This window comes from Canis lupus, chromosome 37 (genome assembly GCF_048164855.1).
Source record: "Canis lupus baileyi chromosome 37, mCanLup2.hap1, whole genome shotgun sequence".
NCBI lineage: Eukaryota > Metazoa > Chordata > Mammalia > Carnivora > Canidae > Canis > Canis lupus.
The window spans coordinates 190,352-260,715 of record NC_132874.1 but is presented as its reverse complement, the minus strand read 5'-3'; the positions used below and the strand labels follow the sequence as shown (position 1 = coordinate 260,715).

General features: G+C 49.1%; 1 protein-coding gene, 2 long non-coding RNA genes and 1 pseudogene across 9 annotated transcripts; 3 read left to right on the top strand and 1 right to left on the bottom strand.

The window, feature by feature from the left end:
- Positions 1-14,918: 14,918 nt before the first annotated feature.
- On the top strand, positions 14,919-42,662 carry LOC140626425 (uncharacterized). 4 transcript variants are annotated; one of them, XR_012025573.1, is made up of 5 exons: positions 14,919-18,471; positions 18,581-18,690; positions 19,070-19,483; positions 41,136-41,222; positions 42,228-42,662. It is a non-coding gene; the product is annotated as an uncharacterized lncRNA (long non-coding RNA). The 4 variants fall into 4 exon arrangements; XR_012025572.1 differs by having other exon boundaries at positions 14,919-18,690; XR_012025574.1 differs by having other exon boundaries at positions 14,919-18,690; positions 41,136-41,231.
- Positions 42,663-44,062: 1,400 nt separating this feature from the next.
- Positions 44,063-51,179, bottom strand: LOC140626423 (tripartite motif-containing protein 10-like). 4 transcript variants are annotated; one of them, XM_072814196.1, is made up of 8 exons: positions 50,920-51,179; positions 50,348-50,827; positions 49,263-49,358; positions 48,523-48,753; positions 47,962-48,080; positions 47,517-47,632; positions 46,002-46,034; positions 44,063-45,102 (listed from the first exon to the last, which is right to left on the bottom strand). In XM_072814196.1, the coding sequence occupies exons 2-8, from the start codon at positions 50,765-50,767 to the stop codon at positions 44,585-44,587; spliced, it is 1,533 nt and encodes a 510-aa protein (XP_072670297.1). In that variant the 5' UTR covers positions 50,768-50,827; positions 50,920-51,179; the 3' UTR covers positions 44,063-44,584. The 4 variants fall into 4 exon arrangements, with proteins under 4 accessions (XP_072670297.1, XP_072670300.1, XP_072670298.1 ...); XM_072814199.1 differs by having other exon boundaries at positions 47,962-48,077; XM_072814197.1 differs by having other exon boundaries at positions 50,926-51,179.
- Positions 46,559-48,464, top strand: LOC140626424 (uncharacterized). The gene is made up of 3 exons (XR_012025571.1): positions 46,559-46,660; positions 47,637-47,868; positions 48,212-48,464. It is a non-coding gene; the product is annotated as an uncharacterized lncRNA (long non-coding RNA).
- A 3,156-nt stretch (positions 51,180-54,335) lies between the features above and the next one.
- LOC140626062 (uncharacterized) lies at positions 54,336-58,244 on the top strand (annotated as a pseudogene).
- Positions 58,245-70,364: the final 12,120 nt, after the last annotated feature.

Genomic DNA, 70,364 nt, shown 5'->3' with positions numbered 1-70,364 from the left:
TCAGGGATATAGTCATGTGGGGGTGCAGGGATGTGGGAATGCAGGGATGTGGGATTGCCAGGATGTAAGTTGGAGACCTGGCAGGTGTCTTGCCTGCCGGCCCAGACGTGGGATGTGAGAACAACCGAGGGGCTTCTGGACTGCGGGGCTGATGTGAGGTTAAGCGGTGGCTGTGGGAGCTCAGCTGCTGCTCTCGGCCATGCTCTTGGCAGCCCTGTGGAAGCACCTGACGCTGTAGGCGAGGGCAGGGCCCACAGGACCGGGCGAGTTCTGTGGATACGATGGTCGATAGCCTCCAGAGTTCACATTTCAGTCAGCACTCGCACGGAAGAGAACGAGAGGGCACCGCCGCGGCGCGAGGAAACCAGCCGGCCCCCCTCCCCTCCCCTCCCCTCCCCTCCCCTCCCCTCCCCTCCCCTCCCCTCCCAGGGCGGCGGACACCAAGGAGTCGGGAGCGGGGACTAGGAGTCAGAGGCGCGGACGCCTGGGGCCGAGCCGGCGAGCCCGGGAGGGACCGAGAGGAGCCCACGGAGCTGGCGGTGAGCTGGACAAGCCCACGTACCCCTGCGTCGGGCTTTCCCTCCCGTCCCTCTTCTTCCCGGGTGACCTGGCGCCCAAACATCCCCGGCGTGCGGCTGGCATCCGGCGGGCGCACAGCCTGCCCATTAGTGCGGGAGCCGCGCCCGCGCCCCCGGCGCCCTCCGCCCGCGTGTCTGAGAGAGAAGCTGGCCCGACCCCGACCCCGACTCCGACTCCGACTCCGCGGCCGCCGCCCCGAGCTTCCCCCCGCACCCGGCCTGGCCTCGTGCGCCCCGCATCCCGGCGCCGCCCCCGCCCCCCGCGCCCCCCGCGCCCCCCGGCTGGTGTGCCGCAGGACCGCCGGCGGTGGCACGTGAAGTAGAAGAGAGGGATTGTGTTTTTAGGAAGCTGGAGGTTTTTATCCAGCAGACCCGTAGGGGGTAGGCGATGAGCCAAGCTCCGAGGATGCTGAAACGGGAGGGACCGCACTCAGCCGGGCTTCCTACTGGGGGGCGTGTGAGCCCACAGCCCACACTGGCCGGGAGTCCCAGAGCGCGGAGGACCCTCTTCCGGGGGAAGTGACAAGTGTAGTCTTTAGGGAAGGGAAGTATTTCCGCGGTGGAGCAGGCCCGCAGGACAGGGCTTGAGAGGGTATTGAGGGGAGAGCCAGCCCACAGGTGTGGGAGAGCTCCAGGGAGCAGGTGCTCTGCAGGAGGACAGGGTTGTGATCCAGGAGCTGGAGTGAGCGAGAGCAGGGGCCTTCCCCAGTGTCCTGGCGGTTTCACCGTGATGTTGGAATAGTAGGATTAAAGTGCAGTCAACAAACTTGCCCCGTGCCCGCCGAAGGCAAAGTGCTTTTACAGATGTCACCGAGGTTAATTCTAAGACCCACGTTTAAAAGAAAAAGCAGGTGCAGAAGTATTTTGTGCTATGAGCTGTGATCCATATTAAAGAAACACATGGGCAGGGTTTTGTTAGCGGGAACAAGGGGTGTCTGAAGGCAGCTCAGTGAGCTAGGGATCCCCGGCCTGGTGAGGATGGGGTCCTGACTGGGGCTGGGACTGACACCAACGTGCCATCAACCTTGCTCTCAGGCCAATCCCAGAGAGCTCCTAGTGGGAAGAAACAGTCTGATTAAACTTGTTCCAGGGGTGGTCCCGACTGTGGGGGAAGCCAGTGAGGGCTGGGCCACCGGCTGGGCCATGGGAAAGGAGAGGAGGAGAAAAGGAGTGAGTGGGAAGCACGGCTGATGGGACAGAAACTCAAACAGAAGTAATTTTTCAGGATTTGAATCAGTTATACATGCTCATAGAAAGTCAAATAATTAGGTTAATGAGAGAAACTAGCAGCTCCACCCCCACCCTCACCACCTTGGGTGCTCCGTGGTTTTGCTTGTGGCTGTGCCTGCAAAGCTGGGAACACCAAGGTTTGTTACTGCATACTCCTGCGATCGTAGGCATCACCTGTTGATTAACTTTTATCAAAAATACAGCTTTTCTTTTTTTAAAATTTTATTTATTTATCCATGAGAGAGAGGCAGCACAGGCAGAGGGAGAAGCAGGCTCCATGCAGGGAGCCCAATGTGCGACTCAATCCCGGGACTCTGGGATCACACCCGAGCCAAAGGCAGACAGACATTCAACCACTGAGCCACTCAGGCATCCCAGCTTTCATTTTTTCACCACCATCTCTTGGTCATAAATAGGCCCCTTCACCCTCCGCACTATACTCATTTTATAGCTATTTCATGAGTGCTTGTGCACACACATTCACGCACATGTATCTCCCTCCATATGTGCACAGCTAGTTGGGTAGATGCAGAGACGTCCTGAGGTACCACGTCAGAGCAGGTTCCCGGGGACTGTGGCTGAGAGAGACTTTAATTCTGCCTGTCTGGTTTAAATTCTTTACAAATGAATGTACGTATTAATTACTTGCCCGGTAAGAAAACAAAAACGCAAAGCTAGTGCACAGGACAATAGTAAAAGATAATTATCCTTACCCACAGTTTACAGGTGCACACACGGGAAGCCCAGAGACTTAAGTAATTTGTTTGCAGTCTTGAAGCCAGGGAAGCGCAACTGGCAGAAACCAGGTTTGAATGGGCTGGAAGAGGCAGGAGGGGTTCTGGGGCAGGAAAGCCCGCCCAGGGGGTGGGGTCAGGAGCCCGGGGCGGAAGCAGCAGGGATGTGGCCTCTGGCTGGGAGTATAGTGCTCGGTGAGCGCCCCCCGAGGCAGTCTCCTGAGCTGCTCTGTGGGTGGAAAGGTCATGGCCCAGTATCCTCAGGAGCATCCAGGAGAACTCAGGTGCCAGGCATCTGCACTGAGTCACCGGATCCCAGAAACTGATGAGATCATCACCCGAACAGGCAGGGAGCAGAGACAACAAGGCCCTTGGGTCCAGGGAGCCAAACCTGTCTGGTCAGAGGCCACTGTCACAGAACCAACCAAGAATACGTATCTAATAGGTTTTCCTCAGGCCTCAAATGAGTAGGTATGGGAGTCACTGGGAGGCTATGTACCAGGGAGGATGACAGACAAACACAACCTGGCCTGGGCAAGTGGCTGCAGTTTCTGCCCTGGGAGAATGGGGGCGTCTGGGCAGCAGAAGCCGCGAAGAGCTTGCAGTCAAGGCCACCCAGGGCAGCCAGCCCTCTCTAATCATGACTCAGCTTCCCCAAGCCCTGGGTCACCCACCCCCTCCAGGGTCACCCGCCCCCTCTATATGGGCACCTGACCCCTCTATGTGGGCATCTGCCCCCTCCAGGACCGTGAGAACTGAGCATGAGGCTGGGGGCTGTATGGCTGGGTCAGGGGTCGAACACTTGGGACACTGACATTCTTTTGGAAAGGTTTTACATTGAACAGACAGTCGCCCCAATTCCCCACTGAGAAAGAACAGAAGAGCAGCCTCTGACCTCTGACATTCAGAAGCTGGCCCTACAACCCTGACAAGCCCAAATCCTGTCACCATGCTGGGGAGGAAGACCTTTGTCCGCCCTTCAAGGTCCTACCAGCGGATCTTGAACCAAATTGGCGTGAGACAGATTAGCAGGAGAAAATCGAATTTAATAGCATAGGTATGGGGACTCTCTGCGGATATGGAAATTCCAAGGCCAATGAGGCAGCAAAAGAGGGAGGGGAGGGACCCCTGGCAGGAAGGGGAGGGAGATGTTTGCAAAACAACGGTTACCTATTAAGCAGGTGAGAGGAATCTCTTCCGGTACAGGCTCTCCTTTCCAATGTAAATTGAGGCAGGTGGGGACGAGGAAGACGGTTTTTCCTGCATCTTCTGCATTTTGATTACTTTTAACTGAAGATAATATTCACTGCAAAGTGGCCCATCTGGGGCAGCCTGCCTCAGTCTCTGCACTGTTTTTTCCAACTCTTACTGCGATGCCACCCAGTTCTGTGTGCACTCTCTCCTTACGAACAGTAATAAACCCCACCTGTCTCTGGGGCTCTGCGGCCAGAGGACACTGGTACCACCTAGTGTTCTTTTCTTCATTCTTATCCCTGACCCAGGCTGTGTGGGTAAGGATGGTACCAAGGTACTGTCAGAGGAACAGAGGGACAGAACCAGTGACACCTTCACCCAGCAAATATTCACTGGCCACCCATGTCTGCCACACTGAAATGGATGCAGAGGAAAGGCAAATGCAGTGGGATCCCTGATTTCTTTCTTTAAAAGTTTTATTTTTTGTTCATGAGAGAGAGAGGCAGAGACACGGGCAGAGGGAGAAGCAGGCTCCATGCAGGGAGCCTGATGCAGGACTAGATCCTGGACCCCTGGATCATACCCTAAGCCAAAGGCAGACGCTCAACCACTGAGCCAACCAAGCATCCTGGGATCCCTGATTTCTAGGGAAGCTCTTAGTTGGGGGTGGGAGTGGGAAGGACACAAACAGGTGGTTATGATTCCTGGAGGTGAGCATGGGGATTGAGGTGTGCGGGCTGCTCTACACCCACGAAGGAAGTGCCTCTGTGCTGTGCGCTCTGTGACACTGATGGGATGTCAGGAGGGACTTTCTGGGGACAGTCTCACAAGAAGGAACAACAGCATGGGGAGAGGTGATGCTCATGTACAACTGAGAAAAACTGGAAGCTGGCTGGGAGCAGTTGCGCAGAGAGGTATGGAGTTTGTGGTTTATACTATAGCAAATGTAGCATCACGGAAAGCCCGTTCAAAGTTCAGTTAAGTCCTGATGTGATTGGATTATCTTTTTAAGATTTTATTTTTACTTATTTGACAGAGAGAGAGTGAGCATGAGTGAGGTGGGGGGCAGAGAGGGAGGGAGAAGCAGGCTCCCTTCTGAGCAGAGAGTCCAATGTGGCACTCAGTCCCAGGACCCTGGGATCATGACCTGAGCCAAAGGCAGACATTTAACCCACTGAGCCACCCAGGTGCCCCTGATCAGATTATCTTAAAAAAAAACATTTGAGGGGGATCCCTGGGTGGCTCAGCGGTTTAGCTTCTGCCTTCGACCCAGGGCGTGATCCCAGAGTCCTGGGATTGAGTCGCACATCAGGCTCCCTGCATGGAGCCTGCTTCTCCCTCTGCCTGTTCCTCTGCCCCTCTCTGTCTCTCTCTTTGTGTGTCTCTCATGAATAAACAAAGAAAATCTATAAAAATAAAATAAAATAAAAAATCATTTGAGGGGCACCTGGGGGGGGAGTTCAGTTCATTAAGGCTCTGACTCTTGATTTCAGCTCAGGTCCTGATCTCAGGGTCCTGGGATGAAGCCTTGCATTAGGCTCTGCACTCAGAGGGGAGTCTGCTTGAGATCCTCTCCTCTCTCTCTCTCTGCTCCTCTCTGCCTGCTCTCTCTTTAAAAAAAAATTAATTAATTAATTTTTATTTTTATTTTTTAATTTTTTTATTTATTTATGATACTCACAGAGAGAGAGAGAGAGAGAGGCAGAGACACAGGCAGAGGGAGAAGCAGGCTCCATGCACCGGGAGCCTGACATGGGATTCGATCCCGGGTCTCCAGGATCGCGCCCTGGGCCAAAGGCAGGCGCCAAACCGCTGCGCCACCCAGGGATCCCCTAATTAATTAATTTTTAAAAGGTTTAAAAAATCAAATGATTTTTTGATTGTCTGCAACTGACTTTAAAATGCATAAGATGGGGCAGCCCTGGTGGCGCAGCAGTTTAGCGCCACCTGCAGCTCAGGGCATGATCCTGGAGACCCTGGATCGAGTCCCACGTTGGACTCTCTGCATGGAGCCTGCTTCTCCCTCTGCCTGTGTCTCTGCCTCTCTCTCTCTCTCTGCATCTCTATGAATAAATAAAAAATCTTTAAAAAATTAAAAAAAAATCATAAGATGGACTGGTGAATGGAGAAAGGGAAGGACAGGTAGGAACATGTGATACGGCAATTATGGTCAAATGGAAGTGGTCAAACCCAGGTGATAGGTTTGTGTGTGGTCACTATAAAATCCTGTCTAGTCTTCTGAGAATTTTCATAAGAAAATGCTGGGGAAAAGTGATTTTGGCTTCAGTCACAGAGGATGGACTGGGCCGGGGGATGTGGAAGGCAGCTATGATCCTGACACAGGTGAGAGCAGGCCTGCTATGGGCTGTGGCAGGAGGGATGATGGCCCTGGGCCAGATGTCTGGAGGGTGGGGTGGGTGGAGCCTGAGGTAGGGGCCCCCTCCCAGCTTGGGACCCCAAGCTTGTCACAGTGAGGAGGAAGGGGCTGAGGACAGCCCCCACACATGGGAGTGACCGTGGAGACAGATCTGGGGGCAGTGCACAAATTATGGTGGCCTGGATACTAGTCCAGTATGGCTGGTATCTTTATGAGGAGACCAACTCAGACACATAGACACAGAGTAGAAGGCTATGTGAAGGTGCAGGTGGAGACTGGCCTGATGTACCAACCAGCCTAGGAACACCCAGAATTGCAGTAAGCACCAGGAACCAGAGGAGGCAGGGAAAGGTTCCTGGCCAGACCCTTTGGAGGGAGCTACGCAAATGTCATTGCATCCAGCTTCCTCCCTTGAGGGTGTGAGCTTCTCCTGTCTCTAGCAGCTGGTTTGAAGCAGCCTTGTTGTAGCAGCCCTAGGAAACCAATACAGGTGTCCAGGGGGTCAAAACGGGATGCAGCACCACAGAAAAGTTATTAATTTTTATAACTGTTCTGTTGCACATTTCAGGGGGATCTTCTACCTTCAAGATGGCTTAAGAGATCTGATTTTTAAAAAAATTTTATTCATTTATTCATGAGAGACACACAGAGAGAAAGAAGCAGAGACACAGGCAGAGGGAGAAGCAGGCTCCATGCAGGGAGCCCGATGTGGGACTTGATCCAAGATCTCCAGGATCATACCCTGGGCCAAAGGCGGCGCTAAACTGCTGAGCCACCCGGGCTGCCCTAAGAGATCTGATTTGGAGCATCAGTGTCCTATCCGGAGTTTCGGAATGCAGCCATTCCTAATTCAAGAGGAGGTGGTGAGGTCAGTAGAAGAGTGTCTAGGAAACTATTTGGGGGAGAGCTGGGATCTGCAGACACCACCCTGGACTGGAGAGTGTACATGTAGGCCCTTGTTCTTACCAACCACCTGACCTCCCAGTCAGGATCCTCTCCAGATCTGACAGCTTCAGGAAAGCTAATGAGTGGGCCCCGGCGGGTGCTCTGGGTGGAAGAGAGGGTGCTCAGAGTTGTTAGTAGTGGACCAGGGTGTCCCCAGATTGAAACTTGACCACTGGGCCAGGTGCTCTGGAGGAGGCTAGGGAGGAAACCACAGGAGGAAAGCCCTGCTTCTGCCTGGGCTAGTCTCAGCCTCCTGTGGGCAGTGCTCACAGGAGCTGGAGGGTGTGGGCCCTCCTCACAGGAGTAGCTGGGAAGCCTGCTTGGGGAAGCGTCCTGGAGGAGATGTGCTGAAGCCAGCCCACTGAATTTGAGTGAGATCTCTAAGGCATCACTGCTTTGTGAGAAAGAGACATGCTGGGATGGCTTCAATGTAGTAAATATTTATAGTTGACCACCCATCCTAGAGTCTGTGCCAGGGGTCAGGGGTCAAGAGAGGGGACACCATCCAGGAACTTCTCCGTCTGCACTGAGGAAACTAAATCTGGTTGGTTCAAGGAACCAGCAGGATCCTGTGTTCTGTCTGACTCCCAGCGCCCAGACTAGGGCCAGCAATCCTCACCTGGGATGGGGGCGGGGGGGGGGGGCACGTTCTGCTAAACCTGAGCTCTGGGGGTGGGCTCTCCACAAGGGACCCTCACCCCTGCGGGACCCCCACCAGCCTCAGGCCCCTCCAATTCCCGGGTCTCCCACCCTCACAGGAACCCCCACCTCCGCCAGGTCCCTCTGCCTCTGCATTTACCCCACCTCCCACCAGGGTCCTGCTGTCCAGCTGCCCAGGGCACACCTTTGCCCCAGCAGGTGGGAACCTCCCAGGAGCCCTACCTTCCACAGCGCCACAGTGAATGATGAAGATTTTTGCTGTGGGTGGTGGCGAGGGTTATGACCTGAGATTACTTTTGGCATCTGAGTATGCGGAAGTAGAAAAGGTAGATGATTTGTTTGGAAAGGGGAAGGGCGTGCATTCTCACCCAAGCTGGACCAGTCTTTGAGGAGGCACAGTGTTTCCAGCACCTGGGTGAGAATGAGTCAGGTAATTCCCCATACCAACCAGCTTGGAAGGGCACACTCTGAGGGTGTTTTAATTTCTTTAAAGTGTCAACTATTTTGTTATGGAAAATGACAAACACAAAGTAGAGAGGATAATATGGTGACCTCCTGTACACTTGCTGCACCCTCCAGCAGTGGTCATCGACTCAAGACCAGTTTTGTCTTTAATAATCTCCTACTCATCCTCCTGGGTTACTTTTAAGCAAATCCCAGACATGATTGTTCATTGATAAAAACTTCAGTGTGCACACAGAAACCTCCTTTGTGCAAAGTACAGGGATCACATCTTAAAAATGCACAGTTCTTTAATACAAATGTACTGTCAATGTTCACATTTCTTTTTTTTTTAAGATTTTATTTATTTATTCATAGAGACACACAGAGAGAGAGAGGCAGAGACACAGGCAGAGGGAGAAGCAGGCTCCATGCAGAGAGCCCGACGTGGGACTCCATCCAGGGTCTCCAGGATCACGCCCTGGGGCAGGTGGCACTAAACCGCTGTGCCACCGGGGCTGCCCAATGTTCACATTTCTGATTCATACTTTTAGAAATGAGATTATGATGAATTTGTTCAAACCAGGTTGAGAACCAGTCACCAGCCTCTATGTTTGGCTAATACGTCCTTTAGGTCTCTTTTAATCTATCAGGCTCCCTTTCTCCCTTTTTTCCCCAGTGGTTTATTTGATGCACAAAACTGGTCCTTCGTCCCATGAATTTTTCCCATCTGGGATTTGCTGTGTGTCTCTGGCTGTGTTAAAATCATTCTGGTAGATCCAGGACCCTGTTGCATTTCAAGTTCATTATTCTGGGCAAGGACACATGTTGTTACCTACTGTTGTATGAAACTGGAAGGCATGTCATGCTGGATCTGTGACTTTATGACTGATGTTGAGTTCTGGTGTCCCCAGCCTGACCTACCCAAAGACTCCCCATTGGCTTTCCACTGTTTCCAGCAGCCATTGACAATTATTGCCTCAGTTCAATATTTCATTCTCTGATACAGAAGAACACATTGTTTCGTCCTTTCTGCATGTGTCAGCAGCATGTGTAATTTGGTCATCCTACAAAGACTTGCACCAGAATGGTAGCAGAAAGACTGAGTCTTTCTCTTCATTTACCAGTTTTCTGACAATTGACTGGGTTCCTTGACTCCTCCAAAAATGACCAGTGGGTTCATTTTTTAGTGATTATAAAGAATTGACAGAATTTTTTTTTTTTTTTACATATTTGATGTGTCTCCATTACTTAGAGTCATTACCCATGTTGATTCTACAGTATCCCATCTTTGACCTCCACATTGTCTCCTGAGTGGTTTTGACCTGACCGCAGTGGCCTTCTCATAACCTGTGGTGAAAGATGTTTTCTTAAAAAAAAAATTTTTTTTTAAATTTTTATTGATTTATGATAGTCACAGAGAGAGAGAGAGAGACAGAGAGGCAGAGGGAGAAGCAGGCTCCATGCACCGGGAGCCCGACGTTGGAATCGATCCCGGGTCTCCAGGATCGCGCCCTGGGCCAAAGGCAGGCGCCAAACCGCTGCGCCACCCAGGGATCCCTGAAAGATGTTTTCAAGTCGTCTTCTGTATTTCTTCTCCTGGACCTAGAATTATCTAGCTCTCCAAGGCCCTGTTTTCCTTATAGTGGGAAATAATATTTAGAAGCCCCCACCTGAGTGTAAGCATGCTTGTTCAGCATATACAGTTAGGCCAGTATTATCAGGCCTCTTATAAACAGAGCTAAGAAACACATTTATTATTATTATTTTTTAAAGATTTTATTTATTTATTCATGAGAGACACAGAGAGAGAGAGAGAGAGAGAGAGAGAGATGCAGAGACACAGGCAGAGAGAGAAGCAGGCTCCATGCAAAGAGCCTGATGTGGGATTCGATCTCCTGTCTCCAGGATCACATTTTGGGCTGCAGGCGGCGCTAAACTGCTGCGCCACTGGAGCTGCCCTATTTTTTATTATTTTTTAAGAGAAAATACATTATGAGTTTATATTGATTTTTTCATTCAAATTTTGGGTTACTATGTTTGATTTCTTTCTTTTATGTCATAATCATAAGAGAAAACCTAATATTTCTTTTTAGGTTGAAAATCCTGGTTCCTAGTAACATCAGCATAATTACTTATTTTCTTTATCCTACTATATTTGTGTATATATGTATATGCATGTACATAAGTAATAGTTTCAGAATAACAATACTACTCTTACCAAGATGATAAATGAAAAAAAATAAGTTTTATTTGTAATTCCTTTTGTTACTAGAATATATCCCGCTAAGAATATACAGTTAAGTGACTGCAGTTTATTTATTTATGTTTAAAGATTTTATTTATTTGAGAGAGAGTGAGAGCATGAGCAGGGGTGGGATGGTGAAGGACAAAGGAAGAGGGACAAGCAGGGTGCCTGTGAGCAGGGCTGACCCAGAACCCTGACGTCCTGACCTGAGCAGAAGTCAAACACTTAACTGACCCAGGCACCGGGCACCCCTACTGCATTTAAAAATCACCTAAGGGGCAGCCCTGGTGGCACAGCAGTTTAGTGCCGCCTGCAGCCCAGGATGTGATCCTGGAGACCCGGGATCGAGTCCCACTTTGGGCTCCCTGCATGGAGCCTGCTTCTGTCTCTGCCTCAATCAATCTCTCTCTCTCTTTCTCTCTCTCTCTCTCTCTCTCTCTCGGTGTGTGTCTCTCATGAATAAATAAATAAATAAAATATTTAAAATAAAAAAAGTCACTTAAACTTTTCTCTGTTTTTTTTTTTATTTTTAAAGATTTTATTTATTTATTCACGAGAGACACACACACACACAGAGGCAGAGACATAGGCAGAGAGAGAAGCAGGCTCCATGCAGGGAGCCTGATGTGGGACTTGATCCCAGGTCTCCAGGATCATGCCCTGGGCCAAAGGCAGGCACTCAACCACTGAGCCACCCAGGCATCCCATCTCTGGGTGTTTAAACTACTAATTACATACACAGGTCCAATTTGTCTTGTTTTAATTTAATTTAATTTTGTAATGAGGTAAAACATTTACATGTTTCCAAACTCAAATGTGTAAGACAGGGTATGCACAGAAAAGACCAATTTCCATCTTGTTGTAGGATGACCTCCAGGATATATTAAGTGAAAAACAAAAAGGAAAACAAGGTGGGAACAGACCTAAAGGAGATGTAAACATACATACTTGTGTGCTTACACTGAGATTTATAAGTGGCAGTGTAAACGAAAGGCTAACAAAAAGTTACTCGTGGGGAGGAAAAGCAGGTGGAAGAGATGGAGGCCATCCTATAATGATACATAGATCATCTTCACTTGCAAACTGGATAGAAGATGAGGGGTGGGCCCAGCTGAGTGGCCTGGAGAGCTGGTGTCCAGGGTCGTGTGTGTCTGATAGGAAGGATGAGATCCGGATGGACCGTGGCTGCATTCTGGGTCCCACGGGGGAGGAGACAGGGCAGGCTGGGCTCCAGTCCATCTGATCCATCCATCAAGCAGGATGCAGCCGGATGCTTTGCCAGGGCAGTGTCTTCAACCATAACCAGTCTGGTCAGTCCTGTTATAAGCTGTGCTGCCATCAACAGCCTCCTGCAGAGTCTTTTCACACATTTCAGGTTTGCTTGCTTGCTTGCTTTATGTATGTATGTATGTATGTGACACCGAGAGGTGTGCTCAAGTAAAGCACCAGGTAGGAGAAGGAGACACTCCACTGAGCAGGGAGCCCTAAGGAGGGCTCATCCCCAGGACCCCGGGATCATGACCTGAGCTCCCCAGGCACCACTATTTCAGGCTTTCGTGTGGATACAGGCACACTGGGGAAAAGGACATTGAAAGAAGGAACATTTAGGGCGGGGTCAGAGATGTCAGGCCTGCCCTGGGCAGCACCGGAGTGTGATCTTTCTGGAAGCCTAGCTCCAACCCCGCAAGCTGCAGCACACCCCAAAGTGGGGGCGGCACCGGGGAGGAAGCGGATAGGAAGGTAAAGAAACAGCCCTGGGGTCAGGACCCTCTGGGGGCTCCAGAAAAAGAGCCCCCAAAAGGGATGGAGGCCCTGACCCGTGCATGGGGTCGCTCGCGGGGGCGTCGTGGAAGGCCGCCTCCCGCGCTCGTAGTCCGGCGGACGCTGGCTCTTCTTGGACGCCCCGGGAGACCCCCGACCCCACAAGCTCAGCCAGCACCCACTTCTGGCTGCCCGCCCAGGCCTCGGGGAGGCCTCGAACTCACCAGCAGCTCCCGCCCCCGGGCCCTCGGAGCCCCGCCTCCCGGGCTGGAGGCCGGACGAGAGGCAGGGCGAGCCCCGCGCACCTTGCCGGCCCCCCGCGCGCAGCGTCTGCAGGTGCCTGTGAGCCGGTCTTGGAGGGGGTCCGGAGCCGTGTCTTCAGACTGGAGGATGAGGAGGTCCGGGTGAGCCGAGGTCACCTCCAGTGTCCTGGGGGCTGCGGGAGGTTGAGGAGGAGGGACGGCGACCCCTTGCCTCCCAGCTCCCGCTGGAAGCACCCGCACCGTGTCTTTGTCTTTGCGGTCACGCCCTCCTTGTCCCCAGAGAGGTCAGAACCCCTAAAGCTCACCGCGCACGTGCTGTCCTGCGGGTGCAGAAGGGGAGCTGAGGGGAGGTCCTGGGGAGGTGCATGCTAACACCGAAGCCGAGCTGTCTCCTCTTTCTTCCCCTTCTCCTGCAGGCCCTCATCTAAAGCGGGATTTGGGACGAATGTGAGAGATGTCAAGGCTCAGACTTTCCTCTGATGGACACTGAAGAACTCAGGCGAGGACAGCAGTTTTGGTGGTGATAACCAGAAGTGGCTCCTTACACAGTCACCATGCCCTCATCAGTAAGAATACCTGCTGTGCTCGGCTTTTCTCTGCCCTTGGCACTTTCCTGGGGCTAGGGTGTGAGTCAGTCCAGGGGCTACAAGGCAGGGAGCATGGTTGACACCTGTCCCCTGCAGACGCCAACAGCTCCTCTCTGGAGCAGAATCACTAAATTCTCATCTCAGCTTTGGCAGGCACTCTGCAGTTTCCAGCTTTGATGGAAGAAGTCCTACGTCTGTCCCTTCCATGAAGTTCATCACATGCCCGAAGTCCCTCACCTCAGCTCCCCAGAGTTGCAGGGAGCTTACTTGTCAGTAAACTGCACAGAATGACACCTACTTTGGAGGGTAGTTGTTGCGTTTTGGAATATCAGGTAGCAGGTGAGGCCCCTCGATGGAGGGCCTCCTCTGGGCCCCTGCACTCTTCTAGCACCCTGCTGCTCCAGGAGAGCCCAGGACAGTCCTGGGGAGATGTGGACGGAGAAGCGCAGGCAGGTCGCCTGCAGCCACCAGCCCTGCCTTGGCAGCACTCAGGAACCCTCCTCTGAGGGGTTCATACATCTGGTGCCTGAACGCAGGAATCATGGCTGGGGAGTACTTTTCCTATGGGGTTCAGTTACCTCCCCACCAGCTACCCTCCACTTTTACTCCCCCCCACCTGCAACCCTCCACCAGGCAGCAGCAACCCTCAGACTTGGGAACTGGGGAGATTGGACCAGTGGCATAGATAGACCATTTGGGACCCTATGCATCACCAGGTGGGAGGAAGGGGTCATGTTCAAGTGTGGAAGGGGAGACAGAACAGCTGAGCCCATCGGCATCACAGGCTACACCACGGTAGTCCCTCTCCCACTCCCAAATCCACCCCATGCTAAAGGCTAGGGACCCCGTTGTTCAAATTCTGAACTGGAACCAGACTATTTTACAGCTGAAGTGACTGTACAGTTGCTGGATCAGATGAGATGACACGGAGTGGGATGGTAGAGCCAGACCAGGCACAGCATTGGTGCAAACAACAAAATTGAGAACAGAAGAAAACATCCTTCCCTGGAGACTCCTGGCTGGATCAGGGTCTTCTTCCATAGGCTCGCGGGAGGGGTGCAGGGAAGGGTACATGGGGGGGGGGCATCCTCTGATATTCCCAGGGAGAAAACCATCCAGCTGACTTGGCTCCGCTTAGACAAACAGCTTCTGCAGTGAAGGGAGTCCTCACAAATATGGAACCATCTTCCTGGTTGCAAACCCAGACCCATTTTTCAAAAACAATATCGGACCAAATATCTAAAGCCCAAGATGTCCCCTTCTGTTCTCCTTGATTTCTGCTTTCCTGTGAGGCTGGAAGATGGATTTCCCCGGAATGTCATTGATTTTTAATCTATTTTCCCTTTTTCTGAAGTTAGGAATGGACAGAGCTCCAGTGTGAACCAGGGAAGGAGAAGCCACTTGCTGGAGATGACATGGTCCCTGCCTGAGGGCCCCACAGGCATCTGAGCGTCCACCCCGCTGAGCCACTTGGTCCATTCAGGGGTGCCTCTGTGGCTCTTGCAGGGGTCATGCAGGCAGAGAACGTGATGGAGAAGGAACATAGGCAAGTCCTCAGCAGAGAACCTGACCTCCACAGGGCCCTGGGGTTGTTACTGGCATGCAGGAATCAGTCTAGTGCTGTGGGGTTCCAGAAGAGTCCCCTGGCGGTAGGTGGTGACCTGGAGACAGTATTTGCCTGACCTTTGGTCCAGGTTCTCTGTAATGATGGAGTCAGGTTTTGATTGTTTCACTGAGTTTTTCTCCAGGCTCCAGGGAACAGGGGATGGGCTGTGGAGTGAAAAAACCCTTCGCCTCCAGGAAGGTGGCTGAGCTGGAGGGTGAGATGGGGGAGGGGGCGCTGTGCCAGGGAGACGGGGGGTGGGTGAGACGGGGGTTGGGGAGATGGGGGCCAGGGCCCTGGCAGATGTGGACATGGAAATACAAGATGTGACAGAGAGGAGAGGAAAGGGGGCCCTGGAGCTGTCTGTGGGACAGGGGTCCTGCAGGAGCTGCAACACACGGGAAGCTGGTACAGAGGAGACAACTCTGCTCTTTAGCAATGAACCCACCTGCTTTCATGCTCCCCTGAGCCGACCTGGGTATCTGACTGCAGAGTCAGTGTGGGAATTTGTGGGTGAGGGTATGGAGTGTGTGCACATATGCATTGGGATGAGTGGATCTGGAGGGAAAGGATGCTCATCCTCCTGCCCAACGCTGACTTCCTGGGAGGAAACGGGAGCACCCTCAGAAGATGGGGGGTGGGGGGACCTTCCCGGCTGCTCTGTCCACCTTCCAGCTCCTCTACTGGACTGGGGAAGGACTTCCTCCGTGCTCCACCAGCTTATCGTTCACCTGTTCTCATTTTTGCCTTCAAGGACCTGGGTACTGAACACTTAACATCTACAGATCTAGGGCTCACATTTCCAGAAAGGCTTTTCAGTTTGTAACCTACTTTCACATGCATCTTTCCTTGGACATAGAGAAAACTGCAGGGACTTTGGGTGGGTTTACAGTATCCTCACAGTCCAGCAGGGCCTCTGTCTCTAGGTAGCAGGGGATGTGACAGCAGAGCTGGATTGGGAAGACGGTGTTCCTCATTGTACAATCAGTGCCCGTGTCCCCAGGCTGGGGGTACCGAGGCAGCTGACCCACTCCAGGAGCACAGCTGGATGGGGGAAAGACCCCACATGCCATGTGCACAGTGCAGGGACACAGGAACACAGCTTGAGCCACAAGGCCATCGGCCTCTGTGTCCCTCCCAGGCTGCATCTCCTGTACTCTGTTCACTCAGGGCCTTTCCCAGAGTGGTCGGTGCAATGAAGGATTGCACAGAAGGTGTTTTTGTGCTGAGTATGGCACAGGGAGGCTCACAGCTGAGTTTCTTCCACCATGAAGGCCTTGATCCTCTTCACCTTCCCTGTGCTGTTGCTGCAAGACCTCAATTCAAGGAGCTAAGCATCTGACACTTGGTTTCAGCTCAGGTTGTGATTTCAGGGTCCTGGGATCGAGCCCCTCACATCTGACCTTGAGCTCAGCACAGGGTCTGTTGGAGGTATTCCCCCCCCCCCCCGCCCCCCCGCCTTTGCTCTCCTGCTCTCTCTTTCTCTCAAATCCAAGTGAAAAGAAGACCTCGGTCCAGTGAAACTGCCCCTGTGTGGAGGCATTGGCAAGCCTTGCCTACAGGTCTGAGGGCTTCCTGGCAGTGTCTGGATCTCTCAGGACGGTGGTAAGCTCGCCCGTAGGTCATGCTCTGATTATTAATGGAGCCCACGCTGGAGGTAGGGTGTGAGGGTCAGGGAGACATCTGCAGCCCAAGGGTCCTACAAGACGGTGGTGTCGTCCTAAATTAGTACTAATACCTCATGTATCATCCCAGCACCCCTTAAGAGGTATGTGATGTTTGCCACGAGTGAAAGGTGAGCACTGGAGCCTCAGAGATGAGTCCTCAAAGGTCATGCAGTAAACTCAGGAGTCTGACCTTGAGCCCAAACCTCAAAATTCCACGTTCCTTCCACTTTCCATTATGGCCTTGATTTCAACAGACATCAGATCTCAAACACAGACCTTTGTGCCCTTGGGGAACTGCCTGCTAGTGGGCACGGATGAGGGGATGGGAGCAGGGCGAGAGCGAGGAGGTACTGCCTCCCAGGCCTCTTGGAACTATGATCTGACCAGTCAGGGCAGGTCCCTGGGGGCAATGGCTGCTGTCGGATCTCCGTGGTGGACTCTGTGGTGCTTGGATTCAGCATACACGAGGGAACTTCCCATCAGGCCCACGGAGCCCTCTCCCTCTGGCTCTGGGGCTGGGATGTTCTCCATGGTTCCCCAGTGACCGGCGGGCCTAAGCGTCTTCCTCCCAGAGTTGTTGCCAGGACACTGGAGAGGACGGGAGGATGCTTCCCTATGTGCACTGCCTCTGACAGAGAAAGGGTGCCCAGAGTTGGTGGGGCAGGGTCCTGCGGAATATCCACGCAGTGGGGCACATGGCCTCCTCCAGCTGTCAACTCAGAATACTGGTAAACCCTTGATTGGCCATGGCTGGTCAAGGGCTGCTTCCTGCTACAGAGAGTCTACAGGTCTGCTGTGGACCCTGGCTCTGGGAAGGGAGAAGGAACCAAAGGACAGAGGCCTCGGAGAAGGCACAGGGAGAAAACACATGAATGGTACACAGGATTTCACATGATAACCCAGACCATAGGGAAGGAACTGGGTGGCGACACTGGGTCAGCACTTGTCGGGAGCGAGGTGGGGCCCCATGTGGATACATGTTAGTCACACAGTGGGCTGCACAGTCCAGGGCCTTGTACCAACGGAGGGTACGTTGAGAAGGCAGTTAGTTGGCTGAGCCGCACAGGCCCCGGGGCACCAGAACCCGCTTATAGCAATGCCTCTCCTGAATTCCTGAATGCAGAGCCCAGACCCCAGGAGAACCACCACCTCAGGGACGTGGCTCCTACATGTGAAGGGTTTTGTGCAATCGAGGACGATCTGGTCACTGGTCTGGGGAGATTTCCAGTGCTCCAGACAACCCCGTGGCTGACGTGGTGATATTCCTGGTCCAGCAGGCAGAGCCAGGAGGTCCCTCCAGGCAGGTGGTTCTGCAGGTGCTAGACCTGCTGGATCCCTTATTTCCCCCACAGCTCAGGGACAGTCTGTCTCCTTTGGGTTCTCTGCTCTAGGGCCCCTGCCCATTCTCTGCTCCAGGCGTCTTCCTGCTTCTTGGTGCTGTTCCCTAGATTGATTTCTGGTGGAGGCTCTGCACAAGTTTGTATCTTAACCTCTTCCTTCCTGTGTCAAGGGGAGAGGTCAGGTCACCCTGATCAGAGCAAGGAAAGCCAGAGGCATTTGGAAATGTCACAAAAAGGGAGAGAGAAAGAGAGAATAATAGACTAAAGCATCTTAACATTTGTAGAATATTTTAGTTTATACTCATCCTAAACTGCTGGCCCCTGGAGGCAGAATTTCACGTTTATTTTTATTTGCTTTTATATTTTCAGGGAATGAGAGAAAGAGACAGAGGGTGTGTGAGCAGCAGGGGAGGGGATGGGGAGAGAGAATCCCAAACAGGCTCCATGCACAGCTCAATCCCACTGAGACCTGAGTGGCCTCAGGACTGGCCCTGAGATCATGACAAGCTTGCCAGCACCCTAAGAATTGAACTTTTAGATGGTTTTGCTTGACTGCCATGGTGATTTTAAAAATACTAGTCATGCACATGCCTTTCAGGAGGGTGGCTTGCCCCCAGGACTCCTTCCTCTCGTCTGTCTGGCCCCTGAGGACATCGGACCAGCTTCCCCAGTTTTGTTGACAAATAACTGACACACGAGGTTGTGTGAGCTCCAGGTGCTCAGCAAGGTGTGACGTGTTTTGCTGCAGGAAGACTGGGGCCCAGCCTTCACCTCCTGGCATCACCATTCCGTCGTGCTGAGAGCTTTTACCATCTAGTCCCAGCAGCAAGTTTTGAGTATACAGTAGGCACAGTTAACTGCCGGGGCCACACCCCACCAGGTCCTTGTACCTGATTTGTCTCACTCCAGGGAGTCTGCAGCTCCCAACTCGTGTTTCTTCATCTGTCCCCAGCAGCCCTGTCCTGCAGCATCTCTGTTCCTGAACACTGAGCTTGTGGTGCCACCGTCTTTGTCTTCATCTTCGTCTGAAACTTCACACAGCATCACCCCCTCAAGATGCTGGTGCGAGTGATGGGACCTCTTTTATTCAAATGGCTCAATAATATTCATATCTATCTGCACATACATACACGTGCATCTTGTTTTCTTTTTCCAACACTTCTCTACATTGTGCGGTGCTCACAGTGAGTGTAGTGCCTGCTGTCACCATACTAGGTTGCTGTATATTATTCACTCATCACCCAGGCTGTCCTCATCCCTGTGACATGCATACTGGAAATTTCTGTGTCTCCATCCCATCGTACTTTGAAAATGCCCAGACCTCCCTCCTCCCGGCAACCACCAGTGTGTTCTCTGTATTTACCAATATCTGTCTGCTTCTTTGTTTTTACCACATATAAGTGGACTTGTACAGTATTTTTCCTTCTCTGATCTATTTCAGTTGATGTGACGCCTTTAGGTTCATGCGTGTTGTTGCCATGGCAAGATTTCATCTTCCAGAGGCTGAGAAACATTCCCTCACGTGTGCATCTGCCGCATTGTGCGTATTTATCTCGTTGTCTGCAGGGACGCTTGGGCTGCTTCCATGTCATGGCTGCTGTAGGCACTGCTGCGGTGAACTCAGGGCTGCATCCATCCCTTCAAACTTGTCATTTCTTTGCATAGATGCTCGGCAATAGGATGACTGGATTGTACGGCATTCCTATTGCTAACTTACTCCATCCTGGCCAGCCCAGCAGCTTGGAGGCTCCTGCAGGAGCACCGGCATCTCGGGTTTTCTTATCAATTCCATAAGCCCCTCTGTGCCTCTCGACTGGATGATTAATCTGTTTCCACTTAAAGTCTTCGGTGACAGGTAAGGGTCAGCATTCCCAACTCGTTTCCTGGAGGTTTGAAGCTTCTTTCCTGTCCTGCTTCTCCTTGTCCTGCTTCTCCGATGATTGCCCATCTTGCTGTGCTTTGCTTCCTTCCCCTTCACATTGTATGGATCTGTGGAGGTTTTGGTTTTGTTGTCACCCTGAGGCTTACGTGAAACGTCTTACAGATGTAACAGTCTGTTTCAAACTGATAACTTATTTTTGATCACATATAAAAGATACCCTTTACTCTCCTTTTTATGTGTTTTGATGTCACAATTTACCTCTTTTTATATTACGTATCCGCTGATAAGTTATTGTCTTTATGGTATTTTGAATATGTTTGTCCTCTAACAGCTGTTACCATTGGGTGGCTAACACACTGTCGTGTTATGATGCTGTGGATCTGACTGTACATCCACCTTTACCAGTGTGCTGCATGTTTTCAAATGATCTCGTTTTACTGATTTAATGTTCTTTCATTTCAGCTGATAGACCCCTTCCACAATTCACATAAGGCAGGTCTAGCAGTGGAAAGTCCTCTTAGGTCCTTTATGTCTGCTGGGGGAAACAAACCCATGACAGGAATCCACAGATCTGCATTTGTTCACGTGGCTGGTTTCAAACAGTAGTGAGCATGAGATCGTTTATACACATGTGAAAACACACGAAACTCTGTAGGGTTCGAGGTCCTATGTACACATGGCAGAGGCACAAGCATGTGGCCTTGTGCACACTGCATGCGTGATTGCGTTTGCTCCTGGAGACACAGGGAGAACAGTATAGCCTCCAATTTGTTTCTAACATTTAATTTTATTTGACAAAGACTTGAAGCTAATATGGCAAAATGTTTACATTTGTGGATTTGAGGCTATGGTTACCAGGCTGCTTATTATATGATTTTCTATTCTTTTCCATATTAATGTTTTCAAAATAAAACAGTTTAGTTAAAAAGGAAAAACATAAAAAATGAATAAAGAATAAAAATAAATATTCAAACTAATTCTTAAATTCTAAAATAAAAAAGTTCAAACTGCCTGGTACTCAGGAAAATATAGATAATGAGATACAAACAGTATGAGATAAAACTCTGTAGTCACCAGATTGGCATTTTTTTTTTTATTTCCAAAGGCAATAAGGATGTGGAAAAATGAGACCCTTTATTATACATTGCTGGTAAGAATGTGAGTGGTCATCACCTTGCATCAGAAACTGAAGGCAAATAATGTATAATGCAATCAACTGGTGATGAGAAAGCATGTTATAAATGTAAAAGGATTTCTTTTTTTTTTTTTGTAAAAGGATTTCTAAAAGGTTTTCAGACTTCAGGACAAGTGAAGAATGTGGAGGAGCAGCACTGTGAAGGGAGAGCCTGTACCTGGTTTCCCTAGGAGACAAATTTTGCTTAGTTAAAAATAGGCATCAGAAACTGAAAGAAATAAAAACAGCTCTGTTGGGATCCCCGGGTGGCGCAGCGGTTTGGCGCCTGCCTTTGGCCCGGGGCGTGATCCTGGAGACCCAGGATCGAATCCCATATCGGGCTCCCGGTGCATGGAGCCTGCTTCTCCCTCTGCCTGTGTCTCTGCCTCTCTGTCTCTCTCTGTGTGACTATCATGAATAAATAAATAAAATATTAAAAAAAAAAACAGCTCTGTTTAAAATACCTTGATGGTTAAAATGTTTGTGGGAGCTGGTAGACTGGGTGAGGTTAACATATGACCCCACTTAGAGGGAGGATAGGGTTTAAAGTCCTTGATAAAAATTAGATACATGCAAACAAGGAGCAAGGAAAAACAATCCTAAAAATAAATGTCATAAGGTCAGTTACTACATGCAATGTAACAAGGACCAAATTGCTCAAAAATGGGATCTGTAATGGGATTAAAAAACCCAACACCTGTGATGTTCCCTTTTTTCCCTGGAGAGATGCATTAGCAGAGGCACCTGGGTGGCTCAGCCAGGTAAGCGTCTGACTCTTGGTCTCAGGTTCTGAGTTCAGGCCCCATGTCAGGCTCCATGCTGGGTGTGAGATGTGCTTAATAGGTAAATTAGACAAACAGCATGAGCATAAGTCTAGCAGCTGCTGTACCCATGCAGATGGGGTGGATGGTCCCAAGGCAGGCCCACCGGGTTTCCTCTATGGGAGAGCCCACAGGCAGCCTCATCGCCCCAGCTCCAACCCAGGTGCTAGCAGGGTGGGGAGGAGGCCCAAAACATCTGGTCCTCACTTGACTTACTTACCTAAAGAGATTAGTTATTTAAAAAAAATGTTTAAAGCTTTTTTTATTTTTAAAAATCTTGAAAAGATTTTATTTATGAGACAGAAAAAGAAGGTGAGCGAGAGTGTGAGCACCAGCACACAATGGCAGGGGGAGAGGGAGAAGCAGAAACGTGGCTCATGCCACCGTCCAGACTGGCAAGTCCAGAATCTGGGGGGCAGGCCAGTAGGTGCGAGACTCTGCAGGCGGTCTGGAAGCAGACACACAGGGAGGCTCCTCTGCTGGACCCAAAGTCCACTGATTTAAATGCTAATTCACCAAAACATGTGCTCACGGCCGCACCTAGATTAGCATTGACCAGATACCTGGTACCGAAGCATGGCTAAATTGACACATGGAGATAACCAGGCTCTCACACAGGCCAGTCCAACGAGTTAAACAATCTATTTCTTCCAAGAAAAATCTATTCAAGTCTTCTGGCCATTTTTTTTTTTCTTCTTCTGGCCATTTTTAATTGGTTTTGGGGTGTTGAGTTGTATAAGTTCTTTATATCTTTATATCTTTTGGATAGTAACCCTTTATGATTTAATTCATATGTGAAATTTCAGAAACAGTACAAAAGAGCAAAGGGGGAAAAAGAGGGGTAAACCCAGAAACAGACTCCTAACTCTAGAGAACACCCTAGGGTTATCAGAGGGGAGGTGGGGGATGAGAGACACAGGTGATGGGGATGAAGGAGGGCACCTGTCCTGATGAGCACCGAGTGCTGGATGGGCGCGATGAATTACCATACTGTACACCTGAAACAAATATAGTTAACTAATGAATTAAAAACTTAGGGCAGCCCGGGTGGCTCAGCGGTTTAGCGCCGCCTTCAGCCCAGGGCCTGGTCCTGGAGAACCGGAATTGAGTCCCACGTCAGGCTCCCTGCATGGAGCCTGCTTCTCCCTCTGCCTATGTGTCTGCCCCTCTCTCTCTGTGTGTCTCTCATGAATAAATAAATAAAATTTTTAAAAACAAAAACTTAATTTTAAAATAAGTTTAGAGGGATACCTGGGTGGCTAAGTGCGTGCCTTTGGCCAGGGCTTGATCCTGGGGTCCCGGGATCGAGTCCTGCGTCGGGCTTTTGGCATGGAGCCTGCTTCTCCCTCCTCCTGTGTCTCTGCCTCTCTCTCTCTTTCTCTATGTCTATCATCAATTAATCAATCTTTAAAAAAAAATAAGTTTAGGGGCACCTGGGTGGATCAGTAGCTGAGCATCTGCTTTCAGCTCAGGTCATGATCCTGGAGTCCTAGGATCAAGTCCCACATCTGGCTCCCTGCAGCTGCAACATCGGCTTGTCCATGGGTCTTGTACCTACTGGCCCCCCAGAATCTGGACTTGCCAGTCTGGATGGTGGCACGAGCCACGTTTCTGAAGCTGTTGGGTGTTTTTCCAGGGAAGTCCAACAGTCTGCCCATCCTCAGTAATGATGCTACTTGTGCAATGGCCACACACAGGCTTGCCGCTGAGGATGGACACAGACCTGTCAGAGGACGCCAGAGAGTTTGTCTTTTCTCAGGCTGGAGCCTAGCACGGAGCCCTTGGTAGAGCCACACTGAGAGCCACAGACTGGAGTGCCTTTGGGAGGCAGGGGATGCGGTGGCCAGAGGGCCAGGGGTGCAGCAGCGCTGGGGAGCTGCCTTCTGAACAGAGGCTGGGGGACGTGTCTGCCCCTCTTGTGGTCTGCAGGCTTCTCTTCAGCCTGTCAGGGGCTAGAGTTCACGCGGTGAAGCCCTAACCCCATTACTTGGGAATGTAGGGCATTTGGAGATTCGGTAGCAGAGTGAGGGTGGCACCAATCTGACTGGTGTCCCCAAGAGTGAAGATCAAGACACAGGTATCAGAAGTATTCCTGCAGCAAAGGCTGAGTGTGGACGGTGGCCAGCCAAGGGGAGAGGCCCCAGAGCACACTGACCTGGGACTTCTAAGCTCCAGAATCGTGAGCAGTAAGCGTGTTAAAGCATGCAATCTGGGGCATGTGGTCACGGTAGCTCCAACAAAGTGACCTGTGGACCGAGTCCCCTGTGGCTCCAGAGGTTCTGAGTTCCTAGCTCCTCATAGGGGTGGGGGTCCCTTTTCCCTTGCGCCCTATTCCCTTCTCTCCTGACACAGTCATGACACAGTCACGCTCGTGACTGTGGCCAAGTGTCCACTTCAGGCCCTTCTGGTGCTCTGGGTGCGGGGAGCAGGTGGGCAGAGTGCGCCAACCATCTGCACCAACACTCTCAGGACCTGTGACCCAGGGATTCCATGTCTGACTGTTTGCCAGAGGGAAATGAAAGCACATATGGTTCAGGGAGAAGGAAGGAGGATCCTGCGCTCCTGAGAATGGCTCTTCAGCACCTCTGGGTGCCAGACCCAGGTCTGGGCACTGCTGATTGCTCCTGAGGACAGCTGGACAGGCAGCCGCCAGAGTGCCCGTTACAGGGTCCTGTGATGCAGCACAAGTAAGGCAGGAAGTGGGGGATGGGAGGAGGTAGGGTCCAGCTTTTGGGAGGGCTCCACACCGCCCCCCCCCACGCCCTGCAGGCAGATCACCACTCAACGTCAACGCAATTCTTGCTGCTCGGATGGGATTCTGGCTAATTCTTCTCTTCTGTGCTTTCTGGATATATTGCAGTTAACACACTCATTTTTACAATTAGAAAAAACCCACAATAAATGCTACATAGAAACCACATCTTCAGTCGACTCCCGATTTCTGTGGGAGAGTGTCTGAACTGCTGCTGGTGTTTACGGGCCTCTAGGGGCCTCCGGCCTCCACCCAACCTCATTGTTAGTTCCTCTCTGCACACACTGTCTTTCCCAGTCACACAGTTCCTTTGTGACCCACACTGGCCAAGGAGGGTTGCCAGATTTGGCAAAAAGAAAGTGTGAGACACCAGTTAAACCTGAACTTCAGATGATAAATGATACAATAAGTTAAGACATACTTATTTTTAAAAAGATTTTTAAAAATCTATTTATACATGACAGACACAGGGAGACAGAGACACAAGCAGAGAGAGAAGCAGGCTCCACATAGGGAGCCCGATGTGGGACTTGATCCCAGGCCACAGGATCACTCCTTGGGCCAAAGGCAGGCGCTCCACCGCTGAGCCACCCAGGCATCCCAAGACACACTTATACTGAGAAAGTATCTGCCATTCAAGTTGAACTAAGCATCCTCTCTCTATTTTATCTGGTGACACTATAGTGATTCTTCTTCACCATCTGCTGGAATAATCGCTTCCATCTTCCCTGAATCTTTCCACTTATTTGGGGAAGCAGGTGACGTGAAGGGGCTCAGGAAGACAAGCCTGCTGGCCAATCCTGTGTTGGCTATGCCCGGGTGCTTAGATATAATGAATGCACCTTTGGACCTTAGGGGGCACCTAGTGGGCTCAGCCGGGGAAATGTGCACCTCTTGACCTCGGGGTTGTGAGTTTGAGCCCCATGTTGGGTTTAGAGATTCTGAAAAAAACTTTGGCTTTGATCAGGGGGCCCTGGTCCTGGACTCAAGTGAAAAGGTGAATGTCCAAAGGCTTGGAGGTTCTCCCCAGGAAAGAAACTCTGTTCTAGTTTATAGAACTTTTTTTTTTTTTTAAAGATTTTTATTCATGAGAGATACAGAGAGAGGCAGAGACACAGGCAGAGGAAAAAGCAGGCTCCTTAAAGGGAGCCCGATGTGGGACTCGATCTCGGAACCCTGGGATCACGCCCTGAGCCAAAGGCAGATGCTCAACGCTGAACCACCCAGGTGACCCTATAGGACATTTCAATCTTCTATGTTGAGGTAAAATTTTCTTAGTCATTTTTTATTTTTATTTTTTATTTTTTTAATAATAAATTTATTTTTTATTGGTGTTCAATTTGCCAACATACAGAATAACACCCAGTGCTCATCCCGTCAAGTGCCCCCCTCAGTGCCCTTCACCCATTCACCCTCACCCTCCACCTCCTCCCCTTCTACCACCCCTAGTTCGTTTCCCAGAGTTAGGAGTCTTTATGTTTTGTCTCCCTTTCTGATATTTCCCACCCATTTCTTCTCCCTTCCCTTATATTCCCTTTCACAATTATTTATATTCCCCAAATGAATGAGAACATACAATGTTTGTCCTTCTCCGATTGTCCTTAGTCATTTTTTAAACCTGGTGTCAAATCTTACATTTTATTGGTTTCAGGTATTGGATAATTCCAGGAGGAAGCTGGACAGCTTCTGTTCCAGACAAGAATGCATTGCTGTTTGTCTGCCTCCCTCCTTGCCCCCCGCCATGGTCCCTTACCTGTTCTTTAGCTCCACAGGGACCAAAGGGCATCTTCCTGCTGATTCTGACTTATGTTCATGGTCCCTGTCACAGATCTGCAGTGGGCAAGGTGGGCACCCCACCCTGTTTCCCGAGACAGCCCTGAGCTCTGGCTGGGGAGGCACCAGATAGCTGCTGCACCTGCCTCCAGAAACCCAGTTCACATCCAGCATCGTAAAGTGCAAACCATGCCCAAAACCTAAGCCTGGAGGGATGCCACCCTGAGTCCACGGTACAGATGGGGACACAGGAGGATGTCACGCATGCAGTGGCAGTGCAAGCACCACCATTACCTTTAGGACTGAGAGAGTAAAGGTCCTCACACCATCACCCATTTCTTTGTCTCCTTGTCTCACACCCAGGTCCCTGGAGCAGAACAGTTTGTGTTGCTGTGTTAAATGAAGCCATTTGGTAGAGGGGATGGAAATCTTCAGGCTGCAGTGTTAGTGTCTATGGAGCAAAATCTACTTAAGAGGGAGAAACACAAATCTATACTTGATTTACTTCTGCTTCTAAAAGGGATGCTGAAAGGACACACAGGAAATAAAACTGCTTCCCTGTGGGGCAGGGGTGGGGCCGTGGCAGACGGGTGAATAGAGGTGGATTGGTTGCAAATTTTCTTGATGGACATCTTTATGTATTATTGAACCAAGTGAATAAGTGTATTACCCTTTAAAAATAAATTACATCATAAAGTTACAGGATATATTTTATTTTATTTTATTTTTTTGGTTATATCATTTTGTTGGGAAAGAAGCTGACCTGGAAAATAGAGAGCTACTCGCTCCAAATGGCTATGACATTTCCACTTCCAGGGCTCATGGACTTGGTGCCTGACACCATCTCAGCCTCCTCACCTCCCAACCCCAGATCTGTGGAGCCACTTGTTATAATTCCTACTTTTCTGCCAGGTCTTCCCAGCTCAGCTTTTCTTCCTTCAATGTGGCATCTACGTTGCTGCCCCCCACCCTCTCCTGTCTGTGACCAGAAACTCCAGTGTCTGAAGCATCTGCTTCTCTTATTGCTGGTCTCTTCTCCGTGGGGAGCCTGGCGATCTTTGCTTGCGAACTAGGTGTTTGGTAACGCATCTGTAGGATAATTCAAGGCCTGCAATGATGTTAGTTTCTTCCTGCAAAGATTTTTGTTTTTGACAGTAGCAGTCTAAGAGTTCCTTAAACGAGCTCGGGATGAAGTTTGGGGCCTGGGACTTCATTTCTAGCTTCTAAAAATACAGCACGGGACCTCAGCAGCCTGCAGAATCAGCACACATCCCCAGACAGAAGCAACCCCACGTGCCAGGCTCCCCTCCTCAGCAACCTTTCCTTTCCCAAAATTTGAATTTTCTCGATACTTTAAGAGTATTTTATCCAGATTTTTTAGTTGTCTTCACCTGCAGGAGGCATGAATTCCTCAGTGCCCCCACAGAGGTGGAAACCCTTCTGATCCAGGTTTCTGGCTTTTCAGGGCTTTGCTCTCAGAAAACCTTGTTTCCTCTGAGATGCATGGTCACATGGAGTTTCCCGGGGCAGCATGCAGCCCCCTGACCCCAGGCAGGGCCGGAGTACAGTCTTGCATCCAGAAGAGCAGAAGCAGAGTGGTCCTCCTCACCAGGCTTGAGGCAAGAGGCCTTTGGGTGCACAGGGGGGCAACTGAGCTGAAGGCCAGTCTGCTTCCCAGACTCTGGCCTCAGGGCAACACCAGCAGTAGGGCCCATGATAGGTCTCAGTTTGCAGACCAGGATGTGACAGGAAATTGGAAGTGGGCCAGCTCTAGAAGCCGCAAAAGGAGCCAAACAGAAAACACTTAGTGGTGCTAATGATGCATTAAAAACCTGTAAGTGAGCAAAGGTTTCCGCAGGCTTCACCTGCAGACAGAGCTGCTTCACCCATGGGTCCGGCTGTCCAGTCCAGAGTCGTGGCTAGGTGCATCCGTACGGGTGACTTCAAGGGCTGAGGGTCCACGGGGAAGGGCCGAGGCAGGTTTCCGAGACTGCCTGTCTTGTGGGATCTTCCAGGGTCACTTATGGAACCCGCTTCAGTGACCCATTCAGGGCCCTGGGGTGTGTCACTCCATCCGCAGGATGGAGGTGGCTGCCCTGCAGGTCCAGGTTCGCAGGACCCAAATGCGCTGTGGGCGTGGACACTTGGGGGGGTGGTCCCCTCAGTGGCGGAGTGGAGGGTGGCCGAGGGGCCCCGGCTGGGTGACTAGCTGTCGTTGGGTGGTCGGTGGCCGTTGGGAACGTTGGGGCGGTTGGGGCGCGGGCAGCAGGGGGCGTGGGGGACGCGCTCGGGAAGGATCGGAGCGCGCACCCTCCGCGCTTGGGGGACCGAGGGTGCTTTAGAAAACAGCCGGTTTGGAAGCAATCTTGGTTATACTGCCCGGCGTTCAGCGGTTGTGGAGCCCTCCTGGAAGCCGGCAGCTGCGCGGGCAGGATGGAGAACAGCCCGGAGCGTGGGCTCCGGGGCGCGAGGCCGCAGAGCGCACTGACCAGGCGTGCATACCACTCCCCACCTGCCGCTGCACCCGGGTCACGGACCCCAAGTGTCGTGGGGGCACCGACCCCAAATGTCCTTAGGTGTGGACCCCAACTGTCTGGGGGCACAGACCCCAAGTGTCCCTGGGCGCGGATCCTGACTGTTTCAGGGGACATGGACCCCTGCAGCTTGGTGCTGCTGCCAGAAGGACCCAGGGCCCCTGGCTGGTTCGGGGCAGGGGAGGGAATGGGGGGAACAGAGCCTGGGACCCTTGAGCTCAGGGGTGACTTCAAGCTCCACAAAATAAAAAAGCAAAAACATTAAAAGGATCTCCCGAGTTAGAAAATGTAAAACTAGGAGCCAACGTGAATATTTACTTGCAATGACAAATTACAAATATTAAAAAGCTGACTGCAAACATGAAAACATCTACAAAAACATTTTCAACCCTCTGACTGCCTCTGTATTTCCCGTATATTTTTAGCATATCTTTTGATTCCATCTTTATATGGCAACATTTTTTTTTTAATTTTTACTTATTTATGATAGAGAGAGAGGCAGAGACACAGGCAGAGGGAGAAGCAGGCTCCATGCACCGGGAGCCCGACGTGGGACTCGATCCCGGGTCTCCAGGATAGCGCCCTGGGCCAAAGGCAGGCGCCAAACCGCTGCGCCACCCAGGGATCCCTGGCAACATTTTTATACACATTTTCTCTGGTGAGAATGAATAATCTGATATTTCCTCTAGCATGGTTAGCATCGGGTTTTTATTATTTTTTAAATTTTATTTATTTATTCATGAGAGACAGATTGAGAGAGAGAGAGAGAGAGAGAGAGAGAGAGAGAGAGGCAGAGACACAGGCGGAGGGAGAAGCAGGCTCCATGCAGGGACCCGGACATGGGACTCCATCCTGGATCTCCAGGATCATACCCTGGGCTGAAGGCGGCGCTAAACCGCCTGGGCTGCCCAACATAGGGTTTTTAAATTGAAAGTTTAGAAAAGTTAGTTTTGCAGTGATTATTGGTAATGTCGATTTCAGTATTGTTAACTTTGGGAAAACTTTTGTCAAAAGGTCCTTACGCGAGCTCTATGATTTCAGGGCATTTTGAGTTTTCCTGGGCAGTCACTAACTTTAAATTAAAATGCTAAAAGTCTGATGTGTTTATTTTTCATTCCTTGTTGTGAAAGTGTATTATGAGCTCTAGATTCTTTGTAGATGCCAGTATCATGCTAAATCAACAAGAAATTCTAAAAACTGCAATGTGCTTATAGGTTTATCCTTTTTATCAATTGGTTTTCAAGAAATCCAGGAGTGTCTTTCTCTCTAAAAATGTATCTCCTTCATTGCTGATTTTTGTTGGATCTGAACATTTTTTCCCTTTCTATTCACCTTTTGATGTCAGAATAACTCGTTGATTTCATATAGAAATATGTGAAATATAATTTTATTTTATGCTGCAGATAATTGTACATAATAATGCAAATATAAATAAATATATTCTTGAAGAAGAGGACTACCATTTTGAACAGACACAGGCTGAATCCCGCAAGTATATGAGTAGCATCCTAAATTGGCAGACATTGAGTTGTTTCAAGGTCACTTTTGTGTTTTGAGATCATGTAGAAAGCTTCAGTGAATATCCTTCCACATATGCATTAGAGGACTTAGAATATCCAAGGTGACATTTTTGGTGACAGTGTGAGATAACTTCCAAGTTACGACTGGTTTTTCTCATCACCCTTTATTGAATAACGCAGAGTTCCAGCACTGATTTGAATCCCAGCTTCACAGCATGCTGTGTGCACACACACTTGCGTGTTTTCTTCACTCCTTGTTCTATTCTTCTGTCTGCTCCTCCCTGTGGGCCCAGCTATTTTAAATGCCGCATGTTTGCAAAGTGTGTTAATGTCAGGTAGGTCTTATTTTTTAGATTTTTTTGGTGGGTATTCATTATGTCTATTTTGCCAGTTGAGTTTAGCATGATTTTTAAGAACCTACTCACCGTCCAACCCCAGTCCAGTTAGTATTCGGACATGAGCAGCATGGACAGTGTGTGGGTCGCATGGGTATCATGGGCAGCATGTGGCCACGTGTGGGCAGTGTTTGGGCAGATGTGGACAGCGTGGGCTGTGAATGTGTGGAGGAACACAGGAGGCTTGGTGGGCAGCCTGGCCCCCAGCATGAGCTGTGCAGCTAGGGATCCGCTGTGTACACAAGGCTGCTTGGGGACACCCTGGTGACAGCACTTCATCCAGGGGTAGAACTTGTCTGGAGAGGGACAGCAGGAGAGGCAGGCGGGGGAGGGACCCCATGGGGGCCTATGTGTGTCTGCACACATTGTAGCACAGTTGTGAAAGTGAAGGTTCACTTTGACTTCTCGCCTCTCTCTATTTCTTTGAATTAAGTTTTCTAAATTATACTAAATGGGGGGCGCCTGGGTGGCTCAGCAGTTGAACAACTGCCTTGGGCTCAGGGCATGATCCTGGGGTCCTGGGATCAAGTCCCGCATCAGGCTCCCTGCGTGGAGCCTGCTCCTCCCTCTGCCTGTGTCTCAGCCTCTCTGTGTCTCTCATGAATAAATAAGTAAAATATTAAAAAATAAAATACTGTAAATGGCAAATTGCTTTTTAAAGGACCTGTGTGACCAGGGTGTCCAGCAGGGGGCCACATGGCTGGCCTCCTCAGCACCTGGGGGCTAGGCACAGTCACTGCAGGGTGGCGCAGGGGGGTCCTCAGCGCGGCTTCCTGACCAGGCTCTGTGGTGATGGATTGTTGACCCTGTGGGAGACACTTGCACCCCCAGATCCACTCAGCCTGCACAGCTCCCCTCACACCGGGCGTAAATGAAGTGTGATGGCACCAAAGTTCTTTCTCTGTTAGATGATAAACTATTTTAGTTATGGTTAACCTCCATTTTTTAAAGCTCTGTTATTTCTTTTCTGTTTTAGAGTATTTGTGGATCGAGACATTTAGAAATTTGCACTTAAATCAGTTTTATTCTTTCAAAAAATAGAATCACCGTGTCCTACTCAGTAATCCATCTAAATGATTATACTGTTCTGTTTCATTTTTAAATATTAATTAATTCCTGGCTTCTCTGGAATCTACTGTGCTGGGTTGTATGAGGGGTGATTTCATGTTAATTCTTTTTTCTGGTTCAGTTGTCCCCAAATCATTTCTGTAATAGTAAGTCTGTTCCACACCTATGTGCTATTTCTGCTTTGACATAAATTAACTTTTTATAGTAGCACAATATACTTTTTTACTCTAGCCCTTTGAATATTTTTTCTGTTCTTACAGATATTATGTAGTTTTGATGATTATTCCTTTTCGTTAAAAATCTAGCAGTACCTTTGCCATATAATAATTTTTTATAAACTGTAAAATGTTCCTGCTGATTACCTTTTCAGAGGCATCTTCTTATTCAGTGCTTCTGAGTTTATAGAGCATTCCTTCAGTATAATTGCACTGCATTAAACTTGTTGGTTACATTAAGAATTATGACTTTTGAGGGCTCACTTACCTTCTCAACCAATAGCAGGATATATCACCGAGCACTTTTCTTCGTATTTCTGAATCAGATGTTATTTAAACCTTGTATTGAGAGTAGATATATATTTTATAAGGTTCGTTTTAAAAAATGTTTTATATTTAAACTGAATTTAGTTAACATATATTGCATTAGTTTCAGAGGTAGAGGTGAGTGAATCATTATTATAACCTGGTGCTCATCCCATCACGTGCCCTCCTTAATGCCCACCCCCAGTGACCCTATCCCCTCACCCTCCTCCCCTCCAGCAACCCTCAATTTGTTTTCTATGATTAAGTCTCTTATGGTTTGTCTCCCTCTCTGATTTTGCCTTGTTTTATTTTCCCCTTCCTTCCCCTATGTTCATGTTTTCTTTCTTTTTCTTTCTTTCTTTCTTTCTTTCTTTCTTTCTTTCTTTCTTTCTTTCCTTCCTTCCTTCCTTCCTCCCTCCCTCCCTCCCTCCCTCCCTCCTTTCTTTCTTTCTTTCTTTCTTTCTTTCTTTCTTTCTTTCTTTCTTTCTTTCTTTTTTAAAGATTTTATTTATTCATGAGAGACACAGAGAGAGACGCAGAGACATAGGCAGAGGGAGAAGCAGGCTCCCTGCCGGGAGCCCAATGTGGGACTTGTTCCTGGAACTTCAGGATCACGCCCTGAACCAAAGGCAGACACTTAACCGCTGAGCCACCCAGGCGTCCCTCATCCATTTTGTTTCTTAAATTCTACATATGAGTGAGATCATATGCTATGTGTCTTTCTCTGACTCACTTACTTCACTCAGCATAATACTCTCCAGTTGCATTCACATTGTTGCAAATGGCAAGATCTCATTCTTTTTAATGGGTAATATTACATTGTATGTATATGTGTGTGTGTGAGTGTGTGCGTGTACATACCACATCACACACACACACACACACACCCCACATCTTTTTTATCCATTCATCTGTCAGTGGACACTGAGGCTCCTTCCACTGTTTGGTTATTGTGGACATCGCTGCTGTGAACATTGGGGTGCAGGTGTCCCAGCGTTTTACTGCATCTGTATCTTTGGGGTAAATACCCAGTAATGCAATTGGCTGGGTCATGGGGTAGCTCTATTTTTAACTCTTTGAGGACCCTCCACATAGTTTTCCAGAGTGACTGTACAGTTCACATTCCCACCAATAGTGCAAGAAGGTTCCCCCTTCTCCACATCCTCTTCAACATTTGTTATTTCCTGTCTTGTTAATTTTCACCATTCTCACTGGTGTGAGGTGGTATCTCATTGTGTGTGTGTGTTTTTTTTAAAGATTTTATTTATTTATTCATGAAAGACAGAGAGAGAGAGAGAGAGAGAGGCAGAGGCACAGGCAGAGGGAGAAGCAGACTCCATGCCAGGAGCCCGATGTGGGACTCAATCTCAGGACTCAAGGATCACACCCTGGGAAAAAGGCAGACGCTTTAATAGCTGAGCCACCCAGGCATCCCTCTCATTGTGGTTTTGATTTGTATTTCCCTGATGGCAAGTCATGTGGAACATTTTCTCATGTGCTTGTTGGCCATGTGTATGTCTTTTTTTGAGAAATTTCTGTTCATGTCTTCTGCCCTCTTCTTGACGGGATTGTTTGTTTCTTGGGTATTGAGTTTGATAAGTTCTTTATAGATCTTGGATACGAGCCCTTTATCTGAGATATCATTTGCAAATATATTCTCCCATTCTGTAGGTTGTCTTATAGTTTTGTTGACTGTTTCCTTTGCTGTGCAGAAGCTTTTTATCTTGATGAAGTCCCAATAGTTCATTTTTGCTTTTGTTTCCCTTGCCTTTAGAGACGTGTCTAGCAAGAAGTTGTTGTGGCCAAGGTCACAGAGGTTGCTGCCTGTGTTTTCCTCTAGGATTTTGATGAATTCCTGTCTCACATTTAGGTCTTTCATCCATTTTGAGTCTATTTTTGTGTATGGTGTAAGCAAATGATCCAGTTCTGTTCTTCTGCATGTGGCTGTCCAAGTTTCCCAGCACATTTGTTGAAGAGACTGTACTTTTTCCAGTGGATATTCTTTCCCGCTTTGTCAAAAATGAGTTGACCATAGCATTGAGGGCCCATTTCTGAGTTCTCTATTCTGTTCCATTGATCTATGTGTCTGTTTTTGTGCCAGTGCCATACTGTCCTGGTCACCACAGCTTTGTAATATAGTTTGAAGTCAGGCATTGTGATGCCCCCATCTTTGGTTTTCTTTTTCGGCATTCCTCTGGGTATTTGAGGTCTTTCCTGGAAACATACAAATATTAGAATTGTTTGTTCCAGCTCTGTATAAAATGTCAATGGTATTTTGATAGGGATTGCACTGAATGTGTAAAATTACTTTGGGTAGCATAGACATTTACACAATATTCATTCTTCCAATCTATAAGCATTGAATGTTTTTCCATTCTTTTTCTTTTTGATAAGTCTGGCTACAGGTTTATGAATTTTGTGAATTCTTTCAGTGAACCAGCTCCAACTTTTGTTGATATATTGTGTTTTTTTAAATTTCTGTATCAGTGATTTCTGCTCTAATCCTTATTATTTCTTGTCTCCTGCTTGATTTATTTTATTTGATGTTCTTTTCCAGCTTCTTTAGATGTAAAATTAAATTGTGTTTTTGAGACTTTTCTAGTTTCTTTCTTTCTTTCTTTTTTTTTTTTTTTTACTTTTCTTGTTTCTTGAGAAAGGCTTGTATTGCTATATAATTCCCTCTTCGGACCGCCTTTGCTGCATCCCAAAATTTTTGAACTGTCATGTTTCCATTTTCATTTGCTTCCATGAATTTTTTAAATTCTTCTGTAATTTTCTGGTTGACCCATTCATTCTTGATAGGATGCTCTTTAATTTCCATGTATTTATACTCTTTTCAAATATTTTCTTGTGGTTGACTTCAAGTTTCATAGCATTGTGCTCTGAAAATATGCATGGTATGATCTCAATCTTTTTATACAGGTGGAGACTTGATATATGACCTCGTAGGTGATCTGTGCTGGAGAAAGTTTCATGTGCACTCGAGAAGAATGTGTATTTTGTTGCTTTAAGTTGGAATGCTCTGAATATATCTGTGAAGTCCTTCTGGTCCAATGTGTCATTCAAAGCCCTTGTTTCCCTGTTGAGCTTCTGCTTCGATTGTCTATCCATTGCTGTGAGTGGGGTGTTATTATTATCAATGTGTTTCTTTATTTTATTTTTTTCAATGTGTTTCTTTAATTTTGTTATTTATTGGCTTTTATAGTTGGCTGCTTCCAAGTTAGGGGCATAAATATTTGCAATTGTTAGATTTTCCTGTTGGGTAGACACTTTTATTATGATATAGTGTTCTTCATCTCTTATTGCAATCTTTGGTTTAAAATCCAGTTAGATATAAGGATTGCTACTCCAGCTTTCTTTTTTTTTAAGATTGCAAATTTTATTACTTATTTATTTATTTTATTTTTTATTTATTAAAGATTTTGTTTATTTATTTGAAAGAGAGAGAGAGAGAGAGGCAGAGACACAGGCAGAGGGAGAAGCAGGCTGCAGGGAACCCAATGTGGGACTCGATCCCAGGTCTCCAGGATCAGGCCCTGGGCTGAAGGTGGTGCTAAACTGCTGAGCCACCTGGGCCGCCCAAAGATTGCACATTTAAAAAATTATATTCTTTATAAACTTTTTTTACATTTTCTAAAACAACCATACATAATATTCAAAGTTAAGGAGGAAAAAAGACTTTCAAAACATGCATGTACATATTAAAAACTATTAATGGTAAAAATTATGTTTAATAGTGAATGAAGGGAGTAGGGAGAAAGTCTCTGATTTTTTTTAAAGGTCAGAGCTGAGCATTTTTTCACATAGTCATGAAAAATGAACATTATATTAACTTTCACATATGTCACATAAAATTGATAAGGACAGAGTAATGTAAGAAAAGGTATAATCAATATTTAGGCACAACAGTTTTCCAGCTTTCTTTTGATGTCCATTAGCATGGTCAATAGTCCTCCATCCCCTCATTCTCAGTCTGGAGGCATCTTTAGTTCTAAAATGAATATCTTGTAGACAGCATATAGATGGTCTTGCTTTTTTACCCAATCCGATACCCTGTGTCTTTTGACTGGAGCATTTAATCCACTTACATTCAGAGTAACTATTGAAAGATACAAATTTAGTGTCATTGTATTCCCTGTAAAGTCCCTGTTTCTGTAGATTGTCTCTGTTTCTCTCTGGTTCTAGGGTTCTCTCTTCACTTACAGGATCCTGCTTAGTATTTCTTGCAGGGCTGCTTTGGTGGTCATATATTCTTTCAGTGTCTGTCCTGGAAGCTTTTTATCTCTCCTCCTATTCTGAATGACAGCGTTTTACTGGATCAAGTATTCTTGGCTGCATGTTTATCTCATTTAGCACATTGCATCTATCATGCCAACAGTTTCTGTACTGCCAAGTCTCTGTGGATAGATCTGCTGCTAGTCTAATGTGTCTACCTTTGTAGGTTAAGCTGCTTTCAGGATTTTCTCTGTCTCTGAGATTTGCAAATTTCATTATAATATGTCATGGTGTTGACCTATTTTTGTTGATTTTGAGGGGAGTTCTCTCTATGTCTTGGACTTGAGTGCCTGTTTTCTTCCCCAGATTAAGAAAGTTCTCAGCTACAATTGTTCAAATAAACCTTCTGCCTCCTTTTCCTGCTCTTTCTCTAGGACTCCTGTAATGGGGATATTATTTCACTTTATGGAATCAGTTATTACCCTAAGTCTACCTTTGTGATCTAATAGTTTTCTTTCCCTCTTCATTTAAGCTCCATTATTTTTCATCAGTTTATCTTCTATATCACTGATTTCTCTTCTGATTTGTTCATCCTTGTTTTTATGGCCTCCCCTTGGAACTGCATATCAGTTATAGCATTTTAAATTTCAGGCTGAATAGATTTTAGTTCTTTTATCTATGCAGTAAGGGATTCTCTAGTGTCTTCTATGCTTTTTTAAGCCCAGCTAGCATCATTATAATCATTGTTTTAAATTCTAGTTCAGACATTTCACTTATATATGCACTGATTAAATCTCTGGCTATCATTTCTTCCTGTTCTTTCTTTTGGAGTGAATTCCTCCATCTTGTCATTTTGGAGGGAATAAAAAAGAAAGAAAGGAAAAATAGAAAAAAGAAATAATAAAAAATAAAAATGAAAAAAATTATAAAAAGAAAATCTAAAAGTAATATAAGATAAAATCATATACATATAGAAAGCTAGTGCCTAGGTGTGCTTTAGTCTGCTTGTTATGAGAAGCTTGTTAGAAAAAAGGTAGAAAGAAAAGACAAGGAAAATAAAAAATTAAAAACAAAATATATGCATATATATATTTTAGGAAAGCAAGTTTGTACAATTTTGATTTTTAATTCTTTTTTAAATATTTTATTTATTTATTTATTCATGAAAGACACAGAGAGGCAGAGACATAGGCAGAGGGAGAGGCAGGCTCTCTGCAATGAGCCCGATGTGGGACTCAATCCCAGATCCCGAGATCACGCTCTGAGCTGAAGGCAGATGCTCAACCGCTGAGCCACCAGGGGTCCCCTTGATTATTATTTCTAATGAGTGCATACTCATATGACATTCATCCACTAAATATTATTTTAATGCAAAAAGGGAGGAATCCATTTTAAAAAAGAGGACTTGGGATCCCTGGGTGGCGCAGCGGTTTGTCGCCTGCCTTTGGCCCAGGGCGTGATCCTGGAGACCCGGGATCTAATCCCACATCAGGCTCCCGGTGCATGGAGCCTGCTTCTCCCTCTGCCTATGTCTCTGCCTCTCTCTCTCTGTGACTATCATAAATAAAAAAAAAGAGAGGACTTTATTTGAATATTATAAATGATATATCTGTATTATCTTTGATTATTTCATGCATTTATATTTATTACTATCTTTGCTTTATTTTTTAGCTTATAGAATGTTTGCAATTGACTTCAAACTCTTAATTAAATTTTAAACTATATAATCAGAGAGGGAAATAAACCATGAGAGACTCTTAACTCTAGGAAACAATGTGAGGGTTGCTGCAGGGGAGGGGGTGGGAGATGGGGTAAGTGGGTGATGGGCATGAAGGAGGGCAGGTGATGTGATGAGCACTGGGTGTTGTATGCAACTGATGAATTAACGAATACTACATCTCACACTAATGTTTTACTGAATGTTGGCTAATTGAATTTAAATAAAAAAAATAAATTTTAAACTATACCAAGAGGTAAGACTATGGCTTCTTGGCCTGGATCTTGTGAATCGACCTGATTCTGGTAGGCAGAAACAAGTAGCATTCTTGGCAGAGGGAAGTAGGCCATAAGGCTTGAGGGGATGTGGCCACATGGCGTGTGTTCAGGAAGCTACATGTAATTCTTTTGGTTAGTGGGGAGCCTGAGGAGCAGTGGGGGGCAGCACTGGGGATGGAGATCGGGGTCAGATCCCTGACAGCTTGGACTCAGAGTTAAGGAGTTTGGGCTTATTTTGAGTAATGAGAAGTCATCTTGAAGAAAGGAATAACACAGGTCAAAGATGAAATATGGCTGAGATGTCAAGTGTTATGACAGCAGGTGTTGAGTCCAATGACAGAAATGTGGAGGTTGAGAGCAGTGGACTGCACAAAAGTAAGGTGGACAGGATGATGTTGGCCTTTCCATATTGATTTTGAGCTGCAGCTAGGGCAGTGGGAGAGAATTCGCTCTTGGTTGGAAATATGGGATTGACTGTTAGGGACAAATACCTGGTTTGGGAATTAAGATGATATCTGAAGCCTTCAGAATGGAAAATTAAGGGCAGAGTTTGGAGACAGAGAAGGGTTAAATAAGCAACCCTAAGAAGGCTTCCTTCGTGGAGGGAAAAGTGAAGAAGCAGAGGGGCAGTGTGAGAGGTACCAGGACAAGGAAGAATGGGTGGGGTGGGAAGAACGGAGTGGGGGTAGGATTTGGGGACAGTTACCTCAAGGAGGAGGAAGCCCAAGTAAAGGCCCTCTGGGGCCTTCCCAGAGATCTCCCTTCCCAGAGATCTCTGGTGACCTTGGAGGGAGAGGTCTCCAAAGAGAAGCAAGCCCATGGCTGAGCAGTGCAGGGCCCCGAGGAGAGGACGTGGAGCCCAGAAGTTGGGTTATGAGGGTGGAGAAAGAGAAGACTGGGGGAACGCCAGGTGAGGGCCATTTGTTTGCTTGTTGGAGCATTTGCATTCCCCTGGGCCCCTCCCTCCCACCTTCCCTTCCATCTCTGCCGTGGGTCATCCATGGTGCCCATTCTACCGAATGCTGCCGGTGACACCCAGGGGCACCCCTGTGTCCTCTGCCTCCTGTGGCTCTCTCTTCGCCTCTGCCAACCTCTGGCCCCTGACCTCAATTCATCCAGACTCTCAGGGTGAGGAAGAACTTCCCAGGTCCCCTCCCCTGACTCCAGCCTCTGTCTGTATATCTCTTCTTGACCAAAGCAATACATTTTGAGAGTTTACAAGAGGAAATGAGGCAAAAAAATGACAAAAATTAAAGAAAATACTCTTCATAAATAGCTAACAGCAACAACAAAATCTAAAAATATTTTTCTGACCCGCTGTGGGAAGAATCTAGCGAATGAAGCACACAGTCTTCCGTTTTAACTGCATGTCCTTATCTTTGGCTCACAAACGCACTTCCTAATTACCACTCCCCTCCCTTCCCTGGCAACCTTTTAGAGTCTTTGTTGGGTTTTTATTGTAGTTGGTTTGGTAAAACATATTGCTGTGCTGTGCATTTGTATGTGGAATGAACAAGGTGCTGTTGTCGGACTGGTTCCATTTCTCACAGATCCACAAGGCTATGTCATTAACATCAGCCCATGTTCTGTGTCTCCCATGCTTCCATCAGCTGGTCTTCCATAGAGGCACTTGCCTCCTTGCTCACCACCCCGCCCCCGCCTGTCCCAGGACTGGACTGGGCATGATCCATCTCTCTGGGGGCATGATGCCACCTTGAGCTGTCCTCCCAGCGCCTGCATGAGGGGTTCCCTGGGATGTTCTGTGGGTCACAGAGGAGCACAGACGTAGGTGCCAGCAGCGTCAGTTGAGGGGCTGAGCCCGTCCCTGGCATCAGCTGCCATGGCCCTTCCATCACAGATTCCTCCCCATGCCCTCGTGCTGGCCACTCGTTCATTGGGTGTCCAGTAATGTTTCCATGTCTCTGGTCCCAGGTGAGCTCAGGCACTCATCATGTGCATGGTAGTGCTTTGTGTGCCCTCTTCTGTGCAGTAATTATTCATGTTCTCTACAAACATTCCTCTTGGGCTCCTGTTTTCACCTGATGTGCAGACTTTCCTTTTTATTTTCTACATCTGAGTCTCTTGGTTTCAGACACTATGCTATCATCTCTCACCTGGCATTTTGCTATTAATTTTGTCCACGGTGTTTTAATTGAACCACAATATTGCCTATTGACAGGGGTTTTCAGACAGCTTTCCCTCTGCACTAGTCACAGTTTATCCTCCAACGTTGTTTTCTACTAGATTTATAGTTTGGCAGACTCCACATTTGGATCTGTAACCCATCTCAAGCTCGCCTTCCTGCCTGGCTTCAGAGAGGGACCTGGATTTGTTCTCTCTATTGCTTCCCTCATTGTTTATCAAAAACCTGAAAACAGATTTTTTAGGATCTGAAATCATTCACTAACTCTATGGAGTTAGGGCCACAGGGACCTGTGGAAACACTGATTTGAGATCTAGAGAGAGGCCTTGCATCCTCAGGCTATGGGCTTGTGGCCACAGAGGCTCTTGCCCACCCAGCAGGACAGGGGCTTTGCCTCTCTGCTGACTCAGTCCCACTAGGCTGGCTTCACTGGCGCAAAGAGTTGCAGGGATCAGCAAACAGCTTTTAGACATAGAGAGAAAAATATCCTGAATTCAGGTGGAATAAATCCTGTTACTGTGTTATTTTTTGGTAGTTTAGACTTCAAGAAATTACCCATTTCTTCTCCCAGCCACCATCCACTCAGCGATCTTTAGGGCTGCTTAGCCCAAGCAGGATGTTTGGAGGACTCTGGTTCTAGGCAGGAACTCTGGTGTGCCCCGTTGAGCGCCACCCCCACCCCCAGGCTGACAGAATGTGTGTACGTCTCTCTAGGAAAGGCTCAACCGCAGGATCAGGAAACTCAGAAGAGAGCTGAAGGAGCTTGGATGGCTCAGGGCACAGGAGGAGGAGAAGCTGCAGGTATTGCAGGTGGATTTGCGGGTCCGGGGAAGGGCCGCCTTCGAGGGACCTCAGGGCCCAGACTCCCTACTCTGGCCTCCGTGGTCCCTGGAGGGGCCTGATGCCTGTGTGTTGGGAGAGGGTCCCGAGTGCTGGCTCAGCCTCAGAGTCTACTGGCTGTGACCTGGGCCAAGTCCTCCCTCTGATCTTCACATGGTTTAAATATGAGACGAGAGTCAGTCCTGCTCCAAACAGCTCACAGTGATGATTGAAGGGGATGGCTGAAAACCATGGGCTCTCGTTTCTGTCTGTCCCGCTCCTGAAATGAGGGGTCCCTGGGCCAGTGGTGGGAGAGTGCAGCTGAGCAGGCTGTGGCGTGGCACCTGTGGATGCTCACAAGAGCGTGGGGGTGAGGGAGCATGGGGCACCAGCATTCTCGCTGAGAACACTTGGCGGTCCAATGGCCAGGAGGAAACCATGAGTCTCTGGGAATCCCTTTTCTGGAGCTCTAGGAAGCCTGTGGGACCCACAGGCTGGAGGCCCAGCTGGAGAGCCAGCAGCAAGGTGGGAGGCCAGGCCCACTAGAGGACATGCCAGCAGAGGTAGCCACGATCCTTGGCATCTCCAGAGTCATGACACAGTTCAGCAACCTGCTCACAGAGCTGCAAGAGACCATCCAGGGGCTAAGTGTGGACACACTGAAGGTGCAGACCCCGGGGGTCCCCTCAAGTGGTAGGCGGCACCCACCGGTTGGTGTGAGAGGGATCCGTGGCAACATCGAGCAGGGCACCACCCCTAGCTCTGGGGGACCCAGGTGGGGAGGGGTTTAGAGGTGGCAGGAAGCTGGGAACCTATCGTGATTCTTGCTCTCTGGCTCGGTCTCCTAGGATGCCAGTGACTTACTGGATAGGTAGGTGCCATCTCATTTCCCACAGGCCTGAGTTCAGGCTCTGCCACATTCTGGGGGATCATGAGAACGGATCACAAGAGTCTGCAGAATCTACCAAAGGATTTCTTTGTTTCTAGGAGCAATCCACAGAAATTAGAGGCTGATTTATAGTACCACAGAAATCCAGCCCTCAGGTGACTGACATGAGCTGTGCCAACAGTGTGAGTGAGCTTGATGGACCTCTAGATGGGGCCTAGCCCCACTGGACCGGGGCCGTGGCCTCATGAGACCTGGTTGCATCTGGGCGTGGCCCTGTGAGACCCCAGCAGAGGGCCAACAAGTTCGAGGACACTCAGAGGCGCTACCCACTGTGGTCGCGAGCACAGCCTGGAGCCAGACCATCGGATCCAAGTGTGTGATATGTCTCATGTGTGTCTACAGATTTGGGGCCAGCTGTCAGCCTCCACCTGCTGGATTGTCTCATGCATGCAGTAGGGCCACTCATGATGGCACCAACCTCATAGGTTTGAATTAATGTGTCAAATATTTAATACAGTGACCACCTACCCTGAGTTCTCTGTGTGTTTGCTTGCTCGTTCGCTGGGGCCCAGCTTCACGCCTTCACCTTGCCGTCTGGCTAATGCGGAAAATCCCATTTTCTTTATTTACACATCTGTCACAAAGAAAGAGCTGCTACAGGGAAGGGCATGCAAAGCTCAGGTGTGAAGGCACAGATATCAGGACAGGATCCTGGGGAGGAAGACCAGGAGGGGTACCTCTGCCGGGAGCACTTCAGGGAGCAGAGGTACCCCAAGGGCAGAGCGGGGCACCCAACGCTGGGTCCCTCTTCCTCTCACAGATGCCAGGTGCAGAGTTGGGTAGATTTCAGGCAGAACGACAAGAGCACAGGTGAGTATCTTCACTCACTCGGACTCGTATTTCTCAGTGTGAGAAGTTCACATTGTCCTTCTGGGTCCAGGTTGCACGTGGGGAGCATGGCCAGCATTAGCTTGTTCTCAAGGACCCAGCGCACCTGTTTCTGAATGAGGCCATGCCGCATCATGGCTAAGACCTCATAGTTGCACAAGGGTGGCTGCGTAACCTCGGCTGCGTGACCTCAGTTGCCCAGACAACCCTCACTTCCACCAAAGATGAAGACGCTGTGACCACAGGAGGCACCTCCTGCCTGTCTTGGAGTCCGGGAATGACCTCGGTGACAGGATATCTGCATGTCCTCCTTAGGGGTGGGGGGGCGGGGCCCTGGACACTACATCATTTAAAAAGACCCCCCCCTCCAGTAACGCCAGTAAAAATAAAGGAACACAATCCTTGGAAGAACCCAGGTTTGGGGGCTTCGGATGTGTATCAGCATCATACAGACATGTGTCTGTCTGTGGTTTTGAACATCCAACATTTTACGTGAAACATATTTTATGGACAATGCACACATGCCCAGAGGACGTGGTCAGCACTGGCCCCGGGAGATAACCGGGCGTGCCAGCATGTGTCTAAGCCGAGCAGACGAAGGTGAGTTGTGCGGTTAAACAGAAGGAAGGACAACCAGAAAACACTGTGTGCTGATGATAGTTTTATTGCACACGGGATTTAACATTCGACCCTGGGGCGACTGCATCCTCTCTGAATTCCAGGCAGCAGCACGAGAGCTTGTCCAAGGCTCCGGAGGGCCCCAAGGCCTCCGACCGTCCTAGTGCTTTCTTTCCTACAGCCCGTCCCCCAGATGGGTCACCAAGCCTGCCACCCCCACCGGGCTCTGCAACACTGCAGCCTCTCCCCTGCCTATCACCCCTTCTCGACCCCAGACAGGTAGTTTGCAGGGGGAAGTGGGGTCCAGGCCTCAGTGCACATTCCAAGGACAATGATCGCTTGCCGGGGGCTTCTGTGCCCTTACTCAAGGCTCTCCTCTCTTACTCAGAACAACACCCCCCCCACCCCCCTACCCCCCCACCCTGCCATACTGGGCCCCTCCTGCTGAGCTCCTTGACCCCAGGGCAACCTCTGCCCAGCACCTGTTATGCCCCTGTCCGTGACTCCCTCTGGACACCCAACACCCAACACATTTCCTTTCCGTTTTCACACCACCAGGGGCTCCCATCTTGCTTGGCTCATGGTCGCACACAATAAATGTTTCTTGAAGGTACAAGTGAGTGAACTCTCATTTTTCTGGAAGAAGACATAATGAAGATAGGTGCCTTGCCTAAGGTCACACAGTTGGTGGGCCATAGGCTGGCCCTCTGACTCCTAACCCAGGACGCTCATCTAGTGGCTGCTCCTGCTCCACTGGGGATGGTGGTGAGGATGCTGGCAGGCCCGCATCCCTGGACCCCCAGCCGTGCCCTGGTGGGCAGACCCCAGCTGGTCCTTGTCAAGTCCTGAGTGTGCTCTGTTTCTGTCCCTGCCCCCAGGTGGCACAGGGGGTGTGAGTCTGAGTAGCCCTCCTCCGAGCCAAGTACCTGCCTCAGGTGACTGCACCTTCTCAGGGGCTCAGGGAGAAGCTGGACCCTCGGCCCCAGAGCCCGAAGAAGGGAAAGACCTTTTGGGTGAAGGACGTTGTGAAGGTATAGATGGGCTCCTGGCTGACGGCGTTGACAAAGGTCACCCAGCCCACCTCGTAGTCGAGGGTCACACGCACCTGGCGGGGCTGCTCCTGCAGGGCCAGTCTCATGGGGAAGGAGCCCAGGGCAGAGACAAAGCCCCAGGCCAACCTCACGGCCCACACGCCTTCCTCAGGCCGCAGCTTCAGCTCCCCCTTGCGCTTCACATCCTCTCGCACCACGCCCACCGTGCAGCTGCCCCCGTGGGCCAGGTCCACCATCACCATCCATGTGTGTCTCCCCTCTGTGAAGCCGCCGTGCGCCAGGACGCAGGTCGCCCGGTCGAAACGCTGGCTGTTGTCTGGTGAGTTCTGCCATTTGTAGGAGAACTGAGCCCGTCGGTGGTCCTCAGACAGGAGGAGCTTGGGGTGTGATGTCTGCGGGTCTAGGGAAATGGGAGCTGTGCAAAAACCGAGAGGGACATGGATGCCAGGAAGCCCGTGAGCCCTGTGTCTCGCACCTGCCAGTGACTGGCAGAGTCCGGGTGGCACAGCAGGACGGGTTCACCTGGGCACCTGCTAGGCATACCGGAGCTGACTCCACCTCAGACCACCCCAAACAGTCCGGGCCATTTGCGCTCACTGCGGACTGGTGCTCACGCTGCCTGCCACGGGATGCCTTAGCTCCCCCATGTCCCACTGTCAGCTCTGGGTGGTCACCCCAGGCCATACCTGCCTACTCTGGCTTGTGGCTGCCAACACCCGTCTTCCCCCCATGTCCGACCTGAGATGCCCTCCACTCCAAACCCCATGGCTCGTTCACGGTCTGCTCCCTGCCAGCTGTCAGGCTTGTCTGCAGGTTATCCCCATTGCCTCTGTCGGTTTTTTTTTTTTTTTTTTGCCTCTGTCGTTTTTAAAGTCATCAGGGTCATAACCTCAAAGGCCTCCATAAACCCCTGCATTGTGTGGCTGTTACTGTCCTTAGGCCAAGACACAAAGAAATCCACACATGCGCCCCGTCAGAGAAGCTCTTACAGCAGCGCTGGCTCCCAGAGAGGGGTCTTTGGCTGACTGTACCCTCCCATCCCTGAGAAACTCCACCTGAGGGGACTGCAGTTCCCTAGGATCCCAACAGTGTGATCTAATCGCAGATCAAAGTTGCCTCCTCCAGGAAGCCCTTCCTGATGGACCCTGACCTGTTCTGACAACACCTTCGCCCCGCCCATCATGTGCACATGATGGGGAGGAGGGCCTCTTGCTTGGTCAGGTGTGTATGGGTGGGGATGACACAGAGCCTGCCCCAGAGCCCTGAGAAGTTTGGATTTCTTGCTCCCGCGCACCCTGGCATAGGTAGGCTCACCTGGCTCATAGTCCAGCTCGAAGCAGAGTTTCTCTGTAAAGAGGATACAGAAAAGGATGAGACCTCCTCAGTCTTACAAAACGAAAAAACCTTTACTGATGAGAAAACTGATCCCTTGAAGGAAGGGACGGAGAGGGCAGAGCCAGGCCCTCCAGACAGGGGTTCTGGGCTTGAGCTTGTATCACTGTCCTGGGAACACCTGCAACACTCATGTCTGCTTCAGTGGCTGCCGTGCATCCCTGGGGCAGGCAGGTGGTGTCCTTGACCCCTGCTCGGCCTCAGGGATGTGCACTCTGTAACACGGAGACAGAACAAATGCTCCAGAAACTCTACCAGATGAATAGATTTCTTATTCTTCTTGGAAATAAGTCTTGGAACAAAGGTCAGCTTGGATGATAGTAAAATGACCTTCCATGCCGGACCGCGGGGGATACTTGCAGGACTGGGAGTGCATGGAGGCCTCTTCCGGGGCCACAGTTCTGTGGGTGGGCTCTTTAGAAATGACCCGGCACCATTCATGATGTCACAGTGTGTGCTGGCAGAGAGCCACTGCCTGACTCATTTCCTGGCATTCACAGCCTTTCCTACCACCAGCGGCTGTTCTAGGAAAGTGGGAAGAGCCCCTGCAGGGACCTCTCACCTGTAGCAGCAGACAGATGGTGAGAGAGAGAGAGAGAGAGAGAGAGAGAGAGAAGAGCGGAGGAAGGAGGGGAAGGGAAGGAGGGAGGGGGAGGGGGACGGAGGGGAGAGAGAGAGAGGGAGAGAGAGAGGAGAGAGGAGGGGCAAGGGGAGGAGGGAGGATGGGGCTTGGGGCTTGAGCTCTCCCAAGGGGAGAGGGGGAGGGAGAGGGAGAGAGCCAAGGAAAGTGAGAGAGGGAGGGGGAGGGAGAAGGACAAGGAGGAGGGGGAGGGGAGGGGAGAAGGAGGGGAAGAGACATAAGCTGCCACAAGGCCAAGAGAAATGCTGTTCCTGGTTATTAACATTGTTCATCATCAGAAATGTCATGTATTATAGGTGTATAATAGATAGATTTTGTAGATTTTGTAAATCATTGAGAATGGCAGATTTTGTAGATTTTGTAAATCGTTGAGAATGGCAAGTTTTGTTAATCATTATTTTTGTATCAGAAAGGGAGACAGAACGTAAAGACTCCTAACTCTGGGAAACGAACTAGGGGTGGTGGAAGGGGAGGAGGGCGGGGGCTGGGAGTGAATGGGTGACGGGCACTGGGGGTTATTCTGTATGTTAGTAAATTGAACACCAATAAAAAATAAATTAAAAAAAATCATTATTTTTGATGTTGTTCAATGTCAAGGGATCAGATTTATTTGTTTGATTATTTTTCATATCAGTTAAATATTTTCTGAAATCTTCGTCTTTATTCTCTCTTCACTTATCGCATGATCCTGACATGCGGATTTTATACAGATGTAAAGGGAAGGAGGGAGTGGGAAGGGAACTAGCCCAAAGTCCCTGCAGCTTGGGCTGCTGTGCCCGGGGCACTGGACCTCTTACCCAGAAACGTCGTCACCTCCCTGCGCAGTGGCAGGACCCGCTGGGGGAAGTCCCGAATTCTCTGGCCCAGCTCCTGAGACACAGCCTCTGGCTTTCGGCACTTTCTGGTTTCACTCCTAGGGTACAGGAAGAGCAGGGTTTGGGAAGCCCCCCCCCCTTCGCGATGTCCCCAGACTCAGCTGGGCACAGAGGTCCCCGCTCCCACAGGCGGACATACTTCCTCTGGGATGGGCCCACCACCCACACCTGGTCCACTGCTGGCAGATATGGTTGGAGGGCATGAGGGGTTCAGGTGGACCATGAGCCTGGGTGTGACAATGCCATCGGCGTGTGGGCAGCGACATGTGCCAAGGTATGCGTGAGGATAGGCGTGTGGCTCACCTTATCAGAGTGCTTCTGACGCCCTAGGAGAAATGGGGGGAGCAGGAGTTCAGAGAACACAAACCTGGGGTTCCCATATGGGGTCCTGGAGTCCCAGAATTGTAGGGTTGGCAAGGCGTCCGGGATCATGGAGGCCAAGCCCTTTATTTCATGGTCCATGCAGTGAAGTGACTTGCACACCTGCTGGAGGCCAAGGCGCATCCCATGCGGGTCCCCCCACACCTCCATCCAGTGAACCACGAGTGGGCGCCCCCCCACCCCATGTCACGCCGCCATTCCCAGGCCTTGCTGGGACCCTCATATCGTCCCTCCAGGGAAGGAGATGACATGCACCGGGAGAAGTGCCTGCCACTGGTGGCCCGTGATGCAGAATAGCATGCCTTGGAAATAGCTGGCAATGTTTTCAAAGTGCTACTTTGTACTGTATTTTTCCTTTGGACCCTCCCCAAACCCTGAGAGGTTGATAAGGACGGTGTCCTCCCTGTTTTATGGAAGGTGGGATGGACAGCCAGAGCCCAGGGACAGCGTGGCGGGGGGACCGTCCAGGAGGCAGGGACACATGCGTGGAGGGGGCAGCTGGGACCGTGACGGTGCTGGAAGGGCGGGCAGGGCGGGCGGGGCTCACCGTCAGCAGCTCCCTGGCGGGCCTCCCCAGCTTCTCCTCCAGCTCGGCCACCAGGGTGCTAAACCGGCAGATCTCCTCACTGACCAGGGCGTCAAAGACATCCCGTTGCTTCAGGATGTCGCCATCCAGCTTCTCCAGCTCAGCTAAAAGGACGCTCTGCTGCTCCTCCAGGAACTGACTCAGATGTGCAAACTCGAAAATCACTTTTTGTCTTTTGGTGGCCACCTGGCACTGTGGGGCAGGGTGGAGGCCAGGAGGGAGTTATGCCTCCTCCTCCCCCCTTCCTTCTGCCACCCGCCCGCCCTTGCCGGGCCCAGGTTCACGTCCTCCATGTTTCAGTGGAAAATCCGAGCCTCCAGCAGCCCCAGGTGCCCGGACAGAATGGCATCCCCTCCACCCACCAAGCTGCTTCTGGGGGCTGACTGCCCGGCGTGGCCCCAGCCCCTCTGTGGGAGCTTCCAGAAGCCTGTGGCTCAGGCCGGGAGCTGCCCAGGAGACAGTGGGGACAGCACACCTCTCGTCTTGCACGAGGTTGCTTTAGGGGCACAAACACACTACACATTACAGTGACTTGGGGAGGAGGGAGACTTGTAGTGTCTGCTTCGCTGCAATACGGAGGCCAGAGACTGGCTTGAGGTCACAAAGCTGGTTACTGTGGGAGCCCAGGCACGACCTCAGAGTGACCTCTCAGCCCCACATGCTCCGCGGGGACATGGTCCAGGGAAGGGACAGCGACCTACTAGGAGGACTTGTATCCGCTGGTTTTCTCTCGACTGGATTCTTTGAATCTCCTCTCTCTCTCTTCTCAGACACTCAAGACACTTCTGTATTTGCTCCTGGAGGGACAGAGTAGGAAACAATGGCTTGTGCATGGGGGTCTCTGCCTCTGGGGTGGACAGCCCTGAGGACGGGACCCCTGCCCACACTGACTGTGCCAGTCCTAACGTCCTGGCAGGCTGCTCTCCCCAGCTCTCTTCCTTCCAGCTTTGCTCTCTGGAAACGCTGATCCCCTGAGCCCTGAGCCGTCCCCTCGGCCCAGGCCGGCACAAGCTGCTACTCAGTTTCCCCACCCGCGCCCTGCTGTCTTCACGCTGAAGACCCTAATTAGATCTGTTTGGGCCATGTTTGGAGCCTGACACGCCCTTCTCTGAAAGCACCCCAACTTTCTGACATGTCTCAGAAGGCATGCGTGCAAACAGTCCTCTCTTGTGACAAGAATCTGTCAGGTTCCAGATGGGAGGAGAGGCTTACATAATATTAAAGTGGTCAATACACTGTTTTAAAAACTGTCCACTCTAGAAGAGTCAGGATCAGGGACAGATGCATGGAGGTCCACAGAGGGGCATCCAGAGATACCTGCCCTCACCGTCAAATGCTAGTGAACTAACATGTCCAGACAGACCCCACTTGTATCACAGCGCAGTGAGTACATGACTAAGAGGAGCACGTGGCTGATGATAGACACAATTGCACATTATGTTTCCCCTCCGTGATTTTGAACGCTGAAGTATCCACAAACACGAGCACACACACGCTCCCCACCCCATGACACCAAATGCACGCAACTGGGTGAACGTCCATGCACACTCCCTGCTGTTTGTGCAGTCCACCCCCAGACATGACTCCAACATCCTCAGACCCCTGACCCACTGTGGTCACTCAACCATTCCACACCCTGCTGAGCTTCTGTATGTGCTGGCCATCTGTGAGCAACACGGAGAGCCCTGAGCATACATGCGGTCCCCACCCCTGGGTCGGCTGCCTGAGGAGAGGCAGGAAGGAGGGCGTGCCTGCGCCCAGGGACCCCCAGTGGCCCGTGTCCTACCCTGTAGGGCCCTGCTGCCTCGTCCAGGAAGCGCACGGTGTGGGCCTGGTGCTCCTGGGCCTCCCGGCACACCACACACAACTGCGCCTCATCGTCCTCACAGAAGAAGTAGATCTTCTCCCCATGCTCCTGGCAGACGTCCTCCTGGTCTGAGCCCAGCGTGGACACCAGCGTAAGGCGCTCAATATTCTCCACCACGCTGGCCAGCTGCCAGTTGGGTCGGAAGCCCCCCAGGCGGAAAGGCTCCTTGCATAGGGGGCAGTGGAGGGGCTCGTTGGGGTCAGGGCCCGGGATCTCACAGTAGCGGGTGAGGCAGGCCCGGCAGTAGTTGTGGCCGCAGTCAACGGTTACTGGCTCCCTTAGCGTGCCCTGGCAGATGGGGCAGCTGACTTCGTCGGCCAGGCTGCTCACAGATGCCATGGTACCACCTGGCCCGGGAGGTCCTCACGGCCAGCGTCAGTGCGTGGCTGAGGGGCAGGGCTGGGGGAGAGGATACACAAACATGTGTGCACACACCCAGACACGAGGAGCACGTCTTAAATGCACATGCCTGTGGTCGTGCACACACTCACACTCACGCTTGCACACCAGGGTTCTTCTGTCCTCCTCCCTCAGGAACATGTGCACGCTGTCTGGGAGGGAGATGGGGCCACAGCATACCCACACGATGTGGCTACTCTCTGGGCGGCTGCGTGTGTCTTCCTGTCCATCCGTCCGTCCGCAGACATGCATTGGGAAGGACGGGGCAGTATCTCAGCCGCGCACCGTTGAGGACATGGACCTTCCTCTGGATGGGAGGGACAGTGGGTTGGGGAGCAGAGCCGCCACCCTGGCCCCCCTGCAGCTGCCGGCTGTGCGGGCAGATTGCAGGTATCAGCAGGCCCAGGGCTGGCGGGTCTGCAGGTAGGGCAGCGTGCACTCCCAGATAAGGTGCCTGTGCTCAAAGGCATGGGCAGGCGGCCACTCCATGTGGATGCTGGGTGGGGGCAGACACACACTTGCACTCAGGTCTGAACATCCTAGCCCTGTTGTCAAACAGAAACACAACGTGAGCCCTGGATTCAGCTGAAGTTTGCTGGTAGCTATATTTTACTAAATGAAGTTCATTATCGTAGTTTATTTAGCCCCCCAAATTATCACATCACCATGTGCTCAGTCTAGGAATGCATCATGAAACATTTTGCATTTGTCCTAATGGTGCTATGTCTTTGAGATCTCAGCAGGAACCAGCCATGGGCCCTTGTTTGGTCCATGAAGGACAGGTGGGGGGGTGGGTACAAAGAGGGTACACCGAACCACAGAGGTGAAGAGGTGGTGAAACCATGCAGCACTGATCGCTGGGTGCAGGACTGGGTGTTTGGCTTGTCCACAGATGCAGGGACAGGAATAGGACTGTGGCTGTGGGGCCTTCCGTGGGCATGGGGTCAGTGTGGGGAGAGCACAGGGCATGGGGACAGCATAGGGCTGGGAAGCTCAGAGACTCCTCTCCACCCTAGAGCTAGCTAGCCTCACTCTCTGGCCCTTCACATGCCTTCATCTGGAAAATGAACATCGTCCTAACTGTTCTAAAGGGTTCTTGCCAGATTGGCTGTAATAATATGAAAATACTAAGTTCTCCTAAATATGCTTATTCTACCCTTGACCTTTTGAGCTGAGTTTTCTACATTTCATTAACAGAAATCATTTGTATTATAATTTCTTGCCTTCTCCCACCTGAGGTTAAAGACTGAAATTAAAGTGCAGCGTGACCCAGCATCACCCTGTTTCTGTTTGGGGTTCAGGAGGCTGGGCCAGGCAGGTGGGGTGAGCCCCATAGGGAGGCAGAGGAGGGGCCCTGGGGCGCCTCCCATGGCAGTCTGGACTTTGCCGCCGCAGGCACAGCTCACACCTTATAATCAGAGCTCCTGGCTCCCACCTGCTCCTTGCTCTCCGAACGCTCTCCACCCCACAGTGGTCACAGGAAGTGTTCCAGGAAGATCCATTTCCCTGTGACTTCATGGCACACTGGGGGCCATGAAGTCCACCCTAGGGACCAGAAGGACATGGAGGAGTGGCGGATGGGCTGACCAGGCCACTGCTGGGAAGTGCTAGGTAATGGGAGCCATCCTGGAGTTTGAACCTACTCAGCTGAAGTGTGGTGGTCCTGGCTCAGCTCGGGCTCGGGAAATGTTAAGAGGTAGAGCTGGGTGGCATCCCCACTGGGACTTTCCTGTTGTCTTCTCTCTCAGCTACCCATGATGTTCCCTCCATGACTCACGCCAAAGTGAATGAGTTCAGGGAGAGAGGACTTCCATGGCCAGAGGCAGAGGCCTCCCTGGACAGGCTGGGGAGGTACCATGATGCTTTCCAGCCCTTCCCGCCAGGAGACCCCTCAGGGATGCAGTAATTGCCCTCTGTGGACACGCCCTCTGCTGGCCGTGCCTCCTCCTGCCTTCCCAGATGGGGGCCCAGCCATCCTGCGAGGTCCTGCTTTGTCCATGCTGCAAGAACCAGGAGCGCCCAAAGACACCCATGGTGCCAGTGCCACTGGGCCTGCTTGGAGACACATACTATGAGGAACATGGAGAGAAGATTTACTTCTTCTGTGAGACCGACACATAGCTCCTCTGTGTGCTCTTTTGGGAGGGTCCTGACCACCAGGGCCACACCAAGGGGGTCCTGGACGCAGCCATTCAGCCCTACTAGGTAAGGAGCAAGGCTTCCCCTTGGGCCTGCATGGGTGGACAGTGTGCTGTCATCCACAGTGAAGGGAATGGGCCAAGGGTCTGGATGATGGGGAGCTAGACATGGCCTTTCTGTGCTTGGGGACACCATCCCCCCAGTCCTGGCCTCCTTCTCTTTTGGAGGTTTTCTTTTTTTTTTAACTTTTTAATTTTTTTTTTTTAAGATTTTATTTATTTATTCATGAGAGACACACACAGAGAGAGAGGCAGAGGGAAAAGCAGGCTCCATGCAGAGAGCCCAATGTGGGACTTGATCCTGGGGTTATGGGGTCATGATCTGAGCCAAAGGCAGATGCTCGACCGCTGAGCCACTCCAGCATCCCTCTTTTGGGGGTTTTCTTATCAGACTCCGGGGAAGCTTGTTTCTGGCACTTTTGCCCATTGGGAAAGATATTCTCTTCACTTCCCTACTTCTGCCCAAGGGCATCTGGGCCAAGGTTGTGGAGTCCCAGTCCCACATCACAGCTGGATGTGGTTCTTTTTTTATTTTTATTTTTATTTTTATTTTATTTTTTTATTTTTTGGATGTGGTTCTGATACACCGTCCACAACCATCTTATCAGCCACCTTACAGAGCAGAGAACAGGTCTGGGAACGTGACCACTGCCAAGGCCACAGAGCCGAGGTCATGATGACATGGCTAGAGCCTGGGTCTCTCTCTCTCTCTCTCTTTCTAAGATTTATTTATTTTAGAGAGAGAGTGAACAGGGAGGGGCAGAGACAGAGAATCCCAAGCAGACTCCCCGCTAAGCTCAGAGCCCAACGTGGGCTCAATCCCATGACCTTGAGATCACAACCTGAGCCAAAATCAAGAGTCAGATGCTTAAGTGACAAAGCCACCCAGGCGCCCCTAGGACCTGGGTCTCTTGACCTGGGCCGCTGTTCCCATCCCAGTCTGTTTGCTGGGAAGCACTGCCTTCAGATGGGAAGTTCTCTGGTCTAGTCCTGATCTGAGGCCGGCCCTGAGCACTGTGGGTGAGTGCTGTGGCTCTCTGGCTCACTGCCATCTCTATTTCTGAGCCACATGGTTACCCAGGAGAGACATTGCAGTAAGAGAATCCCTGGGGCACTGACCACAGGAGTAGAGTGTGGGACCAGGAAAAGACCTCCAGCGGTCTCTGCTCCCTTCAAAGTATGCCGTGCAGAAGGCAACCTTGGGGGCTGAGAGCAGTGCCAAGCTCTCCGTGACAGCTCTGACCACAGCTTTCTTTTGCTTCATGGCTCCCTGATTAGTGACCTGGCTTGAGGGAAGGGTGGCCTTGGAGATGAGGAAGGCTCTGCAGATGCACGGTGGCATTGTTACATGTCTAGGTCCAATGAGAGCGGAGCCCGCATTACGGGTGAGGTTATTCTGAGACCTGTCTGCCTCCACCTCAGTACGTGAGACAGCTGGTTACTCCCTGTCTGAATAGTGAATATATAGGTGATCTTCCTGACACCAATTTCTTACACTATGACCAGCTTCTGGCCATGTCTGTCTGTCTGTCTACCCCTTACAGACTCAGATTGACGGCAAGAAGCGGCAGGTAGCAGCAATGTTCGAGATGCTGCGGCAGGAGCTGGTGGAGCAGCAGGATGTCCTGGTGGCCCAGCTTAGGGAGCTGGAGCTGCAGATCTGGCAGGAGAGAGAGATGAATACATCTCAGAGGTCTCTGAGGAGGTCACCAGGCTCAGAGCCAAGGCCAAGGAGCTGGAGAAGTGTCAGCAGCCGGCGAGTGCCCTGCTCCAGGTGAGACTGCCTACTGAGTCATGGGCTTGGGGAGGGTTTGCACAGGAGGGGACACCCCTGAGGGCCAGAAGATGCTGGGGAAAGGCAGGAGGGGGAAGCACAGGTTGTTTCTGGTGGGAAGAAAGTAGAGCAGTTGGGTTCCTTTGGCCCAGAGAGTTTACAGACACGCAGACCCAGGAAGGATGGATGGCCTGCTCACCCACTGTATCCACGTCAAGGACTTTGGAGTCAGAGGGCCTCGGGTTTGAGTGTGGCTCTCCCAGCCGTGTGACCTTGGTGAGCCTCGTGACCCCTACCCATGGGGGTAATCATAGCATGTCCCTCACGGAGCCGTTGCAGAGATGATAAGAGGCAATCATGCCAGGTGCATAGCGTGCTCCCTGGCTCACAGACAGAACTCTGTAAACAGCATCTGTTGTGATTCTCATCATCTTGTCGTGTTTCACATCAGTCTGGCTGCTAACTCACCACCTCTCACACACCAGCGGCAGAACACATTTCCAAGAGGAGGCTAAGACAGAGAAGCCAGCTTATGTGACCTGAGCAGAGTCCCAAGCTACTGTGGGAGTAGCTCAAGAGTACTCAAGAGTCCCTCACACTGTGAGGACAGTGTGATGAATAGGAAATTAGGCAGCCACAGCTCTGCAGGAGGAGCCTGTGAGTCCCTATGTTAGTGTGCAGAGTGTGCGGTGGGAAGGACAAGTGGATGCTGAGTGCATGTTCTGTTTCTTTTGTAGGATGTCAGAGTCAACCAGAGCAGGTAGGGCCTTCTCTACAGTCCTGCCTCCTTTATGCCAGGAGTGTGCCCTCTGTCCTTGTCACCTCTGCTCCACTGAACACGGAGCCTCAAGGAGAGGGCACCCTCTTCCCTGCCCCCACAGCAAGGCAAAATCATGTTCACACACACACACACACACACACACACACACAGCCTCCACTTAAATGTTTGTGGTCTAGAGTTCACTTTTAAACGGGTTGTTTGGTGCCAGGGATACATTTCCCCCTGCCCCCAGAGGTGAAGTTATAAACAATACTCATGTTTTTAGGCTGATGCAGGAACATCTGTTTGGTTCCTGAAATTATTGGTACCTGAATCAGTGTTGAACAGCAGGCGACATGTAGCTCCGATGGGAGGTATCCTGCAGCGGGGAGACCAGCCTGTCCTTCTGGGAGCTTTCCCAACTGGGTGACCCATTTTCCACCAGTAAGGGCAGCAGCTGGTGTGGTGATGCTGGCCCCTTGGCCTTGTCCGCCTGAAGCCCCTGGTGCCTTCTCAGTGCTCAGCTTGGTCAGACACCCCAAGGTACTGAGCCCAGGGCGCCAGGCATCTCATGTGCCTTTCAAACAGGTTTAGAAGGGCGCCTGGGTGGCTTAGCGGTTGAGTGTCTGCCTTTGGCTCAGGGCGTGATCCTGGAGTCCCAGGATCGAGTCCCACATCAGGATCCTTGTATGGGGGCAGCCCTGGTGGCTCAGCAATTTAGCGCCGCCTTCAGCCCAGGGCCTGATCCTGGAGACCTGGGATTGAGTCCCACATAGGGCTCCCTGCGTGGAGCCTGCTTCTCCCTCTGCCTGTGTCTCTGCCTCTCTCTCTGTCTCTCTGTCTCTCACGAATAAATAAATAAAATCTTTGGGAAAAAAAAAACTGGTTTAGAGACATAGATGTGGAGGGCTCTGAGGGTCTTCTGGTTGGATAGATCCAGAAGCTGAGCCTCGGTAGGGGGCTGTGCCTGGTCACAGTCACAGTCATGCTGCAAGAGAGGGGGGCAGAGGAGCAGGAACAGAACTGCCACGCGTGTCCTCTCATCTCTTCTCTCCCCATCCCCTTCCCTAGTAGTGAACAGCACCCCATTAGAACATTAAAACCTCCATTAAAACACCCCAGGTTGTTTTTTCCAGTGACACTGCACTGTCCTCTAGAGGCAAGTGGGGTCATGACCTCTGCCCCTTGCGGCCTCCACAAACCCTGACTCTAATCCTGAAAATAAGATTAGGGACCTGGTTGTCCCTAGGTATGAGACAAAGACTTTTGTGAGTCCAGAGTTCATTTCTTCTGACCTTATCAAGAAAATCCGAGATCTGCACAGGAAGGTACTCCTCCTCCCAGAGATGCTGAGGACCTTCTCAGGTAACCACCGCCTGCTACTTTCCCTTATGCCTCCCCTCCCCTGCCTTTCCAGCCTGTCCAGGTGTCTTCCCTCCTGGAGCCTCCCTTGGGGATCCGGCTCTGCTGGGAGGACTGGCACCCAGCACAGCTTCTCTACCTCAGACAATCACTGTACTGAGTGTCCAGGCGGGTCTGGCAACTGTGGCAGAAGGCACAGAGCAGGTGCCCTGTCCTCACATGGGTCCAGGGCTGCCCTGGGGCACCTGTAAGAGATAACAAGTCACACATTGCTCTGTTTCTGCTTCCCTCAGAAAACCTGGCACATCATCTGGAGACAGACTCAGGTAAATGGCTGGGGGCTCAAGGATCCATTCTGCCTTCCATCTGTTAGTTCCCAGGCAGCAAACAGAGCCGTTACATACATGGGGTCTGCAGCCTGACTGCTGGGCTCTGTTCTAGTGCTGGCAGGTGATGAGACACTGGGCAAGCCAGGAAGGCTTTCCTTCCAGTTCTCACCTCTAAAATGGAAAATGCACCAGTGCCAACCCCATAAGTAGGCACGAGAGGAATGCATGGATACATGGAAGAGCTTAGTACAGTACCTGGCACCACAGTATGTGCTGATAGTGTTCTTGCTTGCACGGATATCATTTCCTCAAAGGTATTTATGCAGTTGTTGGTTTTGTGTGTGTTCTGCCCAGCATTGTGCCAGACTCTGCGGTCTTGAACAAATATTGTCTAATTTTTAAAAAATAGCATTTACTTTGAAGTTTGTACTTAGTTAAGAAACCATTTCCACAAATAGCAGCTCATTCTGCTTCTCCGACTTAATGACTTAACATGCAGAACCACGTGGGGATCTTGTTATAACGCAGATTGAGTCAGGGGGCTGCGAAGCGGTCAGACATCCTGCGTTTCCAACACATTCCAGCCAAGCACCTGCCGCTGGCCCCCGAGCTGCCCTTTGGGAAGCAAGCCTGGCAGCACAGCAGCAGCGCCCAATGAACAGTGGGGCTCCGAGCACCAGGTGTGCCTTCGCCTGCAGGCACATTGCTCCCCTCCCGCTCTCCTCCTCCAGGGGCCGGTCGGTGCTCCGGACCCTCAGGCTGCCAGGACGGGCCTGGGCCTCCCCAAGGACAGAGGACAGGACGTTGGCCGGGTTCACTAGAGACCAGGAGAGGCCGCACAGCCCCCTGCGTTCTGAGCATGCCCTGGAGGCTTGGGGCTTCCCCGGCTGCCCCTTGGGGCACCACCAGGGACAGGTGCAGGTGCAGGTGCAGGTGGGGGAGCAGGTGCAGCCAGGGTGGGGGCTGGGCTAGGCGGCTAGGGGGCGGCACCTGAGCTGGGACCCACTTCACAGGGCCTGAAGGGCCTCGCCCCAGCTGCCTCACTCTCGCCCTGCGGTGGCCTGGGACTCCGCTGTTGCCGCTCCCTTCCCCGCAGTCTCCCCTTCTTTGAGGTCTGGGAAGCAGATTCCTGCCCACCTGAGGGGCAAAAGGGGTATGTGCAAGGGGCGCTACAGCAGAGAGCTGCCCAGCTGACCACAGGAGACCCCCGGACTGCCCAGAACACAGGCAAGACCCAGAGCCAGCACGTATTTGAAAAACAGAACAAAACAGCACTGCCAGAAAAACTTCTACACCTTCAAAAATAGTTATCCTGGGGAAGAAGAGGACTTGGCTGGGCCCGCACTGATTCCGAATGGACCGCTGGTGTGCTGACATGCGCCTGGAGATGCTTCCTCTTGATGGTGCCTGCCTCTCCCTCCAGCCCTTTCCGACATGTGGGGCCTGTTTCCTTCTTATAGAGAATCCTAATAAAGTGGGGAACCCGCTGGACTTCCGCGGGTCTTGTGTCTAGTGAACGCTGAAAGCTAGTGGGACTTCTGTGACCCCAGACGGTCACCCAGTCCTGTCCCGTTTACTCAGGAACCAGACTCTACTGTTCAATGAATGACATTGGTGTTCAGGTCTAACTATCCCCTCAGAGAGTTACTAATATTACCATTATTATTATTATTGGATGATGGGGTTTGTTTTGCTTCCTGTGCACTGACTTAGTGTTTTGGACAAGCCAGCTTTATTTATTTTTTATTTTTGGGTTGAGTATGAAATAGAAAAAACAAATGAACCTCTTATGCTGTATTTCCAAGCCTCTAGAATGACTAAATTTAGGGTGAGTGGCCCAGGTACTTTAGGGGTGTGGAAATGCAGATATGGAGGCTCCTGGACAAAGTTAAATTGCCATGTATAAAAAAGAAAATGGAGGACAGCCCAGGTAGCTCAGCGGTTTAGCGCCGCCTTCAGCCCAGGGCCTGATCCTGGAGATCCAGGATCGAGTCCCACATCAGGCTCCCTGCATGGAGCCTGCTTCTCCCTCTGCCTGTGTCTCTGTCTCTGTGTGTGTGTGTGTGTGTGTTTCTCATGAATAAACAACTAAAATCTTTTTGAAAAATAAAGCTAATAAAAAAGAAAGAAAATGGAATTTAAAAGCTTATGAAGAAGGTTTAGGCATAGCCAATGCCCAAATCTGAGGACTAGAAGCTGTCTGGAGGGAAATAATCCACTTGATGGCACTGCAGGGGCAATGTGAAAATCTTTGTGTTGCAGTGTTTGTGATGTCAAACCAGTCTTTATCTCAAGCATGGGAGCCTCAGCTCCATGTACCTGGGGGTCAAGCTTTCATAAGCATAGCTGGTGTTGGGGAATGTGAGCATGCTGAGCTGTGTCTGCCTCAGGCCAGAGGCAAGAAGAGATTCCACAAAACAGATGCAAGGCTGTTGGCTTACGTGAGGGGTTGTCATCTGCTAAAGGAGCCCCAAGATCAGAGGGGTCGCTGTGAGGACCCAGGTGGGGTCTGCAGGTGGAACAGTCCAAAGCCCAGAACTGATTACAGCAGGCCACCCATGAAGGGACTGTAGCCACCGCACTGGCTCTGGTCTACACGCTTTGCTTTGCATGTGGGCGGATCTCCCATCTATGGACAGGCCTCCTGGTTTTATTGGTGCCCTTTATTTTCCCACTCCTTCCAACTCCTGTCTTTTCCTGGACTTCCAGGGCATGGGTCATCAGGCAGCAGCAGCCCAGGCAAGGTCTTCTTGTCTTATTCATACTTTCTCCTGTCTTTCCATCTCTCTTTCCCGTCCTCCTCACCTCATGGTCACTCCCCTCTAATGTTTCCAGATGCCCTTGGTTAAGACATATCTCTGAACATATACGTAGTACTGGACGAGCTCTGCTTCTTTCTTTTTGTGACCCATGTGTCCCATGGTTTTTAAGATCTAGTCATACATCTGGTGCATGGCTTCTAACTGTTGAATAGTGTTCTCCAGAACATGTCAACCACGTTTCATTGTACGTTCTTTTGACCAAGAATATCTAGGTTACCTCTTCCTGCCTATGACATTGAGCAAAATCGATGAGGAATAGCCTCATGCTTTTTCCTTATGACTCATCTAAGACAGATGCCAGGAGGGGTGGCCGGCATCTGCACACTCCATTTCCTTAAGGACCAGCAGATTTCGCCCCCAGGTGGCGTATCCATCTACCCTTCCACCAGAGGGGCATGGACATTCCTGCTTCCCGACCCCTCACACCAATTGTAGATATCTTCAGACTCACTCATCTCTGCAAATCTGATGACCGTAAAGTGACTCTCATTTTTGTAAGATTTATTTATTTATTTGAGACAGAGAGAGAGAGAGAAAGAGGAGAGTTGGGTAGGAGGAGCAGAGGGAAAAGGAGTAGCAGACTCCCCACTGAGCATGGAGCCCAATTTGGGGCTTGATCCTGTGACCCTGAGATCACAACCTGAGATCACAAACCTGAGATCACAGCCTGAACCAAAATCAAGAGTTGGCCACTCAACCAACTGAGCCACCCAGGTGCCGCATGTGATGCTTCATTAAAAAAAAAATTTTGTCTTTTTCCATCTGGGAGGTTATGCATCTCTTCTCAAATTTTCTATGTCTTCTCCCCATCGTTCAGTTTTTCATCTTCCTTTCATTTCCTTCCATGAATTTCTTACATATTCTACATATTAATGTCTTACTCATTTTAGGCTTGAAAATGTCCCTCATTTATTCACTTTAACAGTGGTGTTATTCATTCGATAGAAATCCTGGATTTTGATGATAAACTTAATAAACTTTTCACTTTGTGGTTTGTGTTTTTAGGATTCCTTTCACCACCACAGGACTGTCTGTGTGTGTTTATATGTATTGTCACCAGTTCTATAGATTTACTGTTCTCATGAATATCTTTGGTTTATCTGGAGTGAAGAAGACACCAACTCTACTTTACTCCATGTATCAAACCAGTTCTTCTGACTCCATCTACTGTCTGGTGGTAGTGCCTCTGCTACAACGGTTCCCCGATACTGGAGGACTTGTTTCTTCTTCTTCTTCTTTTTTTTTTTTTTTGGAGGACTTGTTTCTGATCTTCATCCTTTGTTGACTTAGCCCAGAACCAGCGTGCTATTTTTTTTTATTCCAATGGCCTCATAGTGCAATGTGATGTCTACTAGGACTGCTCTCCCCCATGTTAGCTTCCTTCTCAAATATATCTTAGTTATGAATTTAGGCTTCCATATAAATTTAGAATCAATTTTCCAGGTTCTTTTTTTTAAAAATCCTGGTGCTCTTTTAACTGAAATTACATTGGCATTGATTGTGATTTTTAAATTTTATTAAATTTTATTTTTTTCACTGATTGTGATTTTATTGAATTTGAGGACAGAGGGAAATTAGTTTGGAGAAGATGGACATCACCATCCTTTCCATAAACGTGTTATCTGTCTCAGGCTGTTTACATCTCCTTTTACACCTGTAGTGGGATTTTGAGATTTTGTTCAGAGAAGAGTTTGGTAACATGACATGCCCGTCCTTGGACCAGGCAATTTTCCCTCTAGACAAACATTCACATATGCGTATGATAGTTTGGCATAGCATAGTTTAAATCTCAGAAGCAGATAACAAACTGTGTTCATGTACGGTACTATGCAACAGTAGAGTGAATGCATCATAGCTACACAGATGGATAAATTTCACCCAACCCTGTTGCTCACCCAACCCTTGCCATGGTAGCTCCTTCTGGCTGGGAGGACAGGGAGGAGCACTAAATCATGTTCCCCAAAGATGAGAATTTGATGGACTTGAGTGGTGCATTACCTTGAACACCTTTAGATAGATCTGAAATACTTTATAAGCAAAAACAAAACTTGCTCTTCATAAAATTTGTACATTTTTGGGGGAGGCTATGATAGTTATAAGGCTTGCATTGCTATTATAAACGTTCCGTTTAAAAAATCACAATACGTATTGGTTATTACAGATATGAAGGAACAATATTGATTTTACTAATCTTGTTTTCAGCAACTTTACCAAATTCTTATTAATTCTAATAGTTTATTTATTTGTAGGGTTCCTTAGAAAGTTATTATTTTATTATCTGAAAATAACAGTTTTGACTCTTTCCTTCTCATCTATATAACTCTTCTGCCATTTCGCATCCTGCTGTGAGGGCCAACGCCTCCAGCATGCTGTTGAAGGGTGACGAATAGAATAAGGTCACTAACGGTCTCTTGGTTAGACACAATGACTATAGTGGATTTCTTGATAGAGAGCCTTCATCAAACTATTTCTAGTTTTCTTGCAGTTTTTCAAATAATGTTTGAATTTTAAGCTTTATCAAATACCCCATTTCATGTTTCAATGTAATCATTGTGATTTTTCTCTATTTGACCATGGCTGTGGTCATCTCACTGTCAGAGTTTCTGATTTAGACTATCGTTGCCTTTCTGATAAATTTACATGATAACAGTGTAGTTCACTGTTGAGGTGTTTCAGAATCACATATGGACTCTTTAATCTGCCCAAGACCCTTTTGGCTGAGCCACCACCATCTACCTCAGTGCTTTGCAAACCTTACATTTAAACACTGAGAGTTTTGTTCAAATGCAAGTTCTGACTCAGAAAGTATAGGCAGGGACTTGGGATTGTGCATTTCTGAAATTCTAGGGTGATGCTGGGGCTGCAACCAGCACTCTAAGGGCTTTACATGTTCTCACCCAGCAGACCCCACTGTGCACCTTCAAATCCCAAATTTCCAAGAAATGCTTTTGATTGGTTTGGTACAGATGTTTGTACCAGATTGCAAGTCACTCATCTGTGTGTGTCTGGTGACCATTGATAAGTACCTCAGGGCCGACATTGTGGCAGACAGTTCCTGGTACAGTTCATAGGCTTTTGGCTTGGTCATTATGAGTTCAAACCCTAGTTCCCCCAGAGGCAAGGTGCTTATTATCTTTAGATCTTAGTCTCACGTGAAGAAGAGATGGAAAAGCCTGTTCTATGGGACTTCATGTGGCTTAAATGGATTAACGTGTAATATGATTCTGGAACCCAATCCTAATGTGGGGTGTATGGGTTTTCCTGACAGTGCCACCAATTTTCTGGACACCAGCTGAGTGTACTGTAATTCAACTCAATTCTGACACCATCTGCACAGAGACAGCATCAGATTTCACAGGTTAAAGGCTCAGACCCACTAGACTGCTCGCCACTTCACATGCCATCCCAAACCCAGGCTGTCACTGGTGCTTCTTACCCACTGGCTATAAACCAGAAGTTCCCACGACCCTTTCCTTGGGCTCAATTAATTTTCTAGAGTGGCTCACAGAACACAGGAAACCCATTGACTCACTAGATTACTGATTTATTGCAAAGGATAGTAAAGGATCTGAATCAACAGCCAGACGAAGAGATACATAAGGGAGGTCTTGAACAAAGGGATTTCAGTCTTCAAAGAAGCTTGAGGACCAGTATGGTGGTATGTGGAAGCATTCTGGTTCCCCAGCTGGAAGTTCTCTGAACTCCCCCTCCTTTTGAGTTTTTATGGAAGCCTCATTACATAGACACAACTGATTAAATCATTGGCCATCAGTGATTGATTCAACTTCAAGTCCCCTCCCCAGAAATCAGGGGGGTGGGGCTGAGTGTTTCAACCCTCTAATGGTGGTTGGATCCCCTGGTAAACAGCCTTCATCCTTAGGTGCTATCCTTAGGTGCTTAGTTGCCTTGTTAACATAAAGCCAGTTGTGGAGGAAGGGGCCTGTTATAAATAAGACACCTTCATGGCTCTGAAGAGATTTCAGAACCTGAGGATGAGACTGAATATTGCAATAAAAGATGGTTCTGGAAATTCCAAGGTTTTAGGAGCTGTGAGCCAGGAACTGTGGACAAAGACCAAAAGTGTATGAGAAGTATATTTTGCTCCTCTGACCGACCAAATGCATATTTCCTATAAATCACAGTAACACAATGTGTAATGGGCTTGGTACAGAGCTTGGCATTTACTACGCAGTTAATGCTGGCATTTGACAGTGGTAACAGACTTGGGAAAAACTGTTGGGATGAGACCCTCTCAGGAGGCTCAGTGAGTGGTCTGCAGAGTGGGAATCAAACTGCTCTGTACCCTTTATATGCACCAAAAGGACCTATTTATTATTATTTTTAAATTTAAATTTTATTTTTTACTTAAGTTCAGTTTTGTTAATATATAGTATATTCTCAGTTTCAGGGGGTAGAGTTTATTTTTTTTTATTTTTGAAAGGATAGTGTTGGATCTAAAAGTTCAATATCTTTTATGCTGTTGATGCATTTGGATAGTGATTCTTTTTTTTTTTTTTTAAGATTTCATTTATTTGAGAGTGAGAAGGCACAAGGAGGGAGACGGGCAGAGGCAGAGGGAGAAACAGACTCCCTGCTGAACAGGGAGTCCCATGTGGAGCTCAATCCAGGACCCTGGGATCATGAACTGAGCTGAAGGCAGACACCTAACTGACTGAGCCACCCAGGTGCCTCTAGATGTTGATGAAGTTGAGTATTTTCTGAAATGGACAGACAGGCAGGTTAAGGGAAGAAGACAGGGATTAATAAGGCAGTTTGGAGATCCCAGAACTCTTCCCTCTAAGGCAGATCCCAGGGCTGCACAGTAGGTGACATCCTTTCCTTCCCTTTTCAGTGCCTCTTATGTCTTCTACTCCTCATTGTCTCCACTGCTGCCACCCAAGAAGAAGCCATGGCAATTTCCCTTGGTCTTTGAGCTTTATAATTGGTCTATTTCCATTCTTGTCCAATAACAGTTCCTCCTCCACATAACAGCTGCAGTGATTTTCTTATTAATCAATCAATTAATTAATTAATTAATCTGTATATTTTTTATTGGAGTTCAATTTGCCAACATATAGTATAACACCCAGTGCTTATCTCATCAAATGCCCCCCTCAGTGCCCATCACCCAGACACTCCATCTCCCCGCCCAACCCCCTTTCCACTACCCCCTGTTCATTTCCCAGAGTTAGGAGTCTCTCATGCTTTGTCACCCTCTCTGATTTTTCCAACTCATTTTCTCTCCTTTCCCTTTCCCTTTCACTATGAATATTTTTTATATTCCCTGTATGAGTGAAACCATATAATGATTGTCTTCCAATTGACTTACTTCACTCAGCATAATACCCTCCAGTTCCAACCATGTCAAAGCAAATGGTGGGTATTCATTGTTTCTAATGGCTGAGTAATATTCCACTGTGTGGATAATATACATCTTCTTTATCCATTTATCTTTTGATGGACACCGAGGTTCCTTCCACAGTTTGACTATTGTGGACATTGCTACTATAAACATTGGAGTGCAGGTGTCTCGGCTTTTCACTGCATCTGTATCTTTGGGATAAATCACCAGTAGTGCCATTGCTGGGTTGTAGGGTAGCTCTATTTTTAACTTCTTGAGGAACCTCCACTCTGTTTTCCAGAGTGGCTGTACCAATTCACATTCTCACCAACAATGGAAGAGGATTCCCCTTTCTCCACATCCTCTCCAACATTTGTTTCCTGTCTTGTTAATTTTCATCATTCTCACAGGCGAGATGGTATCTCATTGTGTTTTGATTTGTATTTCCCTGATGGCAAGTGATGTGGAACACTTTCTCATGTGCTTGTTGGCCATGTCTATGTCTTCCTCTATGAAATTTCTGTTCATGTCTTTTGCCCATTTCATGATTGGATTGTTTCTTTGCTGTTGAGTTTAATAAGTTCTTTATAGATCTTGGATACTAGCCCTTTATCTGATCTGTCACTTGCAAATATCTTCTCCCATTCCATAGGTTGTCTTTTAGTTTTGTTGACTGTTTCTTTTGCTGTGCAGAAGCTTTTTATCTTGATTAAGCCCCAATAATTCATTTTTGCTTTTGTTTCCCTTGCCTTCATAGATGTATCTTGCAAGACTGCTGTGGCCAAGTTCAAAAAGAGTGTTGCCTGTGTTCTCCTCAGGATTTTGATGGATTCTTGTCTCACATTTAGATCTTTCATCCATTTTGAGTTTATCTTTGTGTATGGTGTAAGAGAGTGGTCCGAGTTTCATTCTTCTGCCCGTGGCTGTCCAATTTCCCCAGCACCATTTATTGAAGAGACTGTCCTTTTTCCAGTGGATAGTCTTTCCTCCTTTATCGAATATTAGTTGACCATAGAGTTGAGGTTCATTTCTGGGTTCTCTGTTCTGTTCCATTGATCTATGTGTCTGTTTTTGTGTCAGTACCACACAATCTTGCTGACCACAGCTTTGTAGTACAACCTGAAATCTGGCATTGTGATGCCCCCGGCTCTGGTTTTCTTTTTCAATATTTCCCTGGCTATTCGGGGTGTTTTCTGATTCCACACAAATCTTAAGATTATTTGTTCCAACTCCCTGAAGAAAGTCCATGGTATTTTGATTGCATTGAATGTGTAAATTGCCCTGGCTTGCATAGACAATTTCACAATATTAATTCTTCCAATCCGTGAGCATGGATTACTTTTCCACTTCTTTGTGTCTTCCTCAATTTCTTTCAGAAGGGTTCTGTAGTTTTTAGAGTATACATCCTTTACCTCTTTGGTTAGGCTTATTCCTAGGTTTCTTATACTTTTGGGTGCAATTGTAAATGGGATTGACTCCTTAGTTTCTCTTTCTTCAGTCTCATTGTTAGTGTATAGAAATGCCACTGATTTCTGGGCATTGATTTTGTATCCTGCCACATTGCCAAATTGCTGTATGAGTTCTAGCAATCTTGGGGTGGAGTATTTGGGTTTTCTATGTACAATATCATGGCATCTGCAAAGAGGGAGAGTTTTACTTCTTTGCCAATTTGAATGCATTTTTCTCCTTTTTGTTGCCTGATTGCTGAGACTAGGACTTCTAGTACTATGTTGAACAACAGTGGTGGGAGTGGACATCCCTGTCTTGTTCCTGATCTTAGGGGAAAGGCTCTCAGTTTTTCCCCCTTGAGAATGATATTCGCTGTGGGAAATTCATAGGTGGCTTTTAAGATATTGAGGAATGTCCCCTCTATCCCTACATTCTGAAGAGTTTTGATCAGGAATGGATGCTGTATTTTGTCAAATGCTTTCTCTGCATCTATTGAGAGGATCATATGGTTCTTGTTTTTTCTCTTGTTGATGTGATCCCTCAGGTTGATTGCTTTACGAGTGTTGAACCACCTTTGCATCCCGGGAATAAATCCCTCTTGGTCATGGTGAATAGGCTTCTTAATGTACTGTTGAATCCTATTGGTTAGTATCTTGGTGAGAATTTTTGCATCTGAGTTCATCAGGGATATTGGTCTATAATTCTCTTTTTTGGTGGGGTCTTTGTCAGTTTTTGGAATTAAGATGATGTTGGCCTCATAAAACGAGTTTGGAAGTATTCCATATCAGGGGTAGAGTTCAATAATTCATCAGTTGCATGTGAAACCCAGTGGTCATCACATCCCACGCCTTCCTTCTTGCTCATACCCCAGGTACCCCATCCCCCCAACATCTCCTCTGCAGTGACCTTCAGTATGTTTCCTGGAGTTAAGAGTCTCTCATGGTTTGTCTCCTTCTCTGCTTTCACCTTGTTTTACTTTTCCCTCTCTTCCCCTATGATCATCTGCTTTGTTTCTTAAATTCCAGGAGTGAGATCATATGATATTTGTCTCTCTCTGACTTGTTTTGCTCAGCAAAATACCCTCCAGTTCCATCCACGTCGTTGCAAACGATAAGATTTCATTGTTTTGATGGCTGAGTGATATTCCATTGCTTGCGTGCGTGCATGTGTGTGTGCGCATGTGTGTGTTTGTCACATCTTTATCCATTCATCTGCTGAAAAAAAATACCCTACTTAGGAGCAGGGTCATCACTACTTATCAATTCTTTCTGTGACATGTAATTGAAAAGTCTGTGGTCAAGGTGAAAGATCTGGGCAAGTCCAGTACAACACTCCAACAGAGACAATCGAAGCAGCGAGCTCAGCACAGCACCACCGGTGAACGAGGGAGGGGTGCCAGAGCCAGCCCAGCTTCCCTGCATCTCTGGGGCTGGTTTGTCCTGAACTCAAAGAGCATCACAGTGTCATGGCTGGAGGGTCAGAACAGGGAATTTTAAAAAATGTATTCAAATCCACAGAACAGCAAAACAAACAAACAAACAAACAGAGAAGCACTGTGTGGACTACCTTTAATTTGGAACTATGTGGCATCAGCAGTGAATATTATTTTTGTACATTCTCTCATCTCTACCCCCTTTAGAAAAAGGACACAGAGCTGATTATCTCCATGATGACAATAAAGCCATTGCCGCCAGTATCATTGTTCACAGTAGTCTCTTTGTCTAGGTATCCTGAGATTGGTTGGGTGACCCCAGGAACAAAAGTAACAGTGAGCGGGCAGTCAGGTGCCTGCTGGGGACATGAGGGCTCTTGCTCTGGGCTTGATCCAACCTTGGGAAATCCTCCCCTCTGCCTATGCCTAGGACATGCAGGATCCCTCCCACCTTTGAGACCTTGTGTCTTATCTTCTATCTTCATAGCAGTCCACCCACAGGCCCACAGAGTGGGCTTCCACCCTCCATAGCATCACCGTGCTCCTCATGGGGCTGAGGTCATGCTCATGCACGTTTTCCCAGGGCCTTGGCAAGGAAATGATCTCCTACCTCTGTGCTCAGTAGAAACCATAGGCTCTAGACACAGGGAGACTCTGTTCAAATCCTGGCTCACGTTTTACTTGTATGAGTTCAGGGAGGATTACTCAATCTCCCTAAACTTTGAGTCTGCTGGTCTGAAAACAGAACCAGTGCCTCTTTGGGATTGTTGTAAGGACTGGAGGAGACAATACACGTATAAGGTAAAGCACAGGGATTCCTCTCTCTGTGGGGAGAGTGCAGCTGCTCTCTACAGTGTGCTCTGCTGTGAGTCTCCTGCAGCACCTGCATGCCACACTGCTCCTCTGGTCGCCAAGCTTGTGCAGACTTTCCCTGCATTGATCAGCTTCAGGAACACCAGCTGGGGGTTCTATGATTATCTCAATTTGATGCCCTCTACCTAGAGACACCGTCACATCCTGCAGGTAAGGGCTCAATTCCACAGGACTGCACCACTGCCAATTTGGATGCTGATTGCAAGGCCACATTATCACCTGTACTTCTGGCTGACCAGCTATAGGTCAGAGGTTCCCATGGGGGCTCCCCGGGTTCGAGTCCTACATGGAGCCTGCTTCTCCTTCTGTGTCTCTGACTCTCTGTGTGTGTGTGTCTCATGGATAAATAAAATCTTCAAAAAAAAAAAATAGAAACTTAAAAAACAAAAACAAATCCTTACTTAAATAATGAGGACCAAAAAGGACGAAAATTTGAAAACTATCTTTAAAATTAGACAAGGCTGGGAACAATAGTTTGGGGAGTAAACTACAGATATGAAGAACTAAAGAGTGAGAAATAGGGTTAAATGTGGTGTTTAACATCAGAGTTTAATTCACGGATGAAGATTTTACAGAGAAGTGGGGGAATTTCCTGGAATGGCAAGAGTTGAAGGAAGAATGAATCTGGGCAAGAGGTTGAGATTTTGTGGAGAGTTTACGACAAGGGGTAATAGAGACTCCTGGCTGGCTCAGCGGTTGAGCGTCTGCCTTTGGTTTAGGGCATGATTCTTAGGTCCCAGGATTGAGTCCCCACATCGGGATTCTTGCATGGAGCCTGCTTCTCCCTCTGCCTGTGTCTCTGCCTCTCTCTGTGTCTCTCATGAATAAATAAGTAAAATCTTTTTTAAAAATGTGAAGGAAACACTGTAAAACTTCTAGAAGGTAATATAGGGGAATATTCCCATGACCATGGGGGAAAATTTCTTAAGTAAGACCAGTAAGTAAGTAAATGTATAAATAGAGCACTCACCACAGAGGCATAGATCAATAAATCCCGCAGCATTAAAGTTAAGAACTTCTGATTATCAAGACATCAAAAGAAGTGGGGCAAGAGAGTGGAAGAGTAGGGTCCTCAACTCACCTGGCCCCACAAACTTACCTAGATAGCTTTCAAAACATCCTGAACACCTATGAATTCGACCTGAGATGTAAAGAGAGAACAGCTGGAACGCTACAGAGAGAAAACTTTTTGCTTCT

Bases quoted from the DNA above. Each gene is read 5' to 3' on its own strand.
- LOC140626423 (XM_072814196.1), bottom strand. From the start codon at position 50,767: ATGGCATCTGTGAGCAGCCTGGCCGACGAAGTCAGCTGCCCCATCTGC. The intron at 48,754-49,262 runs GTAGGTCGCTGT...CCTGCCCCACAG, and splicing joins AGCGGATACAAGTCCTCCTA to TGCCAGGTGGCCACCAAAAG. The intron at 46,035-47,516 runs GTAAGAGGTCCA...TCCTCTTTACAG, and splicing joins GGAGGTGACGACGTTTCTGG to AGAAACTCTGCTTCGAGCTG.